The sequence below is a fragment of the Bos javanicus genome, chromosome 23, assembly GCF_032452875.1.
Source record: "Bos javanicus breed banteng chromosome 23, ARS-OSU_banteng_1.0, whole genome shotgun sequence".
Classification (NCBI taxonomy): domain Eukaryota; kingdom Metazoa; phylum Chordata; class Mammalia; order Artiodactyla; family Bovidae; genus Bos; species Bos javanicus.
In genome coordinates, this window is record NC_083890.1 from 35,392,128 (window position 1) to 35,464,216 (window position 72,089).

The 72,089-nt window shown below is 39.2% G+C and overlaps 1 protein-coding gene and 1 non-coding gene across 2 annotated transcripts; one reads left to right on the forward strand and one right to left on the reverse strand.

Annotated features, from left to right (window-relative positions):
* Positions 1 to 24,735: 24,735 nt before the first annotated feature.
* LOC133235960 (placental prolactin-related protein 3-like) lies at positions 24,736 to 37,182 on the reverse strand. Its single transcript, XM_061397726.1, has 5 exons — positions 36,781 to 37,182; positions 30,253 to 30,434; positions 27,951 to 28,058; positions 25,566 to 25,745; positions 24,736 to 24,933 (listed from the first exon to the last, which is right to left on the reverse strand). The coding sequence occupies exons 1-5, from the start codon at positions 37,001 to 37,003 to the stop codon at positions 24,742 to 24,744; spliced, it is 885 nt and encodes a 294-aa protein (XP_061253710.1). The 5' UTR covers positions 37,004 to 37,182; the 3' UTR covers positions 24,736 to 24,741.
* LOC133237115 (U6 spliceosomal RNA) lies at positions 32,424 to 32,528 on the forward strand. The gene has a single exon (XR_009733145.1). It is a non-coding gene; the product is annotated as a U6 spliceosomal RNA (small nuclear RNA).
* Positions 37,183 to 72,089: the final 34,907 nt, after the last annotated feature.

Consider the following 72,089-nt stretch of genomic DNA (forward strand, 5'->3'; position numbering starts at 1 on the left):
CTTTCCAGAACTTTTACCAGAAACTGCTCCATCAATCTCCTGGGTGATCTCCAGTCCCTGAATTAATATCCCTGGAATCCCCTTCTGCTCCCTTTAATACTGGCTCCATTCTTCAGTGGGACTTTGTTTTAAACATGAAAGTATAATCGTGTCTCTGCTCCCTAAATCCTTGGATGGCTACCCTTTTCCCTAGAGAGAGCCTCCTTTTCTTCCTGCTGTTCCTGGGTCTCTCCTAGATCTGGCCCTTGCCTGGGCTTCAGCTCCACTCCTGCCCCGTCCTCTCCTCTCTCCAGTCCAGCTACACCAGACCTGACCAGTCCCCTGAACATACCATGGTCCTGCACTATCTTCCTTGCCTTGTTTTGCTCTGTCGAGAACTTTTTTTCCTGTAGTTTGTTCAGCTTCCTTCTATGTATCATTTAGACTTTTAGCTTCTGCGTCAGTTCCCTGGACAGTGACTCCTAACCCTTTAGACTAGGAGCTGAGTTGCCTTGCTTTCTGCTCCCACAGTGTGATCCTTCCTGTTTCCCCATCTCTTCATGTTTGCATTACTTGTTCAAATACCAGTCTTTTCCACTAGAAAATAATCTTAAAGAAATCAGTGACCTCACCTGCCCCATTTATCAAAGTATTTTCTTTCTGTAATGTAGAATCCGGTGCTGGGGAGGCATTCAGTAAACAGTTGTCAAATACATTAAGATTTTTAAGAAAAAAGAAAACTGGAGAGGTTGAATCTCCTGCCCTGAGTCATACAAGTTATACCTCTGGCCACACCTGGATTAGAACCCACATGTGTTTATCAAGAGCGTCCAGCTTTCCATCCATTTGATTGCGACCTTGAGGAAGGGCTGGCATGACTAGAAAGGTTCATTTATACTTTTTCCTCTTTTCTGCCCTTGGAACAGTATTTTGATCCAGTTTTATATAATGGACAGTTCTAAGATCTTTGTGATAATAAAACATGTACTTTAAGAGTATTTTAAAATTACAGATACCTGCTTAGTGATATTTCTACATGTTTCAGAAAGTTCTTGTGAAATCTATACATTAACTACTTTTAATTTTCATCTTGAATTTTATGTTAAAATTTAAAGTAATATTTTTTGTCTTGTTTTGTTTTATCATCTTCTAAGGGCTTCCCCATTGGCTCAGATGTTAAAGAATCCACTTACATTGAACGAGACCTGAATTCGATAGTTGGGTTGCGAAGATCTCATGCAGGAGAGCACGGCAACCCATTTCCGTATTCTTGCCTGGAGAATTCCATGGATGGAGGAGCCTGATGGGCTACAGGCCATAGAGTCACAAGGAGTCACACATGACTGAGCGAATAAGATACACATACCACTATCAACTATTTTTCACTATAAGGGTGTGTAGGGTGTGGAGGTACCCCAAGTTTATACATCAGGATTATGCAGATACTTTTAATGTATTGGTTATGGACTAAGCATAAAGAAATCTTGCTATTTGCGATAACATGAATGAATCTTGATCACATTATGCTATATGAAATAAGTCCGAGAAAGACAAACGCTTCATGACCACACTTGATTGTAGAATCAAACAACAACCATGAGGAACAAAACATAAATACAGAGAACAGATTGGTGGTTTCCAGATGCGGGGTTTGGGTGGGCAGCCAACATGGGTGAAGTGGGTTAAAAGGGACAATTTACAGGTATATGTAAGTCATGGGGACATAACACAGAGTGTGGTGACTCTAGGTAATGATAGGGTATTGCACACTTGAAAGTTGCAGAGAGTAGGTCTTAAACGTTTTCAACACAAGAAAGAAATCATAACAATGTGTGATGATGGATGTTAACTAGATTTACTGTGGTGATTACTTTCCATCTGAGCCACCAGGGAAGCTCCTATTTGCAGTATATACAAATACAAAATCATTGTGTTGTACATCTAAAACTTGTGTGGTGCTAAATGTCATTATATTAATATCTCAATCTAAAAAATACACCATGAAAAAAAAGGAGAGAGAGACTTTGATCATATGCATTTCTATGTTCCTTATGGTCTTATTTCACTTATATTAATTGACCTAAGAATCTATGCCCACATAGCCCTGAATAACATGATGACTTAAGAAATTTTACTGACAAGAAAAGAGAAAAGAGAGTCAAAGTTTTAATATTCATGCAACAGGCATTTGACCTGAGAAAGCAGAAAATAAGACTCCCCAGCTTTTACTGATAAACCCTCTGCCTTTTGTCCCAGTGGTGAAAAATGAAAGTGAAAGCTACTGAGTCATCTGTGACTCTTTTGGACTCCATGGGCTGTATTCTCCAGGCCGGAATACTAGAGTGGGTAGCTGTTCCCTTCTCCAGGGAATCTTCTGCAGCCAGGGATCTAACCCAGGTTCCCTGTATTGCTGGTGGATTCTTTACAAGCTGAGCCACAAGGGAATATGCCAAGAAATGAGGAAATGCTCAGTTTTCTGCTCTTCTTTAGTCAGGGTAAAGCAAACCAGGAATATGCTTGTGTATTCTGTGATGTGTTTTATTATTTATGTTATTTAATTTTTTTGCATTTTAATATATGTGGTATAATATAAGACATGTGGTTACCTTATAGATGTGTACAATTCCTTGTATTAATATGGTAATATATTGCATTTTTACCAAAGAAGATAATTATGGTCTAATTCTGTCTTTTATACAAAGTAAAATTCCTATGTCTCACTGTAAGAAATAATTTCTGAAGGATATTGAAGACATATATATCTATATAGTTGGTTGTGAGTGATGTTAAAAATGCAATTCATAAATATCCATTTTCTCATCTACCACATATTTGACATTCATTCTAAATTGGACAATATTATTATACGTTATTAGTGAAATGAAATGAAACATGTGAAATGAATGAGCTATATTTAAAGATGCAACTTCTCTGCAAGTGATGCATTTGTAACCCTATTTCATTATGTGTTTTCTGATATGAGCAAAATATAAATAGAGATGTAGTGTTCTGAGGTGATTTAAATTTAGGAAGGATAAAGGAAATGGAATTTTTGATGGAGAGGAATAATTAAATACATTGATTTTACTTTTGAATTTTCTTTATGTATAGACTTGATAATAGGGCTTCAACTACATAAAAGGGAACCATTCAATAAGCTAGAGTTAGAAATTCATTTTAAATGAATTTTTTTTTCCATTTTGGGTAGCGTCATGGATAGATTTGCACTGTATTTTTATAAACAGAAAATGTTCATTTCTTAAAATAATTTTTTTCAAATAAACTGAAATAGCCAAGGAAAGAAATAGTAAGCAATAATGAAGCATTAAAATCCACAAAATTTAGTCATTGCATTGCTTTTTTGATTTAAAAACCGATATACAGTTTCTCTAGTAAAAATCATATTTGCTTCATATTTGTGGTCATATGATGTAAAATCACACTTAAAATGTGGAATCAAACAACAACCACGAGGAACAAAACATAAATAAAAAGAACAGATTGGTGGTTTCCAGATCCGGGTTTGGGGTGGGTTTTTTAATATAATCGTAATGGTTTTGAGGGATTGGGGGCAGGAGGAGAAGGGGACGACAGAGGATGAGATGACTGGATGGCATCCCTGACTCGATGGCCGTGCCGTGAGTATGAGTGAACTCCGGAAGTTGGTGATGGACAGGGAGGCCTGGCATGCTGCGATTCATGGGGTCACAAAGAGTCGGACCCGACTGAGCGACTGAACTGAAATGAACTGAATGGTTTTTATGTAATCGTGATGGTTTTTGCCAAAGTATAGCAACTGTTCCATGTCTCACCTCTCAGGCCAGGTGCAAATGATGCTTGCTATTGCACTGGACACTGGGACTCAAGTCCAGCAGAGCAGGTAGCAAAATGGTGTCAGGCAAACAGACAGGGAACAATGAAAGAGTAAATTACACAAATTATACCACTATTAACAATTTGTTCACCATGAGGGGTAAATAGGGTGTGGAGCTAACCACAGGATTATCCTCAGGATTATGCAAGTATTCTTAATGTATTAGTTATGGACTTACCATAAAGAAATCTTGCTCTCTGTGATAACATGAATGAACCTTGAGGGCATTATTCTATGCAAAATAAGTCAGATAAAGACAAATGCTATATGAGCTCACTTAAATGAGGAATCAAAAACCAATAACCATAAAGAACAAAATATAAATACAGAGAGCAGTTAGGTGGTTTGCAGAGGCAGGGTTTGGGTGGGGGAGCCAGAATGGGTGAAGTGGATACAGATTTCCCATTATAAACAAGTCACGAGGATATAATACAGAGAGTTAATAATAGTGTATTGTATACCTGAAAGTTGATAAAAGAGTAGATCTTGAAGTACTCACCACAAGAAAAATGTGAAGCAGTGTGTGATGATGGATCACACTAGTACATTAACACCAGAATAACCGTGGTCATAATTTTGCAATATATACAAATATCAAACCATTGTGTTGCCTATCTAAAATGTGTATCATGTTCTCTATCAATTAAAAGATAACCTACATCTTGGAGAAAAGTAGAGGTAGACTTTGTCCATGTTTTTGTACTGTCCTTCATATTCCTATTTCACCTTTATTAACTGACATAACAATCTAGGTGGATATAGCCCTGAATAACTTGATGACTTGTGAAATTTTCCTAACATAGGAGGGGAAAGAAAGAGAGTCTAGGTTGTAATACTTATTCAACAGGCATTTCCCTGGATAACAGAAAATAAGATTCCCCAGACTTTCCAGATAAACCCTCTGCCTTTTGCCACACTTGGGACCAAGAGTAAAAAGTTACCTTGAATGTTAAATATAAACACTCAGTATTTTTCAAGGATCCCTTTATGTTAAGAATTTGTATTTATACATGAGTTTTTGAAATTATTCACATTTGCAAAATATTTAACTGATTTTGAGTTAACTACTTTACTCCTTTACGTTAATAAGAATGTAATACTATCCTGAAACATAGCCTAATGCATTTTGGCATGAGAAATGACCATGCCAATTTATCAATAACCAATTTATAAATAAATTGTGTATTTTGAGCATTTGTTCAACATACATTAATTGAATATTGGAGGGGTTAGTGTTTAAATTTAATCTTGCTGGTCCCAAATTTTTCATGAGAAAGAGAGAAATATGTGAATAATTAATTAATTCAGTTGTATTCATTTTTTTTTTGTCAATGTAAGTAAAACTTAACATAGCAACCCAAAGGAGAGAAGAGCTGATTTGTCTGGAAAAGCTACAAGAATTTTCAAAAAGGAAGTGAAATAGGATCTGGAGGAGCTCCCCAGCAGTAGATGGGGACGGGACTCCAGGTTGGAAAAGAGCTTATAAAAAGAAAGACATTTAAAATCTGAAGAGCACAGCAGGTTTGGGGAAAGATAATGAATTCTATCGACTCTCTCCTATCTTTGGGAGGGCCAGGCAAAAACAGCAAAAGATCCCTAGCCTGTGACTCATAGATCTCACTTGCTCCCTGTGATTTGTCCTTCCTTTTCTTTTTTTTTATTTTTTATTTTTTTAATTTTATTTAATTTTTTTTTAATTTTTTTAAATTTTTTAATTTTTTTTTTTAATTTCAGGTATACACGAGGAGGGTTCAGGATGGGGAGCACGTGTATACCTGATTTGTCCTTCCTATGAGTGGACTTCCGCGCAGACACATGGACTCATGAGCCTAGGAGCGAACCCTCCACTCCTGTCTGTCCTGGAGACAAGCCTCCTCACATGACCTTAGAGAGAGCACTGGGTTCTATAGGTAAGATCCCCTGCAGAAGGAAATGGCAACTTAATCCAATATTTTTTTTCTGAAAAGTCCCATGGACAGAGGAGCCTCATGGGCTACAGCCCAGGAGGTCCCGAAAGTTTCAGACATGACTTAGCAACTAAAAGCAACAACAATTAGAAACTGGTAGTAACAACAAATTGAAGAATTGTGATTACATTGGGCCTTTTAATTGCACTGTGATTAGCCTTTATTACAACTCAGATTACTGAAGTTACTCTATATGTGTAATGTAAGACTGCTTATATTTCATAAATATTAAACTTCATATCCACACATGAGGCCTTGTTCTTCTTGTTGTTCAGTCACTAAGTCATATCTGACATTTGTGACCCCAAGGACTGCAGCACACCAGGCTTCACTGACCTTCACTATCTCCTGGAGTTTGCTCAAACTCATGTCCATCAGATCGGTGATACCATCCAAGCATCCCATCCTTTGTTGCCCCTTCTCCTCCTGCCCTCAATGTTTCCCATCATTAGGATCTTTTACAATGAGTCAGCTCTTCGAATCAGGTGGCCAAATTATTGGAGCTTCAGCGTTAGTACTTCCTTTGAATATTCAGGGTTGATTTCCTTTAGGATTGACTGGTTTCATCTCCTTTACTCCAAGGGACTCTCAAGAGTACTTCCAACACCACTGTTTGAAAACATCAGTTCTTCATGCTCAGACTTCTTTATGGTAAAACACTCATATCCGTACATGACTACTGGAAAAAACCATACCTTTGAATATACAGTCATTCTTTTGGCAAAGTGATGTCTCTGCTCTTTAATATGCCATCTAATTTTTTCATAGCTTTTCTTCCAAAGAGCACACATCTTTTAATTTCATGGCTGCAACCATCAACTGCACTGATGATTGTACCAAGAAAATAAAACATGTGAGGCCTATCAAATACCTAACTCAAACTTTTCATCAAGATAAATGTGGTTAAAGAATTATATAGCCTTAGGATAGCTGCATTTTGACAGTTTTTAACCAATTACCAAGTTTCTTTAATGATCCTGATTTATATCTCAAGGTTGTATTCTTTATCATAGAGCATGACTCAAATTTACACTGAACCTACTACATTCGCTAAGAAATCCTGTGGCTAATGACACAATAGGGGAACAAAAGTAAAACAAAAATTAGGTGGTTAAAGCTTAAATTGGAGAAAAAGAAGAGAACCACAAGTAAATGTAAAAATATCCAATGAATAAAGTTCTGGGTGGTAGGAAAGAATGGCCAATGGGTCTTTAAGAACAATAGCCATATGGGGACAGTTTGTATTAAGACAGGGTACTCATTTTTCCATAAAGCTTTTACCTCCTGGGGAGAGTGGGTATTCAGTTCAGTTCAGTTCAGTTGCTTAGTCATGTTTAACTCTTTGCAACTCTTCCTGGGGACACTGGGTATTAAGAAATTAAAAATTAGAACTTACATTGCTACACAAAATTTAGTGAAGAAGATGATACATTGGGTGTGGTAGGGGAAAAGTCCCTTTTCTCAGCAAAAGACATTTTAACCTCAGGGCATATTCTACAGTAATCAAGGTAATTAAAAAGCAGGCATCTGTCCCATCTTTAAGAATCAATTTCACATTGTTTCAGGGAAACAATTTTCAGACTCTCAACATTCATACGAATTCTTTTCTAAAATTTTCTCTCTGAGAAAGCATTTGTATCTGAAGGCTAAGATACTGGTCTTCTTTCCCACCTCCCATTTCAGAATTGCCCAGGCCCTCTTTGATAAAGAAAGGCATGCCTTTCACTTTCATCATCACTATTGTTTGATGCCCCACGGTGTACAGATTTCTGGGATGCCAGTCAAAAAGACCATTTGAAATGCTTCTGTCGCCTAAGCCTTCTTTGATCATGGCATCATGAGCTTATGGTAAGTCTTCATGTCTTTCTTTTATTTATTTCTGTTAAATGGATAGCAAGAAGAGTTGGTGTTCTTAATTCATATATGCTGTGGAACAGAATGATGGGACTGGACAATATTGATTCAACAATCCTCTTTGGATGTGCACTTGCATGTGAACTTTCCTCCAAATGGAAATGGTGTTGGAACTTCCCCCATTGTCCAGTGCTTAAGGATCCGTGCACCTAATGCAGGGGGCCTGGGCTTCAATCCCTGCTCGCAGATCTAGATCCTACAGGCCACAAGAGAGTTGGAAGATCCGGATGTGCAAAAATTAAGGAACACAACCAAGTAAATAAAAATGCTAAAAAGAGAAATGTTGGGATCTTCACCACATAGTGGCTTTAAGTGTGAACCTTGGAGTCATGTAGCCCTTGTACATACTCCCACTTCACCACTCACTAGCTCTGAATCTTTAGGCCAGTCTTAATTTACTTCTCTCCAAAATGCCATTCAAACTAGTGTCCACCTCATGGAGTTGCATAAGAATTAATGAAGACAATGCAAGAAAAACCAGAAGAAGATGAATGCTTGACCAATGTTTGTCCCTTCACATTTTCTTATTGTGGGGTTACAATTAAGGAGCCTCTTCAGGCAAATCCAGCCACCTGGCTGTGTAGTGAAGGGCTCAGCTCATCCAAATGGAAGTCTGGACTTTGCCCTTGTTTCCTGGGAGCTCCTCTCTAAAGCCTTAGGTTGTTTCCTCTGGGGAAGGGTGACTAAAGGTATAAAAGGTTGACACTGAGAAAAGCGCTGTTGTTTATGTGAGGGTCTTTGGCCAGCCTGATAAGGATGTAAACAGTGTGATTTAGGGTAAAAACTTTGGACCTCAAGAATGATGTGATTCAGGATGGGGGTTTTGGTCACGCAGTATCAGCTGCACCTCTAGAGAGGTTTGAGCCTGATATCAGCTGTACAGACCATCAGTCATGCCTTGGTGATGGATCCCAGAAAAATCTCTGGACACGGAGCCTGGAGTGAGCTCCCACGTCTGCCAGTGCTCAATGCCAGCTCATCGGTGCTAGGAACACAAAGCTGCCCATGACACCCTGGGAAGAGAAAAGCAAAGTTCCATATTTCACACTTTCTTTGACTCTTCCCTATATGCCTTTTCCTGGGCAGTTTTTTTATCTATATCTTATAAAAAGCTGCAATTCCCTGGATATATACCAGGAGAAATTCATACTTTGTAAAGATACGTGCAACTCAGTGTTCCTTGCTTCATCAGGGCTTCCCTGGTGGGTCAGATGGTAAAGAATCTTCCTGCACTGCGGGAGACCTGGGTTCAATCCCTGGGTTGGGAAGATCCCCTGGAGGAGGGGATGACAGCCCACTCCAATCTTCTTGCCTATTATTGTCCACAGGGACTATCCCTGTGGACGGAGGTGGCTGGCAGGCTACAATCTATGGGGTCACAAAAAGTCGGACACAACTGAGCAAATAAGTACAGCAGTGTTCTTTGCAGTACTGTTCACAATAGCCAGAACATGGAAGCAAACTAAATGTCCATCAACAGAGAAAGGGACAAAGAAGATGTAGTGTAGATACACAATGTATGTTACTCAGCCATAAGAAGGAACAATATGCTATCAGAAGCAATATGGATGGACCTGGATATTGTCATACCAAGTGAAGTAAGTCAGACAGAGAAAGATAAATGCATATGATATCACTGATATGTGGGATATTAAAAAATGGTATAAAAGAACTTATTTACAAACAGGAAGAGAGTCACCTTGTAGAATATTACTTTATGGTTCCATGGGGAAGAAGGGAGGGATGCATTGTGACATTGGGATTGATGTGTACACACTAATATATATAAGATAGATAACTAGTAAGGACCTACTGTATAGAACAGGAAACTCTACTCAACTCTCTGTAATGAGCTACTTGAGTTAAGTCAGTTCAGTTGCTCAGTCGTGTCCAAATCTTTGAGACCCCATGACCGCAGCACACCAGGCCTCCCTGTCCATCACCAACTCCTGGAGTCTACCCAAACTCATGTCCCTTGAGTCAGTGATGCCACCTAACCATCTCATCTTTTGTCATCCCCTTCTCCTCCTGCCTTCAGTCTTTCCCAACATCAGGGTCTTTTCAAATGAGTCAGCTCCTCACATTAGGTGGCCGAAATATTGGAGTTTCAGCGTCAACATCAGTCCATCCAATGCACACCCAGAACTGATCTACTTTAGGATGCACTGGTTGGATCTCCTTGCAGTCCAAGGGACTCTCAAGAGTCTTCTCCAACACCACAGTTCAAAAGAATCAATTCTTTGCTGCTCAGCTTTCTTTATAATCCAGCTCTCACATCTACACATGACTAGCGGAAAAAACAGCCTTGACTAGCCGGATCTTTATTGACAAAGTAATGTCTCTGCTTTATAATATGCTGTCTAGGTTGGTCATAACTTTCCTTCCAAGGAGTAAGCGTTTTGTTCCCTGGCTGCAATAACCACCTGCAGTGATTTTGGAGCCCAAAACAATAAAGTCAGCCACTGTCCAGTTTCCCCATCTACTTGCCATGAAGTGATGGGACCAGATGCCATGATCTTAGTTTTCTGAATGTTGAGCTTTAAGCCAAAATTTTCACTCTCTTTTTTCACTTTCATCAAGAGGCTCTTTAGTTCTTCTTCACTTTCTGCCATAAGGGTGGTGTCATCTGCATATCTGAGGTTATTGATGTTTCTCCAAGCAATCTTGACTCCAGCTTGTGCTTCATCCAGCCCAGCATTTCTCATGATGTACTCTGCATATAAGTTAAATAAGCAGGGTGACAATATACAACCTTGACATACTCCTTGTCCATTTTGGAACCTGTCTGTTGCTCCATTAAAAAAGAATCTAAATAAGAGTGGATATACATATATTTATAACTTATTCAGTGTTCAACAAAATCTGACATTTATAGCATTGTTAATCAACTATACTGCATTAAAAATAAAAAATGAATTAAAAATAAGTCAAAGATCTGGAATAAACCATAACCATATGTATAATAGCTTTCAGTGAGCTCTTGGAGTACGAGACAATTATAGAACCCAAGAATGGTCTTGGGAGATCCCCAAACTTGTAATTGCTATCTGAAGTGAATAAAGTCTTGAGGACTTTCCACTCTGAAATTTGTATCTGTCAAAGGCCCTTTTCTTCATATGCATTTGCTAAGTCGCGTCAGTCATGTCCGACTCTGTATGACTCCATAGCCGGCAGCCCAACAGACTCCTCTGTCCCTGGGATTCTCCAAGGAAGAATACTGGAATGGGTTGCCATTTCCTTCTCCAATGCATGAAAGTGAAAAATGAAAGAGAAGTCTCTCAGTCGTGTTCGACTCTTAGCGACCCCATGGACTGTAGCCTACCGTCCATGGAATTTTCCAGTCAAGAGTACTGGAGTGGGTTGATAATAGTCGAGATATTATCATGTTGGTCAAATGGTACTTTGTCTAAGAACTCAGTAATTAACTCATATTTCAAATAGTAACATCTAAAGGAGGGGGGGATTGCTCAATAACTGATAACCAAGGAAGACACTGTAAATACCCATATATTGCTGTGAAATACATCAAGGAGTTTGCCATCTCAGACCCTCCACCTGGGGCTGCTGGTCCTGATTCAGCTTCCTTAGTCTTTGGCTTCCTATCAGCACCAAAGAGCATTCAGTATGGATGAGGCATTGGGTTATCTTAGACAAGTCAGTCTCCTCATTTGGTGCTATGGTCTAAATGCTTGTGTTCTCCCAAAATTCATATGTTGAAAACCTAATCCCAAATTGATGATTTTAGGAGGAGGGACATTGGAAAATGATTAGGTCATAAGTGTAGAACCCATATAAGGGCAGAGCCCACATGAATGGGATTAGGGCTATTGTGAAAGAGGCCTGAAATATTTGCTCATCCCTTTTATTTAGGGATATGTCCTGGAAGAGGCCCTCACTGACTCTACCATGCTGGCACCCTGATCTTGGACTTCTAGCCTCCAGAACTGTAATAAATAATGTGGTTTATAAAACACCCAGCCTCTGGCATTTTGTAACAGCAGCCTGCATGAACTAAAACACTGGACATGATTAAATGGGGGGAAAAAATTGTCAATCTTGTTTTCCCTTCCAAGGTCATGAATGTGAAAGAGGTAGCATAGATATTCAATCCCTGTGGCACATGGTAACATACTCCATAGAACTGTACATTTCTTTCAAATTGTAGTTCTTTGACATGCTCTAATGGGAATATATTTTCTTAGAGGTAATTAACATTTAATCCTATAGATTGTGGATTTTATGTGATCAGTTGAGGGCCTTAAGAGCAAAGATAGAAGTTTTCCCCTAAAGAAAATTATCAATTGGTTGTGTAGCTTCCCTGTTTGGATCTCTTATACTTCTCATTATCTGCTCTATCCCACAGTGTATTTCTGTAGCTTAGCTTTAAGGAAAAATAATTGATAGAAATAATTCCTTTATTTATGGAATATTACTTTTATCTTTGATATTCCATTGAAAAGCAGGAGTTGTAGTTAAGCACACTAGTGAAAGTAACTGTTTCTAAAAGTCAGGATGTCAGCATGAGAAGTTTCCTGTGTGTAGTTGCTCAGTCGTGTCCAACACTTTACGACCCCATGGACTGACGACCCCTTGGACTGCAGCCTGCCATGCTCCTCTGTCCATGGGGTTTCTCTAAGCAAGAATACTGGAGTGGTTTGACATGCCCTCTTCCAGGATCTTCCTGACTAGGTATGGAACCCAGGTCTCCTGTATGCAGGAGGACTTTTTACTGTCTGAGCTGCCAGCTCCTAATAAATGGGTCTTGGCTATACAGAAGATGTGTGATTTGTCTACTTTTGTTTCCTGCAACAGTGGGTTTTTTTTCCAGCTAACATATCAGTCCCATTTCTATTTACCTGAAAACTATCTAGAATGCAAGTTCTCTCTAAAAGAAAGGCATTAGCACAAAAGGAACTTTTATCTGGAATAGCAGTTAAGATTTTGTCCAGCTGTCAGTTTATCCAAAATACCAGAGGCTGGGTATTTGCTTTTAATTATAATATTTACCTCAGAAAGAACAAATGGCTGGCCAGTTTCTGCCATGTTTGATACTCAATAAATAGTAACTTCGGGGCAGTTGGCATATGCTTATAGCCCCAGGGGAACTGAATTAAAGGAGTGGGGATTGGTGTTGTTCAGATAATTAACGATAATATAAGTCAGAATGTGGTCAGTGAGATAAAAATTGTGAGAATGAAATTAAGAAGCCATAAGGAGGAAGATGGTACTTTCATCTGGGAAAAGTAGATAACAATTCATCAGGAGGTGAATATTTTGTACCTTCCAAGAGAGAGTAGGTGTTTGTGTACAATGTAAGAATATTTGATTTGTAGACTCTCCTTAAAGTATTTTCATCTGTCATGATCAGAGAGTACAGCTAAGAAACTGAACTCCTCTAGTGAAGCTGAGAATCCTATGGTAAAAAGTAGACTCAAGTGGCAGGTTCAGAGCACTGTCTCTAGTTCTGTCCTAGTCAGCCTTTTGGTCAGTGACTCAATTATCACAGTATCTTAGGACATGAAACTATGAGGGCTAGTGTATGTGGAATAAAAGACCGAACATCCAGTGTTTTCCATCTAATAGGGTAACGATTAAAAGCAAATGCATCCACATTTCTGTGAAAGAAAGTCGCTCAGTCGTGTCTGACTTGTGACCCCATGGACTAGAATACTGGAATGGGTAGCCTTTCCCTTTTCCAGGGACTCTTCCCAACCCAGGAATCAAATCCAGGCTTCCCACATTGCAGGCAGATTTTTTACCAGCTGAACCACAACAGAAGCCCCCACAGTTCTAGTTCTGTAATTATGTCCAAATAATCAGGCTATGAGGGTTTGGGTGGGGGGAAAAGACCTCAATGGTTTTAGTTCACTGTATGCTGTGAGAGCAGCATCAATAATTCATTGGAATTTTACTCTGCACAAATAAAAGTGTTTCATTGAACAAACACATAACGAAGGCCTGCTGGATGCAAAGAATGGACAGCAGTGAAGAACACACATGTGGACTTTGTGAATTAGGACTTAATTTTAATAGAAAAACAGAAGTGAGGTGAATTTCAAAGTAAAACATTGGACCACAACTGGGACACGTGTCGAGAGGGAAAAGCACAGAATGCCATATGTCCACATAACAAGGAGACTTGAGCTGTGTCAGAAGCAGGAATGGCTGCTTCGGAAGTGTTTTTTACTGAGATCTGAAAGATGTCAAGGAGGTAATCAGGTCAAAGTGAGAGGGTCTTCCAGGGAGAAGAAATGGCATTGATAAAGAGCTTTAGGCATATGTGAAAACATAGAGTGAGAAGAACAGACAAGCCAGGATTGACCGTTCAAGGAATTTAATTTACTTGGTAAAACTTATGCTAACTGGACAATGAATAAAAGGTGGAATATCGTCACTTCTGTGAAAGAGATAAGAATCAAGTCTTGCAAAGCATAGGAGATATTTCCATTTGCCGGGTAATTCGGTAAAGATTCATCTAAATGTAGGAAACCTGATTTCTATTGCTACTTTTGCATCGAGTTTTATAAGTTTAGATAAGTGACTTAATCATTCTTGGATTTACTTATATATCCTTAATATGGGAGGACTGTCTAGATAATTTCCAAGGTTTCTTCCTTTGCTAAATATCCAGTGAATCCCACTGGTGATTATCTGGAATTTAAAAAAAGCCTTTTATATACCAGAGTAATGGCTGAGTTATCTACAATATTATATAAAATGCATTGAAATTCTTGGTTTTTTTCTTTTTTCAGTTTTTTAAAATATAATTTCCAGATAAAATAGCAAGATACTTAAAGTATACGTGACAATTTAAATAGGTATACATGATTAATGGAGTCCCTCATTGATTTAATTAACATATCTATTAATATCACCTCACATATTTACCTTTCAAAATCTTTTTGGTGAGAACTTTTAAGTTTAACTCTCTTACATGTGTGCTAACTGACTTCAGTCATGTCCAACTCTTTGTGACCCCAGGGACTATATAGCCTGCCAGGCTCCTCTGTCCATTGGGATTCTCCAGGAAAGAATAATAGAGTGGGTTGCCACGCCCTCCTCCAGGGGATCTTCCTGACCCAGGGATTCAACCCACGTCTCTTATGCCTCCTGCACTGGCAGGAGGGGTCTTTACCACTAACATCACCTGGAAAAGCCCCACAAATGTCAATGCTGCTACTGCTGCTAAGTCGCTTCAGTTGTGTCTGACTCTGTGCGACCCCATAGATGGCAGCCCACCAGGCTCCCCTGTCCCTGGGATTCTCCAGGCAAGAATACTGGAGTGGGTTGCCATTTCCTTCTCCGATGCATGAAAGTGAAAAGTGAAAGTGAAGTCGCTCAGTCATGTCCAACTCTTCGTGACCCCATGGACTGCAGCCTACCAGGCTCCTCCATCCATGGGATTTTCCAGGCAAGAGTACTGGACTGGGGTGCCATTGCCTTCTCCGATAAATGTCAATAACATATTACAAACCATAATCACCATGTTGCACATTAGATCCTCAGACCTTATGCATCATCTTACAGCTTAAAATTTGTGCACTTTACCAAATTCATTCTTAAATCATTGATTTCTCAGCACTTATTTTCACATGACCTGTGACATGTTCTTGTATTTATGATTTTCAAGTCAGGAAAAAAGAAGTCCCCCTCCTGTTGGAAGCAGTTTAGCATTAGATCTTTGAGGGACCATCTTTATCTAGCAGCTCCATAGCCATCCCTATCATTGTCAGAAATCAAGATGATTTACACAGATAAGGAAAATAAAGAAAAGTGACTTCCCTGGTGGCTCAGATGGTAGAGAATCTGCCTGCAATGTGGGAGACCTGGGTTGCACCCCAAGGACAGGGAAGATCCATGCAAGAGGGAATGGTTACCCACTCCAGCATTGTTTTTTTTAATATAAATTTATTTATTTTAATTGGAGATTAATTACTTTACAATATTGTATTGGTTTTGCCATACATCAACATGAATCTGCCACAGGTATACACGTATTTCCCTTCCTGAATCCCCCCTCCCACGTCCCTCCCCGTACCATCCCTCTGGGTCATCCCAGTGCACCAGCCCCAAGCATCCAGTATCATGCATCAAACCTGAACTGGCGATCCATTTCACATATGATATCATACATGTTTCAACGCCATTCTCCCAAATCATCCCACCCTCACCCTCTCCCACAGAGTCCAAAAGACTGTTCTGTACATCAGTGTCTCTTTTGCTGTCTCGTATACAGAGAAGGTGATGGCACACTCCGTCCTCCCATGGACAGAGGAACCTGGTGGGCTGCAGTCCATGGGGTCGCTAGGAGTCAGACACGACTGAGCGACTTCACTTTATTTTTTCACTTTCATGTGTTGGAGAAGGAAATGGCAACCCACTCCATTGTTCTTGCCTGGAGAATCCCAGGGACGGGGGAGCCTGGTGGGCTGCCGTCTATGGGGTTGCACAGAGTTGGACACGACTGAAGTGACTTAGCAGCAGTATACAGGGTTATCGTTACCATCTTTCTAAATTCCATGTATATGCGTTAGTATAATACAGTATTGGTGTTTTTCTTTCTGGCTTACTTCACTCTGTATAATAGGCTCCAGTTTCATCCACCTCATTAGAACTGATTCAAATGTATTCTTTTTAATGGCACCAGTAATACTCCATTGTGTATATGTACCACAGCTTTCTTATCCATTCGCCGGCTGATGGACATCTGGGTTGCTTCCATGTCCTGGCTATTATAAACAGTGCTGCGATGAACATTGGGGTACATGTGTCTCTTTCCCTTCTGGTTTCCTCAGTGTGTATGGCCAGCAGGGATTGCTGGATCATAAGGCAGTTCTATTTCCAGTTTTTTAAGGAATCTCCACACTGTTCTCCATAGTGGCTATACTAGTTTGCATTCCCACCAACAGTGTAAGAGGGTTCCCTTTTCTCCACACCCTCTCCAGCATTTATTGCTTGTAGGCTTTTGGATTGCAGCCATTCTGACTGGCGTGAAATGGTATCTCATTGTGGTTTTGATTTGCATTTCTCTGATAATGAGTGATGTTGAGCATCTTTTCATGTGTTTGTTAGCCATCTGTATGTCTTCTTTGGAGAAATATCTATTTAGGTCTTTGGCCCATTTTTCTGATTGGGTGGTTTATTTTTCTGGAATTGAGCTTCAGGAGATGCTTGTATATTTTTGAGATTAGTTGCTTGTCAGTTGCTTCATTTGCTATTATTTTCTCCCATTCTGAAGGCTGTCTTTTCACCTTGCTTATAGTTTCCTTTGTTGTGCAGAAGCTTTTAAATTTAATTAGGTCCCATTTGTTTATTTTTGCTTTTATTTCCAGTATTCTGGGAGGTGGGTCATAGAGGATCCTGCTGTGATGTATGTCGGAGAGTGTTTTGCCTATGTTCTCCTCTAGGAGTTTTATAGTTTCTGGTCTTACGTTTAAATCTTTAATCCATTTTGAGTTTATTTTTGTGTATGGTGTTAGAAAGTGTTCTAGTTTCATTCTTTTACAAGTGGTTGACCAGTTTTCCCAGCACCACTTGTTAAAGAGATTGTCTTTAATCCATTTTAATTTTTGCCTCCTTTGTCAAAGATAAGGTGTCCATAGGTGCGTGGATTTATCTCTGGGCTTTCTATTTTTCTCTGTTGGATGTGACGGTGATCTGGTTGCGACATCTGTCACCCCATTGATCGCCAGGGTTGATTCGGCTGATCTGGCTGGCTAGACAGGTGTCCCCTTCCTCCCTCACCACTCCATGTGCATCCCTCCCGAAGCTGCATGCTTGGTCGAAGAGGACAACCATCCTGGATAGAGGAGGACCAGTCTTTGGTCAAGGGTGTACGAGTAGCTGTGCTCCCCTGCTAGAACCTCCAAACAAGCTCTCAAGGTCCACTTCAGCATTCTTGTGTAAAGAATCCTTTGCACAGAGAAGCCTTGTAGGCTACAGTCCACGGGATCACAAAAAGTCAGACATGCCTGAACGACTAACACACAATGAACTTTAAGGGTTTGGAACCTGTATCAGAGCTAAGGATAGCTTAAAAGGAAAAGGAAAGCTGTTTTATACAGGCAAGATCATGGAGGCATGAACACTTATAGGGCAACAGGGCAAAGGAAGAGAATGGATATTGCAGTCTCTAAAGAGTCTTGTACATAGCTGCAGCTAAAAGCGAGGGCCTCTCACCAGAGCTCTGGGCTTCAGTGGAGAAAGTTGGCCACTTTCCAGCAAGAAAGGAGTCAGAGGAAAGAATCAATCCATTAATCTCTTTCTCCACTGACTCACCAATCTCTTTTGGCCATCCCTGGCCAAACTCAAGTAGAAGTCAGAGGCCAGAAGAGCTGGAAGTATAAAGTATGGTCTTCTCAGTCTCCGAAGGTTCAAAACATAATAGAAAATAATCAACAGGGTTCCCAAGGGGCATATAAAGAATATCAAACACACCCACCATTTCTATGTAGTAGCTATGTTTTCTTTATCTTATGAATCTAGTTGCAGTTATTTTTGCTAGGCATTTAGGATGACTGGTATGATTAACTTTAATGGGAGAAGTCAGTTTCTGATTTGACCTAGACTTGAGTATTTGTCACTGTATTTCTGGTATTAAAATATTATTACTGGGACCCTAACTGACTGTATCCTTGATTCACTTAAACCCTTAGAAGAGAAAGTTAATGGGACCAAACTTAGGAACGACCAGAAACTATCAAGAGATGTTCTTATACATTGTGGAATTCATTTGGTTGATTTGTATGTGTGAGAGTGAAAACTGTTAATTCCAAATTTATGAGAGGCGTTAGTCTGAAATTTCCTTTTGTACTGCCTTTGTCTGATTTTGATATAGAGCAATACTGGCCCCATCTAATTAGTTAGGAATGGTTTCCTACTCTTTCATTTTCTTGAAGAGATTATGTCAAATTGATCTTAATTTTTTTAATATTTGTTGGAATTCTCTAGTCAATCTATCTTGGATTGATGATTTCCTTTTCAAAAGTTTTATGTCACAGTTTCAATCTCATTAAAGTTTATAGGAGTATTCATATGGTGTACCTATTTTTGCTTCAAGTATTTTGAGATTATGTTGTTTGATATATACATATTCAGGATTATTATGTATTCCTGCTGGATTGACTGTTATTTCCTTATGTAATGTCCTTGTATTCCTTTGTCCTTAGATATTTTCTTTGCTCTAAAGTCTACTTTAATATTAACAAATGTTTTTATACTTTTAATTTCCAAATATCCATGCCATTATTAAATTTCTTGGGCTTTCCTGGTGGCTCAGACAGTAAGGAATCCACTTGCCTTGCGAAGACCTGGTTTCAATCCCTGAGTTGGGAAGATCTCCTGGAGGAGGATTTGGGAATCTGTATTCTTGCCTGGAGAATTCATTCCATTGACATAGGAACCTGGTGGGCTACAGTCCATGGGGTCACCAAGAGTCAGGCACAGCCTGGCAACTAAACCACCATCTGGTGTTCCTTCACATTTATTCCTTGGGAGGAACAGCCCTACTCAGGCTGCCTTCTGAGGCTAGATTGGAGGTAGGAATGCTGGGCCTGGCTTGTCTTCTCTTAGGTGCTGCTGTGTTGCTCTTCCATTCTTCAGTCCTTGATCTAGTTCACCTTCTTTTTGCCAGCTATAAAAGGTCCCTTTAGAGGTCTCTTCTTATTTGCAGAATAAATAGAGGAGTGGGCACAAAAGATCAAGGTTATCTTGTCTGAACCAGAAGCCCAAAGTGTGTTTTATAACCTAGGGAAGAGATTTCATGAAGGGAAGTTGAGCAGAACTGTGGAAAGGAATCCACAGTAGGCTGGAGATGAAAGTCATGAGTCCCTTTCTTTAGAAGTCATAGAAGTGGAAAAAGTATTTTTTCTAGATTATATGTATATTCAGCTCTGAGAGAGTACACTTTCTGGTTCAGCAAATGATAAGTCTGTATTTTTTCATTCATTTTCTTTACAAATGCATATATATATATATATATATATATATATATATATATATAATGATATCCATACGACATTTTATTTATTCTAGACCATTTCAGTTCAGTTCGGTTCAGTTGCTCAGTCGTGTCTGACTCTTTTCAACCCCATGAACTGCAGCACGCTAGACCTCCCTGTCCATCACCAAATCTCAGAGTCCACCAAAACCCATGTCCATTGAGTCCGTGATGCCATCCAACCATCTCATCCTCTGTCGTCCCCTTCTCCTCCTGCCCTCAATTTTTCCCAGCATCAAGGTCTTTTCAAATGAGTCAGCTCTTCGCATTAGGTGGCCAAAGTAGTGGAGTTCAGCTTCAACATCAGTCCTTCCGATAAACACCAAGGACTGATCTCCTTTAGGATGGACTGGTTGGATCTCCTTGCAGTCCAAGGGATTCTCAAGAGTCTTCCCCAACACCACAGTTCAAAAGCATCAATTCTTCCGTGCTCAGCCTTCTTCACAGTCCAACTCTCACATCCATACATGACCACTGGAAAAACCATAGCTTTGACTAGATGGACCTTTTTGACAAAGTAATGTCTCTGTTTTTTAATATGCTGTCTAGGTTGGTCATAACTTTCCTTCCAAGGAGTAAGCATCTTTTAATTTTCAGCTTCAATCAACATCTGCAGTGATTTTGGAGCTCAGAAAAATAAAGTCAGCCACTGTTTCCACTGTTTCCCCATCTATTTGCCATGAAGTAATAGGACCAGATGCCATGATTTTAGTTTTCCGAATGTTGAGCTTGAAGCCAACTTTTTCACTAGGCCATTTTTCTTCAAGGCCATTGCTCTGCTTTTATTATGATTTGAGATTTAAACCCTGAAAAAACAAATCTATTGTAGAGTTTGGATTACTTACCAGTAGATGAATTGGCGGAATAACAATAGAACTTAAGATGATTACTTAATTGAACTCAAAATTTTATATATGCATATGAAGAGAGTTATTTACATATAATTTTATTCTTGGCCCCTTTGGTATTCTGAGAACTTTGATTGAAGCTATATATAAAAGAAATTACATTATTATTATAGTTAAACAACTGGTATAATTATGTGTGTACATTCAGAATCCATTAGTCCAGTGGCCATAAAAATGAGTATCCTCATCCCCTGGGGAAGAAACTGTTACTATTTCCATTTCTATTTATTTTTATCTCACTGTCATTTAGTTTATATTTTGTGTATATTTTTAAAATGTCATAATATATTAGAATAGCAATGCATATATAATATTTTTACATAATATAATTAGGTCACTGACAGTGTGTTGAAAAATGGAAAATAAGTTGGAGATTAGTTCTTCAGGAAACAGAAAATTATCAAAATTTGCTGCATAAAATGTTACTTAATTTGGGAGAGTTTACCAACAATTTTTTATGAAACCTTTCAACTGAAGAGAGGCAGAATGTTCAGAACATTCATGTTTGCATGCGTTTGCATACAGCCTCAGAGACGGAAACATTTCTGAAGTTGGGTCGAAGACCAAGAGACCTGCCTGGGCAGGGGAAAACTTGAATCTTGAATGCAAGAGAGAATGTTTGCTCCCCTCAGTGTGGTCTAGGTTGTTTTTCTTTAAATCACTTCCCTTTCTTCACCTTTATTTTCTAATCCCCATCCTCTGCTTTACTATTTCTTTTCCCATAGTACAGATCACCTGTTAACATACCATATAATGTACTTGGATTCATGTTTATTGCAGATTATCTGTCTTCCCCAGGCTGTAATATCAGTTCCATGAGAATAAGTGTCTGCCTGCTTAGTTTATTGATGTAAACGAAGCACCTATAAGAGTTTCTGAGTCAAGAGGAATTAAGTCAATGATCACTTGGTTAAATGACAAATAGCAGAATACTGGGCAGGCCTATAGGTTTCAAAATTTTGTGGTTTTGATTAGCTATTGTAAATAAGCTGTTCTGCAGCTAATGTTACAAGGTTAAGTCATGTTTCTGTTTCATCAGCATAAACATAACCTACATTTGAATATAAAGTTTTAGACCTAACACGATAGCTAAAGTGCACATTTGCAAAAAAAATATGTACAAGTTGATTTGTTTTCTTCATCCAAAATAGAATTATATTTCTTTCCAAAACTTTTCCTTACATAGCTGTGTGTACATATATGTTTATATATATAATAAAATTCCATCTAGTCAAAGCTATGGTTTTTCCAGCAGTCAGTGAGATGTGAGAGCTGGACCATAAGGAAACTGAGCACTGAGGAACACTGAGCACTGAGGAACTGATGCTTTTCAACTGCGGTGTTGGAGAAGACTCTTTAGAGTCCCCTGGACTGCAAGGAGATCAAACCAGTCAATACTAAAGGAAATGAGCCCTGAATATTCATTGAAAGGGCTGATACTGAAGCTGAAGCTCCAATAATTTTTTCCACCTGATGCAAAGAATTGACTCGTTGGAAAAGACCCTGATGCTGGGAAAGGTGGATTGCAGGAGGAGAAGGAGAAGGCAGATAGGATGAGATGGTTGGATCGCATCACTGACTTGATGGACATGAGTTTGAGCAAGCTCCAGGAGATGGTGGAGGACAGGGGAGCCTGGTGACTGAACTTAACTGAATGTATGCATATGTGTTATGTATATAACATAATGATTATATGATCATTATACATAGGTCACATTGACAAATATGCTATTTCACTTTCAGGTATCATTATACATAGATCATATTGACATATAATGCTATTTTGGTTTCAGGTGTACAATGTAATTATTTGATATATATTGCAAAATGATCACCGCAATAGATCTGGTGAACATCTGTCACTAGAAATAGTTACGATTTCCTTCTTGCGAGTCCTTGACACTTTCTCTTTGCTGCTTTTCCTTCCTTCTGTCTCTCTTCCTTCTCTCTTATTCATCCCCCTTTCCCTTCTACCTTTTGATTTCCCATTTTCTGTTTACTAGGAATTACTGCTGAAGCCCTAAAGATGGTACAAAACCGGCCCAGAAACATTGCTGACTTCTTAGGACAGCCAGTCAAGAGATTGGCCCTCATCCCAGTTTGTTTGGAGGCTATTGAACAAGCTGAGCAACCCTAATCCAGTCTCAGTAGAGATTCAGTCTATTTGGAGGATTTTATAATTCTGGGACCTACTAAGGCATGTTTGTAAGGCCAAATAATTAATGACAAGGATAGTTACTCTAAAAGGAAGAGAGAATGGTATCTCACTTCTCAGATAAATGTGCTTTTAAATCCAGCGTTCTGATCTACTCAGTGTCTATGTGACCAGTTGGACAATTGTCCAGAATCCCCAGGAGGTAGACAGATGCACACCAGTATATCTGCCATTCAATTGTTCAGAGTGTTTATGATACATGGGTTTCCTGTGGGTCAGCTAGTAAGCAGCTGACTATGGGCTGCTTAATATTCTCCAGATGGTGCTTGCAGAGTGAGGGAAAAGAGAGGCTCTGGTGACTACAGTAGGTGGGGAGCTGTGGGTTCCACAACATTTCCCCTGATTAAAGTAAACTATGATGTTGGGGAAAGACTCTGATGCTGGGAGGGATTGGAGGCAGGAGGAGAAGGGGACGACAGAGGATGAGATGGCTGGATGGCATCACTGATTTGATGGACGTGAGTCTGAGTGAACTCTGGGAGTTGGTGATGGACAGGGAGGCCTGGCGTGCTGCGATTCATGGGCTCGCAAAGAGTCGGACACGACTGAGCGACTGATCTGATCTGATCTGATGATGTGGAGATCCTCAACTTGTGAATGTCCTGGAAAATCACCAGGGAATTCACCTGGTGATTCACCTGGAAAATCACCCCTCAAGGGAAACACTTGTCAGTCAGGGGGAATTTCAGATCAGTCCATCTGGACCAAGAGAAGGCTACAACAGCACCATGTAAGTCAGTGATGTCAGAACTTTCCCATCTCATTACCATCTACTCTGATCCAACATGGCCCAAGGAATGAAGATCCAGAGAGGGAGAGAGAAGGGACCTTGCAGAAATGGACACATCTGCATTTCCTGGTAGGTCCCCTGGGCCTCAGCAGGGAAGAGGGAGACATTGAATAGGCTGAATATGAGATGGAGCTGACACTTGAATGACCTGGACTTGTGAAACCCAGAGTGATAGAATGTATGGAATGGCTGCAAGGTGATGCAGGAAATGAGGATCAGTGGAGTGTGGGTGACGACAGCCACTGCAGGAGGATGAGCCAGTTCACCTTTGTATCTGCTATGGTCTCAGCCTTTGTGCCCCCAGAAATTTCATATGATGAAATCCTGATTCTCATGGTTATGGTAACCCTAGGTGGTGCCTTTGTGAGGTGATGGAGTTATAAGGATGGAGCCTCTTCAATGAGATGAGTGCTTTTATATATGAGACACACGGAGCTCCTGAGCTCTCCCGCCGTGTGAGGATACAGTAAGTAGTGTGTGACCAGAAAGGACCCTGCATTACCCCACTGTGGAAATCCATTTCCATTGTTTTTAAGCCTGTGTTATAGCAATGCAGAAGGACAAAGACAGCATCCTAACAATCTTTACACAGTTCAGTAAACCTCATGCTATTTATACAAAGGTGCGAAGCACTTATATTATCTGATGTAAGACTGTGATGGGTGACAGTTCGTGGCTGGCTTTCATAAAGAATCTTGAGAATTCAGTCTTCTTGGTAGCATGACCAGAACCATGAACAATTGTCTAATTCTTTGATTCTAATAACTTGACCAGAATAGTTGGCTGTTATTCTTAAGTAGTATCTTAATGATCTTCTTTGTAATGCCAGGTTCTGCTATTTGTGACTAATTTTAATAGGCGCTTCATTCTCTCAATTGTAGGGGTGGATTTTCTTTTGATTTTCAATTAAATGAAGATAAGAAATGTTAAGAAATTGCCCTCTTAGATTTTGACATCTCTGCAGAGTCTGTGTTTATTTTTTTTAAGAGGAGACCCATTTTACATAGCATACATTAAAAAGCTATAAATTTCAAACAAGCTTGCTATGGGTTAGATCATTATGACCACCTCAGAGCTGGATGGGATGGATGTGGATTTAGCACGAGTTGCTGAGTCGGCATCCCAGGATCGTGGTGTACATGTCAACTTTACGTGAATCCCTATACAGGCACTTGAACAGCTTATAAAATTCAGAATGACGCACATCTTCATCGCTGGACTCCAGGGATGGGAGTCCACACCAGTAAATGCGAGCCTTCAACATCTTCCGCCTTACTGGAAAAATAATCTGAATACCCAAAAGATAATGACTTCTTATGTGTTTTATTAAGATTTGCTAATTTTTTTTTGCTTCTAATTATCAAATTAAGATTTGGGGAAGACATACGTATATAAAAATCTCTATATATGGATTTTGAAGCCAGCCTATGAAAAAACAATTAGGAATCTAAAATGTAGAAACATAACTCAAGATTAGTTTTAACTTTCTCTTTTCTTCCTTCCCACTCTTATCCTTTGATTTGATGAGAACAGAGAAAGAAGACAAGTGGAACTTCAATAGCAGATGTCCTGGGTTACTTTGAAGAAAATGCTGATCTTGGAAATTCTGTTCTCTAGTTCTCTTACTCTTGAAAATATTTCAACCACCTGTGCCAAGGAAGAGGCAAGCTTTTGGTGGAATTGTGTGCAATGCAGGGAAGGCTACACATGTCAAAAACTGCAGTGAAATTCTGATTCCTTTACAGTAGAATCTATCACTATGAATGACTAAGGCTCTTGCTTTATGTAGTAGCAGTCTAGAATATAGAAGTCATGAATCTTTTTCTTACAAAATGAGATAATTCCAAACACATTACGCATTACAGTGGTGACCTCTTTCATTCATGAACAAAGCAAGAAAGCCCTCTGCAGGATGCTCACCTGGCAGAATTGCCTCTCTATGAGTGCTTGAAGTTCTAGTAGATTTTTCACACTCTCTCTGGCATTTGATTGAATAGAATCTGAGACTTCTTTCATACTCCGCAGGTCTGTGACTAGATGATACAGAGGTCTATTCCAGGAGTACAGTAACATGAGTATCCACTTACTAGGGTCTTTAATCTAACCAACCAGAAGAAATGGTCTCATTAAAATAATCATAATTCAGTGGTTTTGGTAACATGTGATCTTTGCTTAGAGCTGCTGAACTGAAAAAATTTTGGTTATTCCTATGTGCATGCAGAGATTTTTGAAGGTAGTAAAAGTTGCAAAATTATAAAATGCAAGCTATTAGTTCACACTTTGCTGAATTATTAAAAATTTAGATTATTTTAAGAACTAATTCTTCTGATGCATTCTAATTTATAACATAAAAAATTTTATTTTTTCCTCTGAAATTCTACCACCACTCAGTGAGTTCTTTTATGTTTGTATATTTCCGTGAGAGAATCTAAGCATTTACGCGAGTCAGTACGTGCTGCAGTGCCTGACCCAGGAAAGAGGGATTCCACCTGTGGCCACATCATTGTCACCCAGTGATTCATTCGTATTAATGAATCAGATGAGTCCTTCGTATTGATGTTTGATTGGAGATTGTTTTATGATATTACAACAAAGGGACAATGAAAAGACATGATTTTCCTAAACAGGCTTTCTCTCCTCAGTTGATCCCAACACGAGCCCCCTGTTGACATCAGAACAGTCTGTTTTGTTGACATGTCTCAGGGCAGAAAATGGCACAGCGTTGTCTTTAGTAACAGCATCAGTGGGATTCACAGTGGAGGGTCCCCCCTAGTTCACTACTACTAGCAGAATTGAGCCTGAAAATCCCAGAGACTGAATATCTCTAGTTAATGCTTGATTTCTTTACAGCCATGAACTGTTTTTTTTTTAATTTTATTTTATTTTTAAACTTTACAATATTGTATTAGTTTTGCCAAATATCAAAATGAATCCACCACAGGTATACCTGTGTTCCCCATCCTGAACCCTCCTCCCTCCTCCCTCCCCTACCCTCCCTCTGGGTCGTCCCAGTGCACCAGCCCCAAGCATCCAGTATCGTGCATCGAACCTGGACTGGTGACTCGTTTCATACATGATATTATACATGTTTCAATGCTATTCTCCCAAATCTCCCCACCCTCTCCCTCTTCCACAGAGTCCATAAGACTTATCTATACATCAGTGTCTCTTTTGCTGTCTCGTACACAGGGTTATTGTTAACGTCTTTCTAAATTCCATAGATATGCATTAGTATACTGTATTGGTGTTTTTCTTTCTGGCTTACTTCACTCTGTATAATAGGTTCCAGTTTCATCCTTCTCATTAAAACTGATTCAAATGTATTCTTTTTAATGGCTGAGTAATACTACATTGTGTATATGTAACACAGCTTTCTTATCCATTCATCTGCTGATGGGCATCTAGGTTGCTTCCATGTCCTGGCTATTATAAACAGTGCTGCGATGAACATTGGGGTACACGTGTCTGGTAAAGAACAGAGAACTGAATAGGATGAGCTTAACAGAGGAAAAGAATGCTGGTATCATTAAGAAAGTTGTAGAGAGAGAAGATAGTATTATAAGGGGGGATGCATGTGAAAATATTTTAAATAATGTTAGGAGGAAGGATAATGCAGGAAATCAGAAAGGAGAGAATATAATGGTGAAAATTTGGAGTTGCCATAAATGATTGAGGCTTGATATGTAAACTGTGTTGCCATCAGAAAAGAGGCAAGTGTTGTGGCCATGAGAAGGAAAGCAATGTTTTATAGGCCATTGTGGGGGAGACTTACAAATTAAGAATAAAAGGTGACAGACGAGTCATTGAGAATGACGAGTGAAGGAGGTGTTAGAGAAGTAGAAGCAGAATCAGGAGAGCCTTGAAAGGCAGATGCGGTGGCTCGGGTGGTGCAGTATAGGACTCCCACATAGGAGTCACTAGTAACAGGGAGTACTCAAAACTGGGGTGTGTTTCTTACATATTCATGAATTTTGCAATCTTATATTTTACACATGGAAGTTCCCATTAATTTCTTGTTTTCGTACAGTATAATAGCTGCAATCCTGTGTCTAATGCATTGGTTGAACTAAAGTTGTCTGCATGCACAATTTATGGATCTGTTATTTATTTGCTACTACAGATCTTTAGTCATCCCTTGATTTCACTCATGCTTCATCAAGTGCATAATATAATTTCTCTTCAGTTGCTTATGGTTCCTCCACCTTTTTCTGCATGTACAGTTACCATTCCCTCTAATAATCTGAAGCCTGGTAAGCTACATACTGTCTCATTTGATCCAGTGAAAAACCCAGGTGAAAGACTCACGTTCGTCTCTAGGACTTTTTCTGGTTCTTCGGGAGTTTGGAGGGAATTGGTGTGGCAGCTCTTGTTGGCATTGATATAGTACAGTTTGCCCTGGGCATATTTTACATCCTGAAAGTGATCAGGCAATTAGTTAGGGTTGTTGGGCATTCGGTAGATGAACCCATTACCAGAACATTAACATGTTTGATAGTCATGTAATTTTTCTAACTAGCGGGCATCACAAAATTTGAAAGTCATCTTTTTCCTACTTTTTCTATTTTTTTTTCTATACATTGTCTCTATAGAAATGATTTTACATGTAACTTTTCTAAGTTCAACCTTTTCCCTTCTCTTTTTTTTTTATCTGGTTTTTTTTTGTTTTTGTTTTGTTTTGTTTTGTTTTTAGTATTTGAACCAAATATAGCACTTTTGTACCAATACTTGGTGCTTCCCAGGTGACGGTAGTGGTAAAGAACATTCCTGCCAATGCAGGAGATATAAGAAGACTCAGGTTTGATCCCTAGGTGAGGAGCATCCCTTGCAAGAGGGTACAGCAGCCTACTCCAGTATTCTTGCCTGGCAAATCCCATGAACAGAGGAGCCTGTTGGATTACAGTCAGTAGGATTGCAAAGAGTTGGACACAACTGATGTGACTTAGAATGCATGCATGCACCTATATTTAACCATTTAGTCTCTTGTTTAGTGTGGGTTAGAGCAAATATATTCCCTTGCAAGGAGTTATACGGTTATGACTCTGACTTATCTCTGATCCGCACACCAAAAAGCTTAGTGTTCATCCCAGGTGCAGAATACAATGCTGTTTATGGTGAGAAAATGGTACTGCAGAAAAACATGGCATAAAGTTATAGGAAATACTAAGCAATGGACTGAGAATAATAAGAGTAGAAAAATCTAGCTAACACATTGATAGAGAAAAAGTAATCTTTAGCGAAAGTTATGAACATTTAAAGAGATTACTTGGAAGAGTTTTTAAAAAAATGGACAGTCAAAATGGAGGATGAAGCAAAAACTAGTGAGTAAAAAGAACTACGTGAATTTAATAGAAACCTTTAACACCGCCTTTTATTAGCTGTCTGCTCTACTGTGTGCTCCTTGATTGGCTAAAAGAATCAACACACAATTTTCAAGTACCTTCTTCAGAAAGAGAATAATTGTTTCCAATTGTAAACTCTCCTTCTACTGTAGCTCTAAAGCTATTCACTTCAAATCTTAAAACAATAATTTGTAGCATTAAAAAAACTACCAGTATTCGTTTTTGTGACCGGGATTCAGCTTTGTTTAACATGTTCCATCTTCCCAGTTCACTGCAGAGCATTCTCAGTTATTGGCTATTTACTCTGAGCCTGGAGAAGAAAGCCCAGAGAGACACTGCAGGACCAGAAAATCAACATGCTTCCTTCTCCCCAGTCCCACCTAAAAGTGCTTTGTGTCAGGTAGTACTGTGGGCTGAATGTATGTTCTTCAAGTTCATGTGTTAGACACCTAACTGCCAAAGTGCTGTGTTTTGAAATGGACTGTAGCCCACCAGACTTCTCTGTCCATGGGATTTCTCAGGCAAGATTACTGGAGTGGCTTGCAGTTCCCTTCTCCAGGGAATCGTCCAGACCCAGGGATAGAACCCAGGTCTCTCACATTGCGGGCAGATTCTTTACCATCTGAGCCACCAGGAAGCCCATTAAGGTTAAATCAGCCCGTAGGGTGGAACACTGATTCAATAGATTTAGTGTCTTCATGAAGCAAAACACCAGAGAATTACCTCTGTGTCTCTGTGTCTTTTCCTCTCTCTCTCTTCCCCACCCACCACCCTGTGTGAGGACACATGGAGAATCCAGCCTGAGAGGAAAGAGTTCTTACCAGAACCTCACCTTGCTGGCACCCTGATCTGGGACTTCTAGACCCCAGAACTGTAAGGAAATAAATTTCTGTTGTTTATTCCACTGAGTCTATTCTATTCTTTTATGGCATTCTTCGCTGACAAATACAAAATCATTTATTTTGGAAATTTACAAAAGAAAATGAATGAAAGGAAATTGAAAAAGTTATTGCACCTCTTAGGAATCTTTGAGATTTCCCAAAACTGATCCTTTCTTTGTAGTCCACATCTTATGAGCTGATGGCTTCTTTGACCTAGAGACTATGTTATTTGAAGTTTGGCTGATGCAGCCTTCTTGTTGAAAGGACAGTATAGCTCAGTCACTTATGCGAGGGTTCCATCTGTGAGCCTGGCAGGCTACAGTCCGTGGGGTCTCAAGAGTCAGACACGACTTAGCAACTAAACCACCACCACCACACAGTACTTACAAACTCATGGAACATTGTTCTGGAATGCTTAAGGATGTTGTGGGACAGCCTGGAGGCATTGAGTAACAGTACTGTTAGGGATTCCAGGGGGATGTCAGTCACGGCAGGACAGGAGCACAGGCATGAGTTGCCTTGGCACAGTAGCAGATTTGACATGACCAGCAACAGGAGCAGGCAGGACCCTGTTTAATTAAAAATATGAGCCATTTTGAGATGATGTAGTCACCTAAGATTATCAGATCCATCCCGTGGAGGGAAGCCTTCTCTTTCCCTGTTGCTCTGAGCAGGAGTTGGTGCTGTAGTAGCTGGGTTGGGGAAGAAGGAGTGATTTCTGAGTCAATTTAAAAGGATGATGATATTGCACAGATAGAGAGTTGGAGAAGTAGGTTACTCCCTGTAATTTTGTATTGCTCCCAGAAGTACTTCTGTGCTCTGCAAACATTTGGCACTTAATTCTGAGCCAGAGTTTTTAGGCCATTTTTTTTTAAGACAGTTTAATGTTCTGACTCTGCAGACTCTGTGCAGCGAGGACCTGTAGGAGTTTGTAAGTTTTTCACTCTACATTGAGTAATGCTTGCATTTTAGACACTGAAATGACAAGAAAAGTTAGTTGATCTGTATGGTTTACCATCACACTGGGGTAAGAGTAAACACATGACTGACTGATCACTACTATTGAGTACAGAGAGAATACTAAGAGAAAAAGGATACTGTACCTTGGATCTGCTCGCTCACCTTAGTAACCCAAGGTGATACTTTCCCAAGAGCTTTAAAACATCTTAAAATTTGTGTTTCACAGGAACCCTGTGAGATAGACTTAATCTTCACTATGATCATCAAGTTATGGTAATGAAGAGGCAATGACTTGGAGAGGGCAAGTAATTTTCCCCAGGTCCCATTATTAGCAGATGCAGGTCACCGGGCACCAATACACTCATCTGTCCACCTCCTGATGTCACATCACACATGCCTGTGGCTCCCGGTCTGCATGTGTGTAACCAGGACTGCTTCCGGAGCTCGATGACTCTGCTTAAAGAGAAAAATATTTTGCCTTTGACTGCAAAACAGCAGTGACCCTAGAACATTGGTTTTATCCACTTGTTCTGCTCTGTCTATAAAACACTCACTGTTAAAGTCTTTGGCAATTATCAGTGTGGGGGCCTGGTTCTCCTGGCTAGCCTCTCTTCTAGGCACCTTCACAGCTCTTCTACTTTTATTCATCTTTAATCCTCTCTTTACACTTGTTTCTTCGAGAAAATAGCAAATAAATCTCCAAATGGTAATACAAGAATATTACCTGGTCAGCACCCAAGACAACATCATCGGCTCTGCAAACAAGGCCTGCCTTTCCCTGACTTTGACTCTTTAGGGACAAAATTTATCTGTCTGGTCAGGAGTACATCCTGACAACCCATGGGGCTTAGTTTTTGAATCCTCTCCAAACATCTCCTCTTTAACAGTAGAACTAGACCTTCATGCTTCCATGATGTATGTAATATTTCAGAAATTATTCCTGGCCCTACCTTTGACCAACAGAAGCATAAAAAAATAGACTCTTGCAAGCATGATTTTAGTATTACTTTTCCTGTCTGTCCTTTGTAAGTAAGGAGAATTTAAGACTGAAGTGAGCAAGAATTGAGTTTGGACAAGAGAACTGATAAAATAGAGATTTTATCCTCCTGAATGAGATCTGAACATGATTCTTTTTCCAATTTACCAAAGACTGGTAATTTAATTAAGGATAAGATATTAGCATTTACTAGGTTTTCTCTGCTCTTAGTTAGTATAAATGGGCATGGTATCTAAGAATAAAATGGTTAGTTAAAATTAGGTGATGAAAATAAAAGAAGTGGTTCTCAAAAAGAAGACATATAATTTGGAGAAATTTAGCAATATATCTCTCATCAACTAAAGAGCTTATTGTGACAGGCAAGGAGAATAATAGCTTGTATAACATAGACATATTTGTGTGCATCTATATCTGTGCATGTATACATATGCTATGCATAAATGTATGCTTAATTCCTTCTTGGAACTTTGGACCTTATAAAATTCAATTTTATTAGAGGTGGTAAATATAGAAGAATACCCTAATTCCTAATGTAATTGATCATTTATTGGTAGATGACTAACTATATGATTTTTTTTCTATTAAAAGGTTATTCATGTCTTTGCTTTGGTAGCACATATATTAAATAGTTGGAATAATACTGAGAAGATTAGCATGGTCCCTGCCCAAGGATGACACACAAATTTGTGAAGCCTTCCATATTTTTCTGTAACGACTTCGAGGGGTGGGACGGGAAGGAAGGTGGGAAGGAGGTTCAAGAGCGGGGGGACATAGGTATACCTATGGCTGATTCATGTTGATGTTTGGCCAAAGGCAGTATAGTATTGTAAAGCAATTATGCTTCACTTAAACGTCAATAAATTTAATTATTAAAACTGTTATTGGAGATCATGTAACAGGTTCAGATATCCATTATATGACTAAAGAGGATCTGACTGGAAACTGATGATGTCAATTATCATTGGTTAGTGATTCTTTAACTTTTTATAGTTGCATGAGAAAAATAAACTAACAAACACTACTGTCTGTGATTCAGTGTCATAGCAAGCTATAATCCTTGTCTGCCTTCGCTTTTAGGTGGTATGGTGCCCAAACTTTGAAACTGAGGCTGTTCCCAGAAGCGCACAGTCGTGAGTCCTGCCCAGGGTTTTTGTTCCTGATGCTGGAGGCTTCTGTTCGCTGGTCACTAAGGCCGAAAATTTCTCTCCTGAGCATTCTCTGGGTCTAACATGTGCAGAAGTCTTTATATTTTGGTCTTCTAATTTGATTCTCTTATTTTTTTGATCAGACTACCAAGTCTCTTTACGATTTATTTTTCAGACCCTTTTGTGCTTTGATCTTTCTGATGCTCATTAGTGTATTTGCTTCCATGTCTATCTCTCTGAGTAGTTTTCAGCATTTACATAAACCCTACCCTATTCTCTTACTGTCTGAATGTTGGCGTTTAGCATCAGCATATTTTATGAACTTCATTTTCCTTCTGGTGCGGTTTCTGGTACACAGTTTAAGCTGGTTGGCTCACATCTGGCTTGTTTGTGTTGTCTCCAAACAATTAGAGAACTCTGGCTTTCTTTCTAGGCAATACTCCCCTTGTTTTGTTACCATTGCTAATTTTCTGTGATTTCACTTCCTGCCTCATAAGCTTGTCTTTCTCAATCTACTGTAACTTGAGTACTATGTATCTCTATGTTGGAATTACTATTTTTTTTTTTTACTATTTTAAATAAATATCAACCTAGTGTACATGAGAAGTAAAGGGAATAAAATTACAATAGTATTAGGAATAATACATTCCCCGAAATTATAATCCAGTAATGCTGCCAGTTTTAAATGACTTTCTATGCATGTATTACTGAGGTCCCCTACTCATTTTTCCATACTAGGTGTTTCAATTTTGAAATAGAATGTAGGAAACAGTGGAGTGGAAAATTCTGAAAATCACCTTGGATTTTAGATGCCTCAAGATTAAGTATGTAATTATTAGTTTTTTATAGTTAGTAGGGTATTCTTAGCACATATAGTTCAGGGTAGGATGATTGCTATTGAGTGAAGGATGTATATTGTGAAGTGCAGTCACCAAACAGGTGATTGGAGATAAAGAAAGCAATGCCAGGAAGACACAGGCTTCTGTTTTGGAAGGAAAAACTTACAGTGTCTGTCATCCACAGTCTACTCTTCAGATTTTTCAAAACACTTACTCTTCCTTTGCTCATTTAATAATTTGGGGTGTTTGATTTATTTTCATACTGAGTTTTATAAGTCTCTTATATATACTTGGATACGAAGTCCTTACCAAATATGTGATTGGCAAATATTTTTTTTTCATTCCATAGGTTGTCATTTCATTTTACTGATGGCTTCTTTTACTATGCAGAAGGTTTTGAGTTTGATGTGGTCTCACTGGTTTATTTTTGCAGTTCTTGCCTTTGCTTTTGATGACTGAGTTGTTTGAGCTGCTTGTATTTTGGAAAGCAATCTTTTATCAGTTGTTTTATTTGCTATTATCTTCTGCCATTCTTACGAAAACACATAGATTGGCTGAATGGATACAAAAACAAGGCCCATATATATGCTGTCTACAAGAGACCCACTTCAGTCCTAGAGACACATACAGACTGAAAGTGAGAGGATGGAAAAAGATATTCCATGCAAATGGGAAAAAAAAGAAAGCCGGATTGGCAATTCTCATATCAGAAAAAATAAACCTTAAAATCAAAACTATTATAAGAGATAAAGAAGGACACTACCAAGTGATCAAAGGATCAGTCCAAGAAAAAGACATAACAATTTTAACTATTTATCTACCCAACATAAGAGCACCTCAATACATAAGGTAAACACTAACTGACACAAAAGGGGAAATTGACCGTAACACAATAATAGTAGGCATGCTGACACCACACCTACACCAATGGACAGGTCAACAGAACAGAAAATTAATAAGGAAACATAAGCTTAAAAGGAAATATTAGAGCAAACAGACCTAACTGATATCTTCTGCACATTCCATCCAAATGCAGAAGAATAGACTTTCTTCTCAAGTGCACATAGAACATTATCTTCATCTTGGGTCACAATCAAACCTCAGTAAATTTAAGGAAATTGAAATTATTTCAAGCATTTTCTCTGACCCCAAGACTATGAGACTAGATATCAATTATAGGAGGAAAAAACACATTAACAAACACAAACACATGGTGATTAAACAACACATTTCTAAATAGTGAGCAGGTTACTGAAGAAATAAGGGATATCAACATTCATAGAAACAAAGAACAATGAAAACACGATGATCTAAAACCTAGAGGATGCAACAAAAGCAGTTCTAAGAGGGAAGTTTATAGCAATACAAATGCTACCTCAAGAAACACATTGAATTGAAAACCTAGCTTTATGTATCTTTAATTCTTTTTAAATTTCTCTTACCATGTCTTAAAGGTTTTGTATAAAATCTTTCAACACCTTGCTTAAGTTTATTTCTAAGTGTTTTATATTTTTTTGGTGCAATAGTAAATGGGATTGTTTTCTTAATTCCATTTTGTAATAGTTTGTTGTTGATATATAGGTAGACAACTGAGTTTCGTATATTGGAATACAGTAAACATAATGTATGCTACATAGATGATCAAGAGGTATATGACAAGATACTCAGCATCACTAATAATCAAACAAAATGCAGATCAAAAGCACAAGAGATATCACCACATACCCGTTTGAAAGGCTAGTACCAAAAATGTAAAAAATGACAAATGTTATTGAGGATGTGGAGAAAAAGGAGTGCTTATGCACTGTTGGTAGGGATGGATACCGATGCAACTCCCTTGGAAACCTACTGTGGAGGTTCGTCAAGAAATTTAAAAGAACTGTTATGTGATGCATTATCCCACTTCTGGATATATAGTCAAAGGAAATGAAATCATTGTCTCAAAGAGAGATCTATTCCCATGTTCATTGCAGCATTATTCACAGTAGCCTTGTTATAGAAACAACAATCTTTCAACAGGTGAATGGATTAAAACAATGTGATGTGACAAATATAGGTAAATATTATTTAGCCATTAGAAAAAGAAAGAAATCCTTCTATTTGTGGCAACATGGATGAAACTGGAGGGCATTATGTTAAGTGAACTAAGTCAGAGAAAGACAAATACCATAGGCCTCAAGTATAAGGAGTTCCAAAAAAAACAAAAGATGGAACTCAGAGTAGAAAAATGATTGCCAAAGACTGGAGGGTAGGACAAATAGGGAGATATTTTTAAAGGTTAAATATTTTCATGTATAAAAAATTAATGTCTGAGGATCTAAGTTTGAGCTTCATGATCTAATCATGAGATCTAATCATGAGATTGAACAAGCTCTGGGAGTTGATTATAGACAGGGAAGCCTGTGCTGCCACAGTCCCTGGGGTCACAAAGAGTGGGACACCACTGAATGACTGACTGAACTGAAGAGAGTGGAACTTACCTGTGTTCTCCTCAAAAAGCAAAAGTTAAACATGTGTGGTGATGACAGTGTTACTTAATAGAAAAGGCATCTCATTTCTAATCCATGCACAAATGGGGGTGGACAAGATGACGGAGGGGTAGGTGGAAGTGGGGTATACCTCTCTCCACTGATGCATCAAGAATGTCTAAAGATGCAGCAGTTCTCACAGAAGACCAGGTGAATCCTGGCAGGACTCCCTGACTACTGAGAAGGAACATCCGGATCCACACAGAACTTGGTAGGACAAAGGAAAGAAGGGACAAGGAGGAAGGGGAAAGAAGGAGCAGAGCAAGTGGGACCAGCCTGCACCTGGGGGAGAGGGAGCTGAAGTGCAGGGGAGAGATCCCCGCGTCCATGGCCATCCACTGGGACAGGGGAGGCATTTGAAGCAGTTGGGGAGTGAACTCACTACTCTGTGACAGTCTCAATGGAGTGAGAACCACATAGACAAGCCATGCTGCAGCCTTTCATACCTCGGACAGGGTTGTAAGTCCACTGGTGTTCATGGAAGCTGGGAGCTGGAGCCATGGGGATTGTGGAATGACCCCAGGGTGAGGACACCTGTTGACCATAGGGAGTCAGCCCAATGGGATGGGATGGAGGAAATCTGCTACATGGAATGCTTCTTAAAGAAAACCTTGAGGACATAACAGTAGGGTTCCACTGCCTGTGGAGTAGAGCTATCTCTTTCTCCATGCTGGTACCTGCAGGTTGAGCAATAGAGAAAGACTTCAGTGAGGGTGGTCCTTGAGTGCCTGATGCACTAATCAATGGAGAACTTTGAATGTCTATATACTCTACCCAACCCTATTCTCCATCTAAATTTTGGGTTTTAGCATCGTAATGTTTTCATGAACTTAAATTTCTTCTGGTAGAGTTTCTGGTTTCCAAATTAAGCTAATTCCTCACATCTGGCTCATTCTTGGTATTTCAAGAAACTTTGAGAACCTTCCTTCATCTCAAGGCAAAACTGCACTTTTCGTTACTGCCATCGCTGACTTCCCATACTTTGACTTCTTGCCTTATATATTCTATGTTTTTCTCTATTCACTATAACTTTAGTAGTATGTGTCCCTATGTTGCTATTAATATTTATAATTAATTATTATCCTGATGCTGTAGAGAACCAAAAGGACTACAGTTACAACAGTAGTAATAAATTACCCTGAAATTATAATCCATTAATTCTCCCATTTAAAACTGATTTTCTATCTATGTATGATTGAGGTCATTTTCCTTACTAGGTGGCTCAATTTTGAAATGAAACATAGAAAACAATGGAGTGGTAAACTCTGGAAATTACCTTCCTTTGGATATGCCTCATTCTTAAGTATGCAAATATTAGTTTGTTTTTTCCCCAGTGGGGGTCTTCTTAGTACATACTATAGCTCACTGTGGGGTGATTGCTATTGACTGAAGAATATACACATTGAACTGTAATTGTCAAACAAGTGAGTGGAGATGAAGAAAGTAATCCCAGGAAGGCACAGGCTTTTGTTTTTCTATGCTCCATTAAAAATTTGGATTATTTGGGGGTTTTTTGCCCTTGAGTTGAATGTCTCATGTATTTTTGGATGTTAACCCTTATCAAATATATGATTTAGAATGTCTTCTGTCAATCTGTAGGTTGCCATTTGATTTTGTTGACGTTCCTTTGTTTGGAGTTGGAGATGGTCCCACTACTTTGTTTTTGCAGTTGTTGCCTTTGCTTCTGGTGTGAAACCCAAAAACTCGTTGCAAAAACCGATGGCAAGATTACCTCAATGTCTTCTTCTGGGGGTTTAATCGCTTTAAGTCTTATGTTCAAATTTTTAATCCCTTTTTAGTTGATTTTTGTGTATGGTAAAAGACAGGGGCACAGTTTCATTTTTTCAAAAGACTATCCAGTTTTCCCAGTGCCATTTTGAAAAGCTTATCCTTTCCCCACTGGATATTCTTGGCTCCTTTTTCATAAGTTAACTGACAATATATGGTTGTGATTTCTTTCTAGCTTCTCTGTTCTGTTTTGTTTATCAATATGTCTGTTTTTGTGCCAGAAGCCAACCATTCTGTTTTGATTACTATAGCTTTCTAATACAATTTGAAATCAGAAACCCTAGTCTCAAAATTTGTTCTTCGTTCCCAAGATCACTTTCACTCTTTGGTGTTTTGTGATTTAATACAGCAGAATAGACCAAGAAGAGATGGGAAAAGGACACAGAACAACTATACAAAAAAATATCTTAATGACCCAGATAATCACAATGGTGTAGTTTCTCACTCAGAGCCAGACAATCTGGAATGTGAAGTCAAGTGGTTCTTAAGAAGCACAGCTGCCCATAAAGCTAGTGGAGGTGATAGAATGCCAGCAAAGCTATTCAAAATCCTAAAAGATGATGTTGTTAAAGTGCTCCGCTCAATATGTTAGAAAATTTGGAAAAGCCAGCAGGGGCCAGAGGACTGGAAAACGTCAATCCTCATCCCAATTTCCAAGAAGCACAGTACTAAAGAATGTTCAAGCCACTGAATAGTTGAATTCATCTCCCATGCTAGTAAGGTTATGCTCCATTCCTCCAGGCTAGGCTTCAGCATTATGTGAACCTAGAACTTCCAGATGTTCAAGCTGCGTTTAGAAAAGTCAGAGGAACCAGAGGTCAAATTGCCAACAGTTGCTGGAACATAGAGAAAGTAAGGGAATTCCAGAAAAACATCTGCTCCATTGACCTCACCAAACTGTGGATCTCAACAACTTGGAAAATTTTTATGGATATGGGAATACCAGAACAACCTTACCTGTCTTCTGAGAAAGCTGTATGCAGTTCAAAAAGCAACAGTTAGAGGCAGACAAGGAAAAATAAACTGGTTCAAAATTAGTGAAGGAGTTCATGAAGGCTGAATATTGTCACCCTGCTGATTTAACTTATAAGCAGTGCATGTCATGCAAAATGCTGGACTGGATGAGTCCTAAAAGCTGGAATCAACATTGCTGGGAGAAATGTCACATGTTTCAATGCCATTCTCTCAAATCTTGCCACCCTCTCCCTCTCCCACAGAGTCCATAAGCCTGTTCTATACATCAGTGTCTCTTTTGCTGTATGAAACGAGATGCCAGTCCAGGTTCAATGCACGATGCTGGATGCTTGGGACTGGTGCACAGGGATGACCCAGAGGGATGGTATGGGGAGGGAGGAGGGAGGAGGGTTCAGGATGGATTTTCTTTTAATATAAAAAAATAAATAAATAAATAAAAATATACATTTAAAAAAAAAAGAAATGTCAGCAACCTCAGATGTGTGAATGATAGCACTCTAATGGCAGAAAGTGAAGAGGAACTAAAGAGCCTCTTGATGAGGGTGAAAGAGAGTGAAAAAGCTGGCTTAAAACTCAATATCAAAAAAGCTAAGATCATTGTATCTGGTCCCATCATTTACATGGCAAATAGAAGGGGAAAAGGTGGAAGCAGTGACAGATTTCCTCTTCCTGGGCTCTAAAATCACTGTGGATGGTGACTGCAGCCACGAAATTAGAAGACGATTGCTTCTTGGCAGGAAAGCTCTGACAAACCTAGACAGTGTGTTAAAAGCAAAGACATCACTTTGCCGACAGAGGTCTGTATAGTCAAGGCTATGCTCTTTCCAGTAGTCATGTACACATGTAAGAGCTGGACAGACAATAAAGAAGGCAGAGTGCTGAAGAACTGAGGTTTTTTAACTGTGGTGCTGTAGAAGACTCTTGAGAGTCCCTGTGCACCAAGGAGATCAAACCAGTCAATCTTAAAGGAAATCAACCCCATTTACTCTTCAGAAGGACTGATGCTGAAGCTGAAGCTCCAATATTTTGGCCGACTAATGTGAATAGCTGACTCATTGGAAAAGACCCTGATGCTGGGAAAGATTGAAGGCAGAAGAAAAAGAGGGTGACAGAGGATGAGATCGTTGAATAGCATCACCAATTCAATGGGCATGAACTTGGGCAAATTCTAGGAGATGGTAAGGGACAGGGAAGTCTGGCGTGTTGCAGTCTGTGGAGTCACAAAGAGTCAGACATGACCTGGCAACTGAAAAACAACAACAGTTTTATACAAGTTGTAGAATTTTCTTTTCTGTTTTGTGAAAAATGCCTTGGAATTTTGAAAGTTACTGCAATGAATAAGTAGATAGCTTTGGGTAGTACAGATGTATTAACAATATTAATTCTTCCTGTTAATAAATATGAAATATGTTTCCTTTTGTGTCTTTATACATTTCTTTCATAAGTGTCTTGAATGTTTTCATACATAGATCTTTCAACATCTTGCTTAAATATATTTCTAAGTATTTTATTTTTTGATGCAATTGTAAATGGAATTATTTTTATTTCTGTAATTTGTTTTGGTGTATGGATAGGTAACTGAGTTTTATATATGCAAATACAATTTACAAATTCATGCTATTTTTTAAGAATAGACAATTTTCCCCCCAAATAAGACATACAAAATGCCCAAGAAGTATATCACAAGATGCTCAACATCACTATCAGGGAAGTGAAATCAAAAGTACAACATACACCACCTCATTCCTGTTTAAATGGCTTTTACCAAAAAGTAAGAAATAAGTGTGGTTGAGGATGTGTAGAAAATGGAGGTCTTAATGGATTATTGGTAGGAATGCATATTGGTGCAACTTCCATGGAATACCTTCTGTAAGTATCTCATGAAATTTCACAAGGAACGGTTATGCGGCCATTAATCCCACTTCTGGATATATATTCATTTCTGCATATATATTCAAAGGAAATGAAATAATTATCTCAAAGGAAATCCGTACTCCCATGTTCATTGCATCAATATTCACAGTAGCCTAGAAACAACCTATTATGGGAACAATCTAAGTATCTGTCAGCAGGTGAAGAGATTAAAACAATGCAATGTGATATATATGTATATATATATAAAACTTTAGGCTTATCTTGTTGCCCTAAATCTCTTCTTTTCAGAGTAAAATGTGAATAAAAAACCTGAAAATCCCACACAAAACCCTCAAATCAAAAGAGAATTTTAACGTTCCTCTTTCATTATCTTAAAAATGTTCAACGAATATAAATACAAAGATATCAATATATTCATACAGATATACATAAAGGTTAGCTGAACGATCTTCTAACAAAGATGTCATTAACTTTAGTGTGGAAAGTCTCTGAGTGTGTTATGATGACCAGTCACTGAAAGGTTTGACATTTTTCATGGGACTGAAATATATATATTTTCTTCTGGACACTTCAGATCATAAAGCCTTTGTGGGGCTACACGCAAAAACTGAGAAACTTGCTCTTGTTTTGCTATCACCACCTCTGATTTTTGAACCTCTGGGGATGTCTTATAAACAAAAGTCTCATCTGAAATGGCTGCTGTTAAAATGTCCATGCATTGCATTTGGAAAGATACTTTTATTATTTGTTACCATAATAGCTGGAATTTTCAACTACTTTTCCATTCTGTAGGAAGTTTTACATTTTAAAATGTGGGTGTTTGTATTAAAGTTATAGGGACCATAGCCAGTCCAGGTTCAATGCACGATACTGGATGCTTGGGGCTGGTGCACTGGGACGACCCAGAGGGATGGTATGGGGAAGGAGGAGGGAGGAGGGTTCAGGATGGGGAACACATGTATACCTGTGGCAGATTCATTGTGATATATGGCAAAACCAATACAATATTGTAAAGTTAAATAAAATTAAATTAAAAAAATAAAGTTATAGGGACTTTGCATAAGAGTTTTTATCTCTCCTTTTTTTTTTTCGTTTCATACATGATATTTTACATGTTTCAATGCCATTCTTTAAAAATTAATGCTTTGATCAAATTTTAGAACTGGAAAATAGGATTGGGGTGACCTGATTTCTCTCATCCTTTTGCTTGATTACAGAGTGGGAACCACATCTGAGGGTGACCATTCTGCTCCTTATACAATTCCTGGGAAGTCAGTCCACAGTCTCCTTTAATGACCCACCCCAGGACTCAACAACCCAGATTGTTGAAATTTCCTATTATATATACCTTGAAGCTTGAAGTCATTCCATGTTTTCTTTTCCATTTTCCATGGAATTTGAAACCTCTCTAGTCTAATAATTCCTAATAAACTTTGGTGTGATTATTAAATGATCTTAAGCATAATTTTCTAAGGGTAAGCCATCTTCAGCATTTAGCATTTCTCATGTCTTCCTTTCCACTCTATATTTTCTACATTTTGGCATATGAATAAATAATCATGATTGAAATTGTTTCAAAGTTCATAATTTACAAAGCAATGTTTATATCCATGCTGGTCTTAGTCTCATTGTGATAAACAAGGAGACAAGGGTTTCACACACATAAGGAAGAAAGAAATCTGGGAAGCAAGGAAGAAAGTTAAGGTGATGTGTAATGAAGGGTTGAATAGAGCCGGAAGTGGATGTAAGAACATGAAATAATGGGATGCTTATGTATTTCAGTGGCCAAACTATGTAAGATAGATGGGTCTGCCAAGAACAGTTGCCCTTTTCTGATTCGCTAATTTTTGTAGCAAAATCAAAAATCATATTTTTTGCAGACTCTTGCCTGATTGAATCCCATCCTGACAAAGTTGGCACACAGATGCTCCACACACAGGTGTGTACACAGACCTTGACAAGTGAAATGAGCCAATTTGCATTCTGTCTACCAATGGCTCTTTGGTCTGCCCCTCTTTCCCTTCAATTTTCTGTACTCTTCCTGCATGTTCTACCTGGTAGGATGTGGGAAATGGGTAGCTCAAACACACACATTAAAAGTTGTAGGGATAAAGTTGACTCCATTACAAATTACAGTTACACTGCTGGTTCAGCAATAAAGAACCCACCTGCCAATGCAGGAGACCTGGGTTCGATTTCCTGAGTGGTGAAGATCCCCTGGACAAGGAAATGGCAACCCATTCCGTATTCATGCCAGGGAAATCCCATGGACAGAGGAGCCTGGTTGGTTATGGTCCAAGGGGTTGCAAAAGAATCAGACACAAATTAGTGACTAATAACAAAATCAGGGAAGTCTTTCCCCCATCATTCCCTCTTTCTGGCCACTGCTGAATATGATTTAAAAACTGGAGATTTGGAGTTGTAGTTGAAAATCAGAAACATATATTTCTTTTCCATTTGAAGGAGGAATCTGTAAACTCAGTCCATGAATGTTTAAAATCTTAGAACTTCATTAAGTTGTGATGACTACAGTGAGACAGTCAAGGCTGAGAAATAGAAGCTCAGCCTTCTCTCCCCAGTGAGACAGCTGCCAGATGACACTGTGCTCTGAGCTTACTCTCTTGGCCTCTGTTCTGCTTGTCTCCTACATATAGAGCAGGAAAACTTAAAAAGCTATTAGGGTTTGGGGGGCTCAGATAGTCAATGGCAAACATTTTCCTCAATCCCACAAAGAAAACAATTTTTTTTTAAACTGTAAGGAAAGATTTATGGACCTTCAGGTTTATAAAACCATCTGGTGCTTTATAGTTTGCAGACTGGTTGCTTTGAGAGTTCAAAGCTTGGACTGACCACACCACTATTGTTACCACTCCCTCCTTCTTGAATAGTTCAATTTAGTTTCTATAATGATACCTAAGAGTCTAGTCTTTTAAACTTATTGGACAACTTGTAAAAGTCAGGATTTAAGAAAATGTACCTGTTGCTTTTTAAGGGCATTTTTACTGTTTGACCCTTGCTGCATTAAGGAGTCCAGTTAGTGACCTCTGAGTTTCCACTTAGCTTAGCTTCCTTGTGGAAGCATTGTGTAATTTGGGTTTTGTTATAGCAGTTGGTGACTTTGACCCTTCTCAGTAAAGTGTTTAGGCTGAGGAGGACTGAAAAGAGCTTTCTGATGGGATATTTCCAACCTCTTTCAAGCTAGAGTAGTCTTCCCCTCAGCATAGCAAACCCTTACATAGAAATGGTTTTCAGCCTCTATAGAGTGTTCTGGTGGAGCAGCCCAGATCAAAGCCTTGATATTTGAAAAATGTACATTCACATTGCAGAGCAAAAAAAAAAATAAAAATGTTATGCAAGTCAATAATATCACTTCAGAGTGACTCAAGTATGTTCTCAATTTCAAAAGAAAATGGAGAAAATGGGAACAGGTGTATAAATATTCTCTGCCTAATTCTATTTGTAACTGAGCTGAAATCTCAACTATCCCTTTACTGCTAGTGATAGGTCCCCAAGGACTCTGGGTGTAAGGCAATCTGCTTATTAATTGCCTGTACCTGTGATAATCTTGTACACTTAGAATACAAGAGTGACAAACTTTTATCCACCTCACATTTTTGGAATGCAAATTAGCTACACTTTATTAAAGAAATAGCATTTTAAGGAAGAATATAAATTGAGAAACAGATATAATGTGGATTAGCCCTTTAGATACCTTTAGTGGAGATCAGTGAAAAAATAACTCCAGTAAGAATGAATGGATGGACCCAAAGCAAAAACAATACCCAGTTGTGGATGTGACTGGTGATAGAAGCAAGGTCCGATGCTGTAAGAAGCAATATTGCATATGAACCTGGAATGTTAGGTCCATGAATCAAGGCAAATTGGAAGTGGTCAAACAGGAGATGGCAAGAGTGAACGTTGACATTCTAGGAATCAGCGAACTAAAATGGACTGGAATGTGGGAATTGAACTCAGATGACCATTATATCTACTACTGCAGGCAGGAATCCCTTAGATTAATTGGAGTAGCCATCATGGTCAAAAAAGAGACTGAAATGCAGTATTTGGATGCAATCTCAAAAACGACAGAATGATCTGTTCATTTCCAAGGCAAACCATTCAATATCACAGTAATCCAAGTCTATACCACAACCAGTAACGCTGAAGAAGCTGAAGTTGAATGGTTCTATGAAGACCTACAAGACCTTTTAGAACTAATACCCAAAAAAGATGTCCTTTTCATTATAGGGGACTGGAATGCAAAAGTAGGAAGTCAAGAAACACCTGGAGTAACAGGCAAATTTGGCCTTGGAATACGGAATGAAGCAGGGTAAAGGCTAATAGAATTTGGTCAAGAGAACGCACTGATGCACTGGTCACAGCAAACATCCTCTTCCAACAACACAAGAGAAGACTCTACACATGAACATCATCAAAGGTCAACACCAAAATCAGATTGATTATATTCTTTGCAGCCAAAGATGGAGAAGCTCTATACAGTCAACAAAAATAAGACCAGGAGCTGACTGTGGCTCAGATCATGAGCTCCTTATTGCCAAATTCAGACTTAAATTGAAGAAAGTAGGGAAAACCACGAGACCATTCAGGTATGACCTAAATCAAATCCCTTATGATTATACAATGGAAGTGAGAAATAGATTTAAGGGACTAGATCTGATAGATAGAGTACCTGATGAACTATGGACTGAGGTTCATGACATTGTACAGGAGACAGGGATCATGAACATCCCCATGAAAAAGAATGCACAAAAGCAAAATGGCTGTCTGGGGAGGCCTTAAAAATAGCTTTGAAAAGAAGAGAAATGAAAAGCAAAGGAGAAAAGGAAAGATATAAGCATCTGAATGCAGAGTTCCAAAGAATAGCAAGAAGAGATAAGAAAGCCTTCCTCAGTGAGCAATGTAAAGAAATAGGGGAAAACAACAGGATGGGAAAGACTAGAGATCTCTTAAGAAAATTATAAATACCAAGGGAACATTTCATGCAAAGATGGGCTCAATAAAGAACAGAAATGGTATGGACCTAACAGAAGCAGAAGATATTAAGAAGATGTGGCAAGAATACACAGAAGAACTGTACAAAAAAGACCTTCATGACCCAGATAATCAAGATGGTAGGATCACTCACCTAGAGTCAGACATCCTGGAATGTGAAGTCAAGTGGGCCTTAGAAAGCATCACTCTGAACAAAGCTAGTGGAGGTGATGGAATTCCAGTTGAGCTATTTCAAATCCTGAAAGATGATGCTGTGAAAGTGCTGAACTCAATATGCCAGCAAATTTGGAAAACTCAGCCATGGCCACAGGACTAGAAAAGGTCAGTCTTCATTCCAATCCCAAAGAAAGACAATGTCAAAGACTGCTCAAACTACCACACAATTGCACTCATCTCACACGCTAGTAAAGTAATGCTCAAAATTCTTCAAGCCAGGCTTCAGCAATATGTGAACCGTGAACTTCCTGATGTTCAAGCTGGTTGTAGAAAAGGCAGAGGAACCAGAGATCAAATTGCCAACATCTGCTGGATCATCGAAAAAGCAAGAGGGTTCCAGAAAAACATCTATTTCTGCTTTATTGACTATGTCAAAGCCTTTAACTGTGTGGATAACAATAAACTGCGGAAAATTCTTCAGGAGATTGGAATACCAGACCACCTGACCTGCCTCTTGAGAAACCTATATGCAGGTCAGGCAGCAACAGTTAGAACTGGACATGGAACAACAGACTGGTTCCAAATAGGAAAAGGAGTACCTCAAGGCTGTATATTGTCACCCTGCTCATTTAACTTATATGTAGAGTACATCATGAGAAATGCTGGGCTGGAAGAAGCACAAGCTGGAATCAAGATTGCTGGGAGAAATCAATAACCTCAGATATGCAGACGACACCACCCTTATGGCAGAAAGTGAAGAAGAACTAAAAAGCCTCTTGATGAAAGTGAAAGAGGACAGTGAAAAAGTTGGCTTAAAGCTCAACATTCAGAAAAGGAAGATCATGTATCTGGTCCCATCACTTCATGGGAAATAGATGGGGAAACAGTGGAAGCCATATCAGACTTTATTTTGGGGGGCTCCAAAATCACTGCAGATGGTGATTGCAGCCATGAAATTAAAAGATGCTTACTCCTTGGAAAGAAAGTTATGAGCAACCTAAATAGCATATTCAAAAGCAGAGACATTACTTTGCCAACAAAGATCCATCTAGTCAAGGTTATGGTTTTTCCAGTGGTCACGTATAGATGTGAGAGTTGGACTGTGAAGAAGGTTGAGCGCCGAAGAATTGATGCTTTTGAACTGTGGTGTTGGAGAAGACTCCTGAGTGTCTCTTGGACTGCAAGGAGATCCAACCAGTCCATTCTGAAGGAGATCAGCCCTGGGTGTTCTTTGGAAGGAATGATGCTAAAGCTGAAACTCTAGTACTTTGGCTACCTTATGAGAAGAGTTGACTTATTGGAAAAGACTCTGATGCTGGGAGGGATTGGGGGCAGTAGGAGAAGGGGATGAGAGAGGATGAGATGGCTGGATGGCATCACCAACTTGATGGATGTGAGTTTGAGTGAACTCCAGGATTTGGTGATGGACAGGGAGGCCCAGCATGCTGCGATTCATGGGGTTGCAAAGAGTCAGAATGACTGAGTTACTGAACTGAACTTAGTCCCAGAAAATTAGTTGTATTATTCTACTTTTCACTGTTGTCATTATAGTATTTGTGGATTACCCATTATATGGGTGTCCGTCATTCTCCTAGGCAGAGTATAATTCTATCTTCAGATTACACAAGATTTTAGGGATAGGGTTCTTTATTTTTTTCTTTGCATATTCAACATGCTTTATGATAACAATTGAAAAAGTCCTCTCTGTGCATCTATGCATGCAAATGTTTTAATGTATTTTGTCGGTGCTTACTTGACATATGTATCTGCATACATTGTCTGATTTGCTAGAAAATAAATATTAACCATATTGTGATGAAAATTAACTCTCCTAACAACTCTTTCTTTGCTCATATTCTTTTCTGACATGATGTTGGTGCATTATAATATTGTGGAAGTCTATGTTCAGAATGTAAAGCTCAAAACATGAAACTCAGAGATTGAATGTTGAGGTCTGATCTGTTCCTTAACTTTGCCTTAACACGTTAGACATTATGTCAGCAGTTTGGCAAGGCAATATTTTTCCTTCCACAACAGTAGCTCTTATTTTGCTTCTCAACCTCTGATAAATCTACTTGTTTGCATCCTTCCAACACAGTGCTAACATGTCAAAGTTCATATGTAGACTGAGATGAAACTGAATTGTGGATCTTAAATGATACTACACAGTCATTTGTTTGGAAAATGGAGAGAATCCAGATTGAGCAGATACAATACACAGATATTTGTCTAAACTGGTTCTGGATCTGACTCATCTGTGACTGAATCTTGGTTACCAGACCTGCATTTCATTTCTACTTAAATTCCGAAAGTACTTAGGAGATTTTGATCAGGTTCTTTTAATTTACTTTTAGTTAATCCCCTTAGAAACAGTTTATAGACTAAGGGGAACCTCCCAACACTTTGCAGAATGAAATTGCATCCCCTAAAATGCTTACTTCTTGTATTGCTCAGTGACTGATTGGTGCAAGAAAGCAGGATTATTTGGGCTGTTTTCTTTCCTACTGTTTTGTAGTCAGTAGAAAAGCAAAGGGCTCTGTAAGCATAGTTGAGTGAATACACAGCTAGAGGCTCAAGATTTTAGAGTCACCTTTTGCTTACTTACTTCTCCTTTCCTGTCCTCGTATCCCATCTGTCACCAGTTTTCTGAGACAGTTCCTCCAGAGAGTGGGAGTTTCCATCTGCCTCTGATGTGAAATGCACTGAAAATAGTTTTGAGCTTTGACAGACATATCAACTTCAGTTTTTCTAACTAGCAGCACCAAATAAACTCTGACATGGGAATACCGACTTCATGTCTGCCAACGGGTTGATCCATGGTTGCCATCACCATTTAGAACAGTACATTTGAAAATATCACATGATGTGAGTTTCAGTTGCAAATTTTGGTAATCTTCAATCCATCTGTTGTCATAACTGAGAAATTTAGAATATGTCTGAAACTGTATATATGCACTTTTATATATGTTTTATATATAGATATAATTTATGTATATAAACTTAAATAGGAAAAGGAGTTCGTCAAGGCTGTATATTGTCACCCTGTTTATTTAACTTATATGCAGAGTACATCATGAGAAACGCTGGACTGGAAGAAACACAAACTGGAATCAAGATTGCCGGGAGAAATATCAGTAACCTCAGATATGCAGATGACACCACCCTTATGGCAGAAAGTGAAGAGGAACTAAAAAGCCTCTTGATGAAAGTGAAAGAGGAGAGTGAAAAAGTTGGCTTAAAGCTCAACATTCAGAAAACAAAGATCATGGCATCCAGTTCCACTACTTCATGGGAAATAGATGGGGAAACAGTGTCAGACTTTATTTTTCTGGGCTCCAAAATCACTACAGATGGTGACTGCAGCCATGAAATTAAAAGACGCTTATTCCTTGGAAGGAAAGTTATGACAAATGTAGATAGCATATTCAAAAGCAGAGACATTACTTTGCCAACAAAGGTCCGTCTAGTCAAGGCTATCATTTTTCCTGTGGTCATGTATGGATGTAAAAGTTGGACTGTGAAGAAGGCTGAGCACCAAAGAATTGATGCTTTTGAACTGTGGTGTTGGAGAAGACTCTTGAGAGTCCCTTGAACTGCAAGGAGATCCAACCAGTCCATTCTGAAGGAGATCAGCCCTGGGATTTCTTTGGAAGGATGATGCTAAAGCTGAAACTCCAGTACTTTGGCCACCTCATGCGAAGAGTTGACTCATTGGCAAAGACTCTGATGCTGGGAGGGATTGGGGGCAGGAGGAGAAGGGGACGACAGAGGATGAGATGGCTGGCTGGCATCACTGACTCGATGGATGTGAGTCTGAGTGAACTTCGGGAGTTGGTGATGGACAGGGAGGCCTGGCGTGCTGTGATTCATGGGGTCGCAAAGAGTCGGACACAACTGAGCGACTGATCTGATCTGATCTGATATATATATATATAAATTTCTAGGTTTATTGTATTAAATACTTTTTATCTGCTAGGTTTATTGTGTTAAATACTTTTTACCTTTATCAAGAAAGGACAAAACAAATTCAGTCTTTCAAGTTATTGTGTTTGGTCTTTCCTCTTAACCTTCTGAATCAAGTTCTAGTTTTCCCTCTAAATTAAGTGGAATCCACACCAAGTTTGTTTTCTCCCCAGCTTAAATACTTCATCATGGGGTCATCTTCATGTATTTTCTGACCTTTAAATTTCACCAGAGCAAACCCACAGTTTGCCCCAAAACCATCATTAGAGTCTGCCAGCCTAGGCTTCTTGATCATTTGTTTGAGATTTTTACACTAACCATGCATTTCTGGGTAAGTAGGCACACATATCCATGGTTTTCTGCAATATTATGGCAAAAGCCTTGGTCAGTGGTTTTCACAGGGAGTGGGGAAGCTATATTTCTAGTATTAGAGTTACCCCTGGGGCATGGGCAAAATACAGATTGCAGAAAAGAAGACATGACTATTCCAAGAACTTTGGCCTTTGACCTAGAAATATATCCTAATGGGTCTCTGGCTGAATTTCCACACTAATTCTTAGCATAGTAAAACTGACAACCATGAATTCTTCTGAAATGTGTACACTGTAGTTTCTTAACCACATGTGAACACCGTTCAAACATTTATAAATAATCTTTGGATTCTCAAAGTTCATAAACATTTGTCTGACCTTGAAAAAGGCCACAGGCAAAGTACATGGAATTCTGAATCTGGAATAACTGAATTAAATGAGATAATATATGCGATAATTCTCTGTGACTTGTAACTACAACACTAATATTGATCATTGATATGTACAGTTTGATTATTTTCTTTAGGTTCCATGGAATAAGATTTAGGTTAGGTCAGATTATTTGGTTGCTGTATGTGTCATAGTGAAACATAATTTGAATTAGGTTCAGATAACTGATTCTGTTCTTGCTTTGGTATACCAGTTGTCTGTTGGTTCTACACTCCTTCTACTCCTGTTTCTAGAAATGTTTCTTTCCTCTGCTTTCTGTCTGTCTCTTTCTCTTAGAAATCATCTATTCCCCACCTGAATCTATGTTTTGGGGGTGAGGCTGACCGTGTTTCCTCACTCCAAGGATGGAAAGCTGTCTTGATCTGAGCACTCAGGATTCACTTAATTTGTGCATGGTGGGCTTGTGAGTAGTGCTAACTTAACTATACTTGCCTCTGGCACTTTGCTACAACTTTTGGGATGAGTAAAGATACAGCTTCTAGTAGTTGCATTTTCTGTTCTGTGGGGACAGCCTGCCTGTCAACCTGGAGCTAAGGAGAGGGATGGAGAAAAGAGACACATTCCTGATAATAAAAGTTGGACTCTGCCTCCTCCCATTCTCCAAGTCAGTCCCTCTGAACTTCCCTGCTCTGTGGTCCAAAGAACGTCTCCATCTTTTTGTCTGTTTAATTTGCTTCAGAGAAGCTTCTGTTCCTGGCAATGGAATGTTCTGGTTTCTTCCCACCGTCATTCACTGGCTGGCTACTGGTTGTGTTACCTTGAACTTGACAGCTGTGTTTCTTCAGGTTGAGTGTTTTTATGTGTAAAATTAAATTGTAGCATTTAGAAATCAAACAAACAGTATACAGAAGTGAAAATATTTCAGGAGTGTTATCAAGTTATGGGAGTTGGGTGCTATTAAATGAGTTGTTATCAGCCTAGATCTAAAGAAATGGGAGAAGGGCGCATCTGTGGAACTTAAGCAGAGTCCTGCAGAGGAGGACACCTTGAAGAATCTGATTGCATCTGGGAAAATTTAAGAGGAGGGAGCCAGGGGAATAAGTTCACGGATCTCATTCTGTTTCCTTCCATCCATCTCCTGCCAGGGCTTCCTATTTGTTGACCCCAACAGGAAGACAGAAAGTAAGGTGGCCTGTTGATGAGGTCCCTAGGCCATCCCACAGAGGCCATAAACATGATGGAGAAGAAAGAAAGTATATCCAGAAGGGCAAAGAGAAGGAATCTGGCATGGCAGATAATCTTGGGCTTGTCTTTCAGTTCTAAATTTAAATGAGAATGAATGAAAATCTAGAATGACATGACATTGGGATTCATTTGGATTAATGTACACGTATGAGTGAGAAAAGAGAAGGGAAATCTTACATTACTCCTCCCTCTTTTCTGCACATTTAATATCCCAGTTCATTAAAAGCATGCCTAATTAGGCCAATGATATTTTACTGTTTTAAATGACATGGCAAAAGAGTTAGGTAATTTACTACATAAATTAGACAATAAATTGATTCAAATTATTCTTGAAAGTTGATTTTAAAAATTAGAATAGTACTCTGAGTGTTGATTTTTTTAAATTTTATTTTATTTTTAAACTTTACATAATTGTATTAGTTTTGCCAAATATCAAAATGAATCCGCCACAGGTATACATGAGATTTAGAAAAGTACTTTTCTTTTCTATGCAGTAAAGTTGAATAGCTTTAAGTTACTCAACTAACATGTGCTTGAAAAAACATCAGAAAAGTAGACTCACAGATGTGGAGAACGAACTAGTGGTTAGCAGTGGGTAGGGGGTTATTCAGTGATGGCCAATGTCCAAACTATTGGATATAAGATAGGCTGAAGGATGTTTTATACAACATGGGTAATGTAGTCAACGTTTTGTAGTAAATGTAAGTAGAAAGCAACCTTTAAACAGTGTATATATTGTTTTGAAAAAGCAGAAGACAGACAACCATTTATTTTAAAAAACTAACCACTAAAGGGAGGCCTAGTGTTTCATCTGGTTTCTCCACTAAAGAGGTAGCAATTTGTCTAAATGCTTGAGAAAGCCTGACCATGTTAGGCTTATTGCAAGACCACAAAGTATGTATAAAACCACATATACTATTCTTTGTGGGTGATTTAAAGAATGTTCAAGAGTAAGTTTTTCTCCATACAAATTTTCCCCACTTATTTAATTCCTGAGTAACATAGAGCTCCATCGTAATGGCACAATAGAATATTTAGAGTTGTTGTTGTTCAGTCCTAAATCGTGTCCAACTATTTGCGACTCTACAGACTGTAGCACACAGACTTCCCTGTCTTTCAGAATATTCAGAGAGAATAATTCTTTATAAAGATATGGCGGTCTTACAAATTTAGAAAAAAAACCCATTCAACTCTGATTCTTTTGTTAGAATTGCATCCTAACAATGCAATTTTTGCATTTTAATATATGTGGTATAATATAAGAGATGTGGTTACCTTATAGATGTGTGCAATTCCTTGTAGTAATATGGTATATATTGCATTTTTACCAAAGAAGGTAATTATGGTCTAATTCTGTCTTTTATACAAAGTAAAATTCCTATGTCTCACTGTAAGAAATAATTTCTGAAGGATATTGAAGACATATATATATATCTATCTATATAGTTGGTCATGAGTGATGTTAAAAATGCAATTCATAAATATCCATTATCTCATCTACCACATATTTGACATTCATTCTAAATTGGACAATATTATTATACGTTATTAGTGAAATGAAATGAAACATATGAAATGAATGAGTTATATTTAAAGATGCAACTTCTCTGCAAGTGATGCATTTGTAACCCTATTTCATTATGTGTTTTCTGATATGAGCAAAATATAAATAGAGATGTAGTGTTCTGATGTGATTTAAATTTAGGAAGGATAAAGGAAATGGAATTTTTGATTGAGAAGAATACATTAAATACATTGATTTTACTTTTGAATTTTCTTTATGTATAGACTTCATAATAGGGCTTCAACTACATAAAAGGGAACCATTCAATAAGCTAGAGTTAGAAATTCATTTTAAATGTTGAATGATTTAATTAAGTTTTAATGGTGTCTCATCTTTTTTTTTTTTTTTTTTTCCATTTTGGGTAGTGTCATGGGTAGATTTGCATTGTATTTTTATAAACAGAGAAGTGTTCATTTCTTAAAATAATTTTTTTCAAATAAACTGAAATAGCCAAGGAAAGAAATAGTAAGCAATTGTGAAGCATTAGAATCCACAAAATTTAGTCACTGCATTGCTTTTTTGATTTAAAAATTGATATAGTTTCTCTAGTAAAAATTGTATTTGCTTCATATTTGTGATCATATGCTGTATAATCACACTTAAAATGTGGAATCAAACAACAACCATGAGGAACGAAACATAAATAAAAAGAACAGATTGGTAGTTTCCAGATGTGGGTTTTGGGTGGGTTTTTTTATATAATCATAATGGTTTTTATATAATCGTAATGGTTTTTGCCAAAGTATAGCAACTGTTCCATGTCCCACCTCGCAGGCCAGGTGCAAATGATGCTTGCTATTGCACTGGACATTGGGACTCAAGTCCAGCAGAGCAGGTAGCAAAATGGTGTCAGGCAAACAGACAGGGAACAATGAAAGAGTAAATTACACGAATTATACCACTATTAACAATTTGTTCACCATAAGGGGTGAATAGGGTGTGAAGCTAACCACAGGATTATCCTCAGGATTATGCAAGTAGTCTTAATGTATTAGTTATGAACTTACCATGAAGAAATCTTGCTCTCTGTGATAACATGAATGAACCTTGAGGGCATTATGCTATGCAAAATAAGTCAGATAAAGACAAATGCTATATGAGCTCACTTAAATGAAGAATCAAAAACCAATAACCACAAAGAACAAAACATAAATACAGAAAACACTTTGGTGATTTGCAGAGGCAGGGTTTGGGTGGGGGAGCCAGAATGGGTGAAGTGGATACAGGTTTCCCATTATAAAGAAGTCACGGGGATATAATACAGAGTGTGGTGACTATAGTTAATAATAGTGTATTGTATATCTGAAAGTTGCTAAGAGAGTAGATCTTGATGTACTCACCACAAGAAAAATGTGAAGCAGTGTGTGATGATGGATCACACTAGTACATTAACACCAGAATAACTGTGGTCGTAATTTTGCAATATATACAAATATCAAACCATTGTGTTGCATACCTAAAATGTGTATGGTGTTATATGTCAGTTAAAAGGTAACCTACATCTTGGGGGAAAAGTAGAGGTAGACGTTGTCCATGTTTTTGTACTGTCCTTCATATTCCTATTTCACCTTATTAACTTACATAAGAATCTAGGAGGATATAGCCCTGAATAACTTGATGACTTGTGAAGTTATCCTGACATAGGAGGAGAAAGAAAGAGAGTCTAGGTTGTAATACTTATTCAACAGGCATTTTCCCTGGATAACAGAAAATAAGATGCCCCAGACTTCCCGGATTAAACCCTCTGCCTTTTGCCACACTTGGGATCAAGAGTAAAAAGTTAACTTGAATGTTAAATATAAACACTCAGTATTTTTTCAAGGATCCCTTTATGTTAAGAATTTGTATTTATACATGAGTTTTTGAAGTTATTCACGTTTGAAAAATATTTAACTGATTTTGTGTTTACCACTTTACTCCTTTACATTAATAAAAATGTAATACTATCCTGAAACATAGCCTAAGGCATTTTGGCATGAGAAATGACCATGCCAATTTATCAATAACCAAGTCATTTAAAAATGTTGTATTTTGAGCATTTGTTCAACAGACATTAATTGAATATTGGAGAGGTTAGTGTTTAAATTTAATCCTGCTGGTCCCAAATTTTTCATGAGAAAGAGATAAATATGTGAATAAATAATTAGTTCAGTTGTATTCATTTCTTTGGTGAATGTAAGTAAAACTTAACATAGCAACCCAAAGGAGAGAAGAGCTGATTTGTCTGGGAAAGTCACAAGAATTTTCAAAAAGGAAGTGAAATAGGATCTGGAGGAGCTCCTCAGGAGTAGATGGGGATGGGTTGGAGAAGAGCTTATAAAAAGAAAGACATTTAAAATCCGAAGAGCACGGCAGGTTTGGGGAAAGATGATGAATTCTATCGACTCTCTCCTATCTTTGGGAGGGCCAGGCAAAAACAGCAAAAGATTTCTAGCCTGTGACTCAAACATCTCACTTGCTCCCTGTAGCTCTGTCCTTCCTATGAGTGGACTTCTGGGCAGACAAGTGGACACATGAGCCTAGGAGTGAACCCTCCACTCCTGTCTGTCCTGGAGACAAGCCTCCTCACATGACCTTTGGAGAGAGCACTGGGTTCTAAACGTAAGATCCCCTGCAGAAGGAAATGGCAACTTAATCCAATATTTTTTTGGGAGGAAAATCCCACGGACAGAGGAGCCTGGTGTGCTACAGCCCAGGAGGTCCCAAAGATTTCAGAGATGACTTAGCAACTAAATAGCAACATCAATTAGAAATCAAAGAATTGTGATTACATAGGGCCTTTTAATTGTGCTCTGATTAGCCTTTATTACAACTCAGATTACTGAAGTTACTCTATATGTGCAATGTAAGACTGCTTATATTTCATAAATATTAAACTTCATATCCACACATGAGGCCTTGTTCTTGTTGTTCAGTCACTAAGTCATATCTGACATTTGTGACCCCAAGGACTGCAGCACACCAGGCTTCGCTGACCTTCACTATCTCCTGGAGTTTGCTCAAACTCATGTCCATCAGATCAGTGATACCATCCAAGCATCCATCCTTTGTTGCCCCTTCTCCTCCTGCCCTCAATGTTTCCCAGCATTAGGGTCTTTTACAATGAGTCAGCTCTTCGAATCAGGTGGCCAAATTATTGGAGCTTCAGCGTTAGTACTTCCTTTGAATATTCAGGGTTGATTTCCTTTAGAATTGACTGGTTTCATCTCCTTTACTCCAAGGGACTCTCAAGAGTACTTCCAGCACCGCTGTTTGAAAACATCAGTTCTTCATGCTCAGACTTCTTTATGGTACAACACTCATATCCGTACATGACTACTGGAAAAATCATACCTTTGAATATACAGTCATTCTTTTGGCAAAGTGATGTGTCTGCTCTTTAATATGCCATCTAATTTTTTCATAGCTTTTCTTCCAAGGAGCACACATCTTTTAATTTCATGGCTGCAGCATCAACTGCACTGATGATTGTACCAAGAAAATAAAACATGTGAGGCCTATCAAATACCTAACTCAAACTTTTCATCAAGATAAATGGGGTTAAAGAATTATATAACCTTAGGATAACCACATTTCAACATTTTTTAACCAATTACCATGTTTCTTTAATGATCCTGATTTATATCTCAAAGTTGTATTCTTTATCATAGAGCATGACTCAAATTTAAACTGAACCTACTACATTCGCTAAGAAATCCTGTGGCTAGTGACACAATAGGGGAACAAAAGTAAAACAAAAATTAGGTGGTTAAAGCTGACATTGGAGAAAATGAAGAGAACCACAAATAAATGTAAAAATGTGCACTGAATAAAGTTTGGGGTGGTAGGAAAGAATGGCCACTTGGATCTTTTAGAACAGTAGCCATACGGGGACACTTTGTATTAAGACTGCTGCTGCTGCTAAGTCGCTTCAGTTGTGTCTGACTCTGTGCGACCCCATAGATGGAAGCCCACCAGGCTTCCCCGTCCCTGGGATTCTCCAGGCAAGAACACTGGAGTGGGTTGCCATTTCCTTCTCCAATGCATGAAAGTGAAAAGTGAAAGGGAAGTCGCTCAGTCGTGTCCAACTCTTAGCGACCCCATGGACCACAGCCTACCAGGCTCCTCTATCCATGGGGTTTTCCAGGCAAGAACACTGGAATGGGTTGCCATTTCCTTCTCCAATGCATGAAAGTGAAAAGTGAAAAGGAAGTCGCTCAGTCGTGTCCAACTCCTAGCGACCCCATGGACTACAGCCTAAAAGGCTCCTCTATCCATGGGATTTTCCAGGCAAGAGTACTGGAGTGGGATGCCATTGCCTTCTGCATTGTATTAAGATAGGGTACTCATTTTTCCATAAGGCTTTTACCTCCTGGGGACAGTGGGTATTCAGTTCAGTTCAGTTCAGTCACTTAGTCATGTTTAACTCTTTGCAACTCTTCCTGGGTACACCGGGTATTAAGAAATTAAAAATTAGAACTTACATTGCTACACGAAATTTAGTGAAGAAGATGATACATTGGGTGTGGTAGGGAAAAAGTCACTTTTCTCAGTAAAAGACATTTTAACCTCAGGGCATATTCTACAGTAATCAAGTTAATTAAAATGCAGGCAGCTGTCCCATCTTTAAAAAACAATTTCACAATTATCTGTCTCTAAACTTTACAGGCAGTATAAGAGAAGAACATCTGTATTTAATATTTCTTTAAAATCACTATTGTAGCTGCTGTTTCCAAGGCCACCACTTGAGGGGTGGGAGACACAGTATTGTTATAAAAGTGACTAGATACAAATGGTAATTCCATGGCTTAGAGTTCCCAACTGGCTTCCTGGAAGGAGAGTGAACTCCTATCCTCCTTGGAGAAACTTTTCTCTCAGACAAAAGTACGAAGTAAGGGGTGGGGAGGCCATCAATATTTTCCCACTAGGAACACCTTGGTTTGCTTAGAACAGGTCTGTGTTGCTCCTCCATCGCTTGGTCATTTGTATTGCTGTTGCTGGTATCCTATTTTGGATACTATTGACTACAGAGAGCTCGCTCTGTCTATAATGAAGGGCTATGGGCTGAAACACTTCTGTCTTGCCACCAGAGCTTAGACTCCATCCTTTCCCCTGTCCTCAGTTGATGCAGGGAGTGGGCTCCTTCACATAGAACCTTGAGGACCACATCTCACCAACCATTCCTCAGAGAAGTTAAAATCCTTTCTCCCACTGTGTATCGAACTCCCTTCACTTAGACTTCAGATTACATTTCTCATCTGTCCACTCCATTTTCAGGAACCCCATTCCAATTGATTTATCAGTTATCAACACCATTGGTCACATGGGAAGTTCATGAAAGCTTCACCCAAAATTAAGAAAATCATTAGAATATTGGATCATTCAGACTGTGTTACCAAAGCAGGGCATTTTGGGGTACACAAAGTTTTCCATGTCATATGCTCTTGGGGAAAGTTTTAAGGAAAACAATTTTCAGACTCTCAACATCCATATGAATTATTTTCTAAATTTTTCTCTCTGAGAAAGCATTTGTATCTGAAGGCTAAGATACTGGTCTTCTTTCCCACCTCCCATTTCAGAATTGCCCAGGCCCTCTTTGATAAAGAAAGGCATGCCTTTCACTTTCATCATCACTATTGTTTGATGTTCCAGGGTGTACAGATTTCTGGGATGCCAGTCAAAAAGACCATTTGAAATGCTTCTGTCACCTAAGCCTTCTTTGATCATGGCATCTTGCACTTATGGTAAGTCTTCATGTCTTTCTGTCTTTTATTTATTTCTGTTAAATGGATAGCAAGAAGAGTTAGTGTTGTATCTTTCTTAATTCATATATGCTGTGGAACAGAATGACAGGACTGGACAATATTAATTCAACAATCTTCTTTGAATTGCATGTTCATTTCTTTGAAGTGAATGTTCACTTGCATGTGAAACTTTCCTCCAAATGGAAATGGTGTTGGAACTTTCCCCATTGTCCAGTGCTTAAGGATCCATGCTCCTAATGCAGGGGGCCTGGGGCTAAATCCCTGCTCACAGATCTAGATCCCACATGCCACAAGAGAGTTGGAAGATCCAGATGTGCAAAAATTAAGGAACACAACCAAGTAAATAAAAATGCTAAAAAAAGAAATGTTAGGATCTTCGCCACATAGTGGCTTTAAGTGTGAACCTTGGAGTCCTGTAGCCCTTGTACATACTCCCACTCCACCACTCACTAGCTCTGAATCTTTAGGCCAGCCTTAATTTACTTCTCTCCATAATGCCATTCAAACTAGTGTCCACCTCATGGAGTTGCATAAGAATTAATGAAGATATGCAAGAAAAACATTTCAGAGAAAGACCAGAAGAAGATAAATGCTTGACCAATGTTTGTCCCTTCACATTTTCTTAGTGTGAAGTTACAACGAGGGAGCCTTGTCAAGCAAATCCAGCCACAGGGCTGTGTAGTGAAGGGCTCAGCCTCATCCAAAGGGAAGTCTGGACTTTGCCCTTGTTTCCTGGGAGCTCCTCTCTAAACCCTTAGGTTGTTCCTCTGGGGAAGGGTGACTAAAGGTGTCTAAGGTTGACACTGAGAAAAATGATATTGTTTCTGTGAAGGTCTTGAGCCTGATAGGGATGTAAACAGCTTGATTTAGGGTAAAAAGTTTGGGCCACAAGAATGATGTGATTCAGGATGGGGGTTTTGGTCATGTAGTATCAGCTGCACCTTTAAAGAAGTTTGAGACTGAGATCAGCTGTATGGACCATCAGTCATGCCTTGGTGATGGAGTCCCAGAAAAATCTCTGGACATGGAGCCTGGAGTGAGCTCCCATGTCTACCAGTGCTCAATGCCAGCTCATCAGTGCTAGGAACACAAAGCTGCCCATGACACCCTGGGAAGAGAAAAGCAAAGTTCCATATTTCACACTTTCTTTGACTTTGCCCTATATGCCTTTTCTTGGGCAGTTGGACAGGGCTGAGCGAATAAGCACAGCAGTGTACATTTCAGCACTGTTTACAATAGCCAGAACATGGAAGCAACTTAAATGTCCATCAACAGAGAAAGGGACAAAAAAAATGTAGATATACAATGTAATGCTACTAGGCCATAAGAAGGAACAAAATAATGCTATCAGAAGCAATATGGATGGATGTGGATATTGTCATACCAAGTGAAGTAAGTCAGACAAAGAAAGACAAATGCATATGATATCACTAATATCTGGAATATTAAAAAATGGTGTAAATGAACTTATTTACAAACAGGAAGAGAGTCACAATGTAGAAAATAATCTACGGTTCCAGGGGGGATGCATGGTGACATTGGGATTGACGTGTACACACTAATATATATAAGATAAATAATTAACAAGGACCTGCTCAATAGAACAGGAAACTCTACTCAACTCTCTGTAATGAGTTACTTGTGTTCAGTTCAGTTCAGTCACTCAGTTCTGTCCAACTCTTTGGGACCCCATGAAGGGCAGCATGCCAGGCCTCCCTGTTCATCACCAACTAACTCTGAGACTCTACCCAAACTCATCTCCATTGAGTCAGTGATGCAAACTAACCATCTCATCCTCTGTCATCCCCTTGTTCTCCTGCCTTCAATCTTTCCCAACATCAGGGTCTTTTCAAGTGAGTCAGCTCTTCCCGTCTGGTGGCCAAAATATTGGAGTTTCAGCTTCAACATCAGTCTTTCTAATGAACACCCAGGACTGATCTCCTTTAGGATGCACTGGTTGGATCTCCTGCAGTCCAAGGGAATCTCAAGAGTCTTCGCCAATGCCACAGTTTAAAAGCATCAATACTTTGGCACTCAGCTTTCTTTATAGTCCAACTCACACATCCACACATGACTACTGGAAAAAACATAGCCTTGACTAGATGGACATTTGTGGACAAAGTAATGTCTCTGCTTTTTAATATGCTCTCTAGGTTGGTCATAACTTTCCTTCCAGGAGTAAGCATCTTTTAATTTCATGGCTGCAATCACCTTCTGCAGTGAATTTGGAGCCCAAAACAATAAAGTCAGCCACTGTCCAGTTTCCCCATCTACTTACCATGAAGTGATGGGACCGGATGCCATGATCTTAGTTTTCTGAATGTTGAGCTTTAAGCCAAGATTTTCGCTCTCCTCTTTCACTTTCATCAAGAGGCTCTTTAGTTCTTCTTCACTTTCTGCCATAAGGGTGGTGTCATCTGCATATCTGAGGTTAATGATATTTCTCTAAGCAATCTTGACTCCAGCTTGTGCTTCATCCAGCCCAGCGTTTCTCATGATGTACTCTGCATATAAGTTAAATAAGCAGGGTGACAGTATACAACCTTGACATACTCCTTTTCCTTTTTTGAATCTGTCTGTTGCTCCATGAGAAAAGAATCTAATTAAGAGTGGAGAAATATCAATGACCTCAGATATACAGAGGACACCACCCTTATGGCAGAAAGTGAAGAGGAACTCAAAAGCCTCTTGATGAAAGTGAAAGTGGAGAGTGAAAAAGTGGGCTTAAAGCTCAACATTCAGAAAATGAAGATCATGGCATCTGGTCCCATCCCTTCATGGGAAATAGATGGGGAAACAGTGGAAACAGTGTCAGACTTTATTTTTCTGGGCTCCCAAATCACTGCAGATGGTGACTGCAGCCATGAAATTAAAAGATGCTTACTCCTTGGAAGGAAAGTTACAACCAACCTAGATAGCATATTCAAAAGCAGAGACATTACTTTGCCAACAAAGGTTCGTCTAGTCAAGGCTATGGTTTTTCCTGTGGTCATGTATGGATGTGAGAGTTGGACTGTGAAGAAGGCTGAGCACTGAAGAATTGATGCTTTTGAACTGTGGTGTTGGAGAAGACTCTTGAGAATCCCTTGGACTGCAAGGAGATCCAACCAGTCCATTCTGAAAGAGATGAGCCCTGGGATTTCTTTGGAAGGAATGATGCTAAAACTGAAACTCCAGTACTTTGGCCACCTCATGTGAAGCGTTGACTCATTGGAAAAGACTCTGATGCTGGGAGGGATTGGGGGCAAGAGGAGAAGGGGACGACAGAGGATGAGATGGCTGGATGGCATCACTGACTCGATGGACTGAGTGAGTCTGAGTGAACTCCAGGAGTTGGTGATGGACAGGGAGGCCTGGCGTGCTGTGATTCATGGGGTCGCAAAGAGTCGGACACGACTGAGCAACTGATCTGATACATATATTTATAACTTATACACTGTTCAACAAAAACTAACATTTATAGCATTGTAAATCAATTATACTGCACTAAAAATAAAAAATGAATTAAAAATAAATCAAAATTATGGAATAAACCATAACCACATGTATAACAGCTTTCAGTGAGCTCTTGGAGTACAAGCTGATTATGGAACCCAAGAATGGTCTTGGGAGATCCCCAAACTTGTAATTGCTATCTGAAGTGAATAAAGTCCTGAGGACTTTCCACTCTGAAATTTGTATCTGTCAAAGGCCCCTTTCTTCTTATGCATAGTCCTGATATTATCATGTTGGTCAAATTGTACTTTGTCTAAGAACTCAGTAATTAACTCATATTTCAAATAGGAACATCAATAGGAGGAGGGGATTGCTCAATGACTGATAACCAAGGAAGATGCTGGAAATACACATATATTGCTGTGAAATACATCAAGGAGTTTGCCATCTCAGACCCTCCACCTGGAGCTGCTGGTCCTGATTTAGCTTCCTTAGTCCTTGGCTTCCTATCAGCACCACAGAGTATTCAGTATGGATGAGGCATTGGGTTATCTTAGACAAGTCATTCTCCTCGTTGGATGCCTTGGTCTAAATCCTTGTGTTCTCCCAAAATTCATATGTTGAAAACCTAATGCCCAAATTGATGATTTTAGGAGGTGGAACCATTGGAAAATGATTAGGTCATGAGGACTGAGCCCACATGAATGAGATTAGGACTCTTATGAAAGAGGAAGAAATACTTTCTCATCCCTTCTATTTAGGGATATGTCCTGGAAGAGGCCCTCTCTGACTCAACCATGCTGGCACCCTGATCGTGGACTTCTAGCCTCCAGAACTGTGATAAATAATGTGGTTTATAAAACACCCAGCCTCTGGCATTTTGTAACAGCAGCCTGCATGCACTAAAACACTGGACATGATTAAATGGGGGAAAAAATTGTCAATCTTGTTTTCCCTTCCAAGGTCATGGATGTGAAAGAGGTAGCATAGGTTTTCAATCCCTGTGGCACATGGTAACATCCTCCATAGAATTGTACATGTCTTTCTAACTGTAGTTCTTTGACACACTCACATGGGAACATATTTTCTTAGAGGTAATTAACATTTAAACCTATAGATTGTGGGTTTTATGTGATCAGTTGAGGGCCTTAAGAGCAAAGATAGAAGTTTCTCAAAATAAAAGCAATTCAGCCTGAAGACAGCACCATTACTGGTACCACAATCTCCAGCCTGTCAGCAAAAGATGAAGCAACTGGACCCTAAGGCCAGTCACTGGGCTCTGGTCAGAATCCTAACATAACTACTCTTTGACTTGAAAAATCTGTCTTCACTTCTCTAGGGCTTGGTTTTCTCAACTGGAAAAGGAAAATTAGAGTAGAAAATCCTTTACATTTCCAAAAATTATGCAAATCTCTGTATAAAACATGATTCCAAACTGAGGTTTTTTCTTTTTCCTGAAAAGAAAATTATCGATTGGTTGTGCAGCTTCCGTGTTTGGATCTCTTATACTTCTCATTATCTGCTCTATCCCATAGTGTATTTCTCTAGTGTAGCTTTCAGAAAATACCTTGATAGAAATAATTACTTGACTGTTATGGAATATTACTTTTATCTTTAATCTTACATGGAAAAGCAGGAGTTATAGTTGAGCACACTAGTGAGAGAAATTGTGTCTAAAAGTCAGGATGTCAACATGAGAAGTTTGCTGTTTAGTTGCTCAGTCATGTCCAACACTTTATGACCCCATGAACTGATGACCCCTTGGACTGCAGCCTGCCAGGCTCCTCTTTCCATGGGATATCTCTAAGCAAGAATACTGGAGTGGTTTGACATGACCTCTTCCAGGGATCATCCTGACCAGGGATGGAACCCAGGTCTCTTGTATGCAGGGGGACTCTTTACTGTCTGAACTGCCAGCTCCTAATAAATGGGTCTTGACTATACAGAAGATGCATGATGCCTCCTTTTGTTTCCTGCAACAGTGGGTTTTTTCCCAGCTAACATATCAGTCCCATTTCTATTTACCTGAATGCTATCTAGAATGCAAGTTCTCCCTAAAAGATAGACATTAACACAAAAGGAACTTTTATCTGAAATAGCAGTTAAGATTTTGTCCAGTTGTCAGTTTATCCAAAATACCAGAGGCTGGGTATTTGCTTTTAATTATAATATTTACCTCAGAAAGAACAAATGGCTAGCCAGTTTCTGCCATGTTTGATACTCAATAAATAGAAACTTCAGGGCAGTTGGCGTACCCTTGTAGCCCCATTGGAACTGAATTAAAGGAGTTGGAATTGATGTTGTTCAGATAATTAACTATAATATAAGTCAGAATTTGGTCAGACTCAATATGCCAGCAAATTTGGAAAACTCAGAAGTGGACACAGGACTGGAAAAGGTCAGTTTTCATTCCAATCCCAAAGAAAGGCAATGCCAAAGAATGCTCAAACTACCACACAATTGCACTCATCTCACACGCTACTAAAGTAATGCTCAAAATTCTCCAAGCCAAGCTTCAGCAATACGTGAACCGTGAACTTCCAGATGGTTTTAGAAAAGGCAGAGGAACCAGAGATCAAATTGCCAACATCTGCTGGATCATCGAAAAAGCAAGAGGGTTCCAGAAAAACATCTATTTCTGCTTTATTGACTATGCCAAAGACTTTGACTGTGTGGATCACAATAAACTGTGGAAAATTCTGAAAGAGATGGGTAATACCAGACCACCTGACCTGCCTCTTAAGAAACCTATATACAGGTCATGAATCAAGAGTTAGAACTGGACATGGAACAACAGACTGGTTCCAAATAGGAAAAGTAGTACGTAAAGGCTGTATATTGTCACCCTGCTTATCTAACTTATATGCAGAGTACATCATGAGAAACTCTGGGCTGGAAGAAGCACAAGCTGGAATCAAGATTGCCAGGAGAAATCTCAATAACCTCAGATTTGCAGATGATACCACCCTTATGGCAGAAAGTGAAGAGCAACTAAAAAGCCTCTTAATGAAAGTTAAAGAGGAGAGTGAAAAAGTTGGCTTAAAGCTCAATATTCAGAAAACGAAGATCATGGCATCTGGTCCCATCACTTCATGGGAAATAGATGGGGAAACAGTGGAAACAGTGTCAGACTTTATTTTTCTGGGCTCCCAAATCACTGCAGATGGTGACTGCAGCCATGAAATTAAAAGAAGCTTACTCTTGGAAGAAAAGTTATGACCAACCTAGATAGCATATTCAAAAGCAGAGACATTACTTTGCCAACAAAGGTCCGTCTAGTCAAGACTATGGTTTTTCTTTTGGTCATGTATGTATGTGAGAGTTGGACTGTGAAGAAAGTTGAGCACCAAAGAATTGATGCTTTTGAACTGTGGTGTTGGAGAAGATTCCCAAGCAGTCCATTCTAAAGGAGATCAGCCCTGGGTGTTCTTTGGAAGGAATGATGCTAAAGCTGAAACTCCAGTACTTTGGCCATGTCTTGCGAAGAGCTGACGCATTGGAAAAGACTCTGATGCTGGGAGGGATTGGGGGCAGGAGGAGAAAGGGATAACAGAGGATGAGATGGCTGGATGGCATCACTGACTCGGTGGACGTGAGTTTTAGTGAACTTCAGGAGTTGGTGATGGACAGGGAGGCCTGCTGCTGCTGCTGCTAAGTTGCTTCAGTCGTGTCCGAGTCTGTGCGAGCCCATAGGCGGCAGCCCACCAGGATCCGCCGTCCCTGGGATTCTCCAGGCAAGAACACTGGAGTGGGTTTCCATTTCCTTCTCCAATGCATGAAAGTGAAATGTCAAAGTGAAGTCGCTCAGTCGTGTCCGACTTTTAGCCACCCCATGGACTGCAGCCTACCAGGCTCTTCTATCCATGGGATTTTCCAGGGAAGAGTACTCGAGTGGGGTGCCATTGCCTTCTCCGACAGGGAGGCCTGGCGTGCTGCAATTCATGGGGTCGCCAAGAGTCAGACACAACTGAGCGACTGAACTGAACTCAAGTGAACTTAGGGAGGAAGATGGTATGATCATCTAGGAAAAAGTAGATAACAATTCATCAGGAGGTGAATTTTTTTGTACCTTCTAAGAGAGAGTAGGTGTTTGTGTACAATGTAAGAACATTTGATTTGTAGACTCTCCTTAATGTATTTTCATCTGTCATGATCAGAAAGTACAGCTAAGAAACTGAACTCCTCTAGTGAAGCTGAGAATCCTATGGTAAAAAGTAGACTCAAGCGGCAGGTTCAGAGCACTGTCTCTAGTTCTGCCCTATTCAGCCTTTTAGTCAGTGACTCGATTATCACAGTATCTTAGGACATGAACTGCAAGGGCTAGTGTATATGGAATAAAAGACCGAATATCCAGTGCTTTCCATCTAACAGGGTAGCAATTAAAAGCAAATGCATCCACAGTTCTGTGAAAGAAAGTCTCTTAGTTGTGTCTGACTTGTGACCCCATCGACTATATAGTCCATGGAATTCTCCAGGCCAGAAAACTGGAGTGGGTATCCTTTCCCTTCTCCAGGGAATCTTCCCAACCCAGGGATCAAACCCAGGCCTCCCACATTGCAGGCAAATATTTTTCACCTGAGCCACAAGGGAAGATCCCACAGTTCTAGTTCTGTAATTATGTCCAAATAATCAGGGTATGAGGGTTTGGGTGGGGAGAGAAGACCTCAATGGTTTTAGATCACTGTATGCTGTGAGAGCAGCATCAATAATTCATTGGAATTTTACTCGGCACGAATGAAAGTGTTTCATTGAACAAACACACAACGAAGGCCTGCTGGATGCAAAGAATGGACAGCAGTGAAGAGCACACATGTGGACTTTGTGAATTAGGACTTAAATTTTAATAGAAAAACAGAAATGAGGTAAATTTCAAACTTAAATGTTGCACCACTATTAGGACACATGTCGAAAGGGAAAAGCACAGAATGCCTTATGTCCACATATCAAGGAGAACTGAGCTGTGTCAGAGTCATGAAAGGCTGCTTTGTGGAAGTGGTTTTACTGAGATCTGAAAGATGGTAGGGAAGTCATGAGGTAAAAGAGAGAGTGTGTTCCAGGAAGAAGAAATGGCATTGATGAAGAGCTTTAGGCATATGTGAGAATATAGAGTGAGAAGAACAGACAAGCCAGGATTGAACGTTCAAGGAATTTAATTTACTTGGTAAAACTTATGCAAACTGGACAATGAATACAAGGTGGAATATCATCACGTCTGTGAAAGAGATAAGAATCAAGTTTTGCAGAGCATAGCAGATATTTCCATTTGCCAGGTAATTCCGTAAAGATTCATTTAAACGTAGGAAACCTAGTTTCTATTGCTACTTTTGCATCGAGTTTTATAAGTTTAGACAAGTGACTTAATCATTCTTGGATTTACCTATATATCCTTAATATGGGAGGATTGTCTAGAAAATTTCCAAGATTTCTTCCTTTTCTGAATATCCAGTGAATCCCACTGGTTATTATCTGGAATAAAAAAAATCTTTTTACATACCAGAGCAATGGCTGAAATATCTACAATATTATATAAAATGCATTGAAATTCTTGTTTTTTTCTTTTTTCAGTTTTTTAAAATATAATTTCCATATAAAATGGCAAGATATTTAAAGTATACATGACAATTTAAATAGGTATACATGATTAATGGATTTCCTCATTAATTTAATTAACATACCTATTAATATCACCTCACATATTTACCTTTCAAGATCTTTTTGTGAGAACTTTTAAGTTTAACTCTCTTACATGTGTGCTAACTGACTTCAGTCATGTCCAACTCTTTGTGACCCCAGGGACTATATAGCCTGCCAGGCTCCTCTGTCCATGGGGATTCTCCAGGAAAGAATACTAGAGTGGGTTGCCACGCCCTCCTCCAGGGGATCTTCCTGACCCAGGGATTCAACCCACGTCTCTTATGCCTCCTACACTGGCAGGAGGGGTCTTTACCACGAACACCACCTGGGAAGCCCCACAAATGTCAATAACACTTTACAAACCATAGTCACCATGTTCCACATTAGATCCTCAGACCTTATGCGTCATCTTACAGCTTAAAGTTTGTGCCCTTTTACCAAATTCATTCTTTTTTTTTTTTTCAAATTCATTCTTAAATCATTGATTTCTCAGCACTTATTTTTACATGACCTGTGACATGTTCTTGTATTTATGATTTTGGAGTCAAGAAAAAAGATGTCTCCCTCCTGTTGTAAGCAGTTTAGCATTAGATCTTTGAGGGACCATCTTTATCTAGCAGGTCCATTGCCACCCCTATCATTGTCACAAATCAAGATGATTTACACAGGTAAGGAAAATAAAGAAAACTGGCTTCCCTGGTGGTTCAGATGGTAGAGAATCTGCTGTAATGTAGGAGACCTGGGTTGCACCCCTGGGTCAGGGAAGACCCATGCAGAAGGGAATGGTTACCCACTCCAGTATTCTTGTCTGAAGAATCCTTTGGACAGAGAATCCTCATAGGCTAAAGTCCATGGGGATCACAAAAAATCAGACATGCCTGAGAGACTAACACACAATGAACTTTAAGGGTTTGGAACCTGTATCAGAGCTAAGGATAGCTTAAAAGGAAAAGGAAAGCTGTTTGAGACAGGTAAGATCATGGATGCACGAACACTTATAGGGCAACAGGGCAAAGGAAGAGAATGGATATTGCAGTCTTTAAAGAGTCTTGTAAATAGCTGCAGCTAAAAGCGAGGGCCTCTGACCAGAGCTCTGGGCTCAGTGGAGAAACTTGGCCACTTCCCAGCAAGAAAGGAGCCAGAGGAAATAATCAATCCAATAATCTCTTTCTCCACTGACTCACCAATCTCTTTTTTCTACCACTGGACAAACTCAAGTAGAAGTCAGAGGCCAGAAGAGCTGGAGGTATAAAGTCTGGTCTTCTCGGCCTCCAAAGGTTCATAACATAATAGAAAATGATCAACAGGGTTCCCGAGGGGCATATAAAGAATATCAAATACACCCACCATATCTATGTAGTAGATATGTTTTGTTTATCTTATAAATCTAGTTGCAGTTAATTTTGCTAGGCATTTAGGATGACTGGTATGATTAACTTTAATGGGAGAAGTCAGTTTCTGATTTGACCTACTCGAGTATTTGTCACTGTATTTCTGGTATGAGAATATTATTACTGGGCCCCTAACTGACTAACTTGATTCACTTAAACCCTTTGAAGAGATAGGTAATAGTACCAGACTTAGGAAGGAACAAGAAACTATCAAGAGATGGTTTTATACATTGTTGAATTCATTTGTTTGATTCGTATGTGTGAGAGTGAAAACTTTTAATTCCAAATTTGTGAGAGACGTTAGTCTGAAATTTCCTTTTGTACTGCCTTTGTCTGATTTTGATATAGAGCAATACTATTCTATGCTAAGTCACTTCAGTAGTGTCCGACTCTGTGCAACCCCATAGACCGCAGCCCACCAGGCTCCCCCATCCCTGGGATTCTCCAGGCAAGAACACTGGAGTGGGTTGCCATTTCCTTCTCCAGTGCATGAAAGTGGAAAGTGAAAAGTGAAAGTGAAGTCACTCAGTCGTGTCCAACTCTTAGGGACCCCATGGACTGCAGCCCACCAGGCTCCTCCGTCCATGGGATTTTCCAGGCAAGAGTGCTGGAGTGGGGTGCCATTGCCTTCTCCGAGAGCAATACTGGCCCCATCTAATTAGTTGGGAATGGTTTCCTACTCTTTCATTTTCTTGAAGAGATTATGTCAAATTGATCTTAATTTTTTAAATATTTGTTGGAATTCTCTGGTCAATCTATCTTGGATTGATGATTTCTTTTTCAAAAGTTTTATGTCACAGTTTCAATCTCATTATTCATATGATGTATCTATTTTTGCTCCTGTATTTTGTGATTATGTTGTTTGATATATACATATTTAGGATTATTATGTATTCCTCCTGGATTGACTCTTTTTTCCTTATGCAATGTTCTTGTATTCCTTTGTCCTTAGATATTTTCTTTGCTCTAAAGTCTACTTTATCAAATATTAACAAAAGTTTTCATCCTTTTAATTTCCAAATATCCATGCCATTATTAAATTTCTCAGGCTTTCCTGGTAGCTCAGAAAATAAGGAATCCACTTGCCTTGTGAAGACCTGGATTCAATCCCTAGGTTGGGAAGATCTCTTGGAGGAGGATATGTGAATCCATATTCTTGCCTGGAGAATTCCATGGACAGAGGAACCTGGTGGGCTACAGTCCATAGGGTCCTAAAGAGTCAGGCACAGCCTGTCTACTAAAGCACCACCTGATGTTCCTTCACATGTATCCCTTGTGAGGAACAGCCCTACTCAGGCTGCCTTCTGACACTAGGTTGGAGGTCAGGAATGCTGGGCCTGGCTTGTCTTCTCTTAGGTGCTGCTGTGTTGCTCTTCCATTCTTCAGGCCCTAATCTAGTTCACCTTCTTCTTGCCAAATACACAAGGTCTCCTTTAGTGATCTCTTCTTACCAGAACAAACAGAGGAGTGAGCACAAAAAGATCAAGGTCATCTTGTCTGAACCAGAAGCCCAAAGTGTGTTTTATAACCTAGAGAAGAGATTTTATGAGGGGAAGGTGAGCAGAAAATTGGAAAGGAGTCCACAGAAGGCTGGAGATGAAAGTTATGAGTCCCTTTCTTTAGAAGTCATCAGAAGTGGAAAAAGTATTTTTTCTAAATTATACGTATATTCACCTCTGAGTGAGTACACTTTCTAGTTCAGCAAATGGTAAATCTTATGTATTTTTCCATTAATTTTCTTTACAATGCATTTATAGACATAAGGATATCCATACTACATTTTATTTATTTTTCTAGGCCATTTCTGTTCCATTCGGTTCAGTCGCTCAATCATGTCCGACTCTTTGCAGCCCCATGAATTGCACCACACTAGGCCTCCCTGTCCATCATCAAATCTTGGAGTCCACCAAAACCCATGTCCATTGAGTCAGTGATGTCATTCAACCATCTCATCCTCTATTGTCCCCTTCTCCTCCTGCCCTCAATTTCTCCCAGCATCACAGTCTTTTCAAATTAGTCAGGTCTTCGCATCAGGTGGCCAAAGTATTGGAGTTCAGCTTCAACATCAGTCCTTCCAATGAAGACCAAGGACTGATCTCCTTTAGGATGGACTGGTTGGATCTCCTTGAAGTCCAAGGGACTCTCAAGAGTCTGCTCCAACAGCAGAGTTCAAAAGCATCAATTCTTCAGTGCTCAGCTTTCTTTATAGTCCAACTCTCACATCCATACATGACCACTGGAAAAACCATAGCTTTGACTAGACGGACCTTC

What these genes read in the sequence shown, in the direction of transcription:
- LOC133235960 (XM_061397726.1), bottom strand. Translation starts at nt 37,003, where the DNA reads ATGGAGAAAGAGATAGCTCTACTCCACAGGCAGTGGAACCCTACTGTT. An exon ending in GAACAATGTTCCATGAGTTT is followed by an intron (nt 28,059 to 30,252) that starts GTAAGTACTGTG and finishes GATCACTTTCAG; the next exon opens with GATGTAAAATATGCCCAGGG. An exon ending in TAGAGAGGCAATTCTGCCAG is followed by an intron (nt 24,934 to 25,565) that starts GTGAGCATCCTG and finishes TTGGGTATTCAG; the next exon opens with ATTATTTTTCCAGTAAGGCG.